We start from the raw sequence: 72089 nt of genomic DNA, 5'->3' as shown, positions 1-72089 counted from the left end.
GTCTCTCTGCCAAAATACCTATTTTTAAGCTTCTAATATTTTCGGGAAAAATAAAAAAATATATATATTATGTTTACTATAATTATTAGCCTCTTATCAATACCGCCATTGTATTATTCTATCAATTATTATTATTTACCGTATTTTATTATTATTATTATTATTACTATTATAATTATTATTATTATTCACAATTTTTATCATTCCAGCATTTTATCAGCTTACGCACACGCATCGCATTTACCTTTGCATAATTAAATAATAGTATTTATTTCACTGTGGATTTTCAAAAAATATTGTTGTACTGCTATTATAACACCATATGACTTTATTACCCGAGTCCTAATAATCACACATTTTGTATTAAACAATATTTTGTCACCCTCGGTATATCATTAATTAAAATGGGTCTTTTATTCAAATTTAAAGCCAAACTATTTCTTGCACTCGGTCCGCATTTTGACTTACCGGACTCCAAATTAAAGCCCGATTGACTCTTGGTAATTTTAGGACTAGTCCGTATCCCTTGTCTCAATTTTTTAGAATAATCCATGTTTAATTTACTAGTCCGTTCTTTTAATACCCAGTCTAAAATTTGACCCGGTCCACAAATGGACCGGGTCCAATTCATTTTTCAGCTGAATAAGGAAACCCTTTTAGGGTTTCCCCATCACTTTCCTCCATACCACCGCCGCAACTCCCTCGTCTCCCTCCCCATTTTCATCGTCATCTCCACCATCGCACCTCCCTCCGCCTCCCATCTCCGCCGTCTCCATCTATCTCTCCGTCGCCACCCACCTCGTCATCACCCACCTCCATCGCCATCGCCCTAACTCCACCCACCTTCCACCATCTCCACCGCACCTGTACCCCCCACGTGATTTCCACTTCCTCTGACTTCGCCCATACCTCTGCCATCCATCTGTTCCACTCAACTTCATCACTGACACCATCACGCCCCCATACCCCCACGCTCCTCTGCCACTCCACTCCTTCTTGTCCCCGCTCCTCTCAAATTCAAACAAAAATTAGTCTATAAATATTGGTTTCATCATCCATGTTAAGGAGGATTTTTTGAATTCGGGAAAACCCCCACCCTTTTCCCTTCAACATACGATATTTTGGAACCCAGGAGACCCCCTGAAAAGAAAGATTTTCGGATTCAGGAAATTCCCCAAGAATCAATGTTCCTGAATCACTAAATTTCCTTTGAAAATACAAGTCTTTAATTGCTCCAGTTCTCTTTTAAAACACCAGTTTTCAATTTTCTCGACATCATCACAAAATATTAAATCTTGTTCTGTTTTACTTTGGGTGTTCGTTTGAATCTGAATACACGCGATTTCGAATTTTGAAGTGTTTTGAGGTATATCGGAAGCTCGAGCCTCACTTCGCTGCACCCGAAGGAGGTAATACCCCTTCCATTAGTTATTTTTTTAATAAATGTTTGAGTGCTTAAGCTACTTGCGTGATTCATTTGATCAGTTGTGATTTAATTCCTGTTTGTGTTTGATTTGGTTGAATTACGCGTGTTTGAGATTAGTTTGATCATGTGTCTAGACCATGTGGACTTCGTTGTCAATTTGTCGTCTGTTTTAGTATCTATAACCTCATAATATCTTTTCTATTTGGGTCAGAAACCTTTTAAGTTCGACCCTTGGCTATTTAAAATTTGTGTTGGCATTCTGCTGAAGCTTGTGATCAATAATTGAAACTCTTTGTCGATATTGGGTAGTGAATGCTTGAAGTTTTGTTATGCGTTATGAAGATTCCCCTGTTGGTGTGTAAATTCTGAAATTTATTTTCTCCTTAAGCAAATATGGCTAAAATATTTTCATACTTCCGTTTTTCATCATTTGAAACCAGCTTAAGTTATTTGATTTGTAAGTTTGAAAAGATACTCATCATGGTTATTTGGTTTTGTAAGATATTTGGTTTGTAAGTTTGAAAGTATGCTCATCGTAGTCTGAAACCAACTTAAGTTATTTAATTCATGCCTATTCCCTTTCTTTCATCCTTTACATGTTAACTGAAGATTATTTATACTCAGAGTTCTCTTTTCTAAATCTTCCATTGAGAATGTAGATTGGTAGAGTTAACTTAAGATTGCAAGAAAATATAATCTTATTTGTATGATCAATCTTGAATATTTGCTGCCTGGACAACCTGTGCTCTTGGACATCATTAATTAGATATCAGTTTCATTGCTGCTGATTTCCCAGTAGTTTATATCCTAAGATTTTTTTTTAATTCGTATTCCTTAAAAAATATTGAAAGTTGAGCTTCTGTTCTCTGCCTTGTCATTTGAAGTTTGTCTTTCTTTTAAAACATAAATTGATCCCTGCTTAAACTTATAAATATGACTGAGTATGTTTGATTACCCTGTACGAATCTTACATGTTCATGCCTTAATTCAGTTCGGCTAATTTTAGTTTTATTAAGCATGTTTGTGTCCGTATGTAGTTCATGTGAGTATATTGAGTGTTCATGCCTCTGTATAATTGAACCTTTATGCAGTATTGCATTTCTATTCTCCTTTAACCTTGTTGAGCATCTGAATCCATGAGATCTAGTTATGATCTTGCCTGATATTCGAGAGTGTTTGAATGAGTTTCATTTAATGAATCAGACAATGCTGGAAGTTTAGCTCAATTAATCCCTTTTAAAATAACTGATTTTTCAGTATTCGAAATATCATGTATGTCTTCATAGATCTTTATTTGCCTATGTTCATCGGCACTAGTATGTATGCATATCTGCTCCCAGCCCTTTGTCTTTCCCTCTGATAAAATATAACTGTGATGGTTGAATATTTTATTGAAAGAGTCTGTACCTTTCTTCAAAAACTTATCTATAAGGGTTGGCTCTACTATTTTGTGCAATCACATGAAAATATCTAATTTTCAATGCCTGTCTTGTGTTAACAATGAGAGATTTATTTGTGGGTAAACATCATGTGAATTGCGAACTTGTATCAAAAGTTAATACCAAGAAATGCCCGTCTTTGTGACTTTTTAATCGTTAACCTGTTGGATGTGAAATTCTAATGCGGTGCTAGTTCTGTAAGAGTAGGAGAAGGGTAAAGGATAGAAATTCATTTTCGTATGTCCATCCCAATAGAAACATAGTTAAACATTCCTAAATTGCGGCAAATGATTAGCTTTCTAAGAGAAAAAATGTGATAAAAATGAATCTATTTTGCTTCCAGAGATCAGTTAAGTTCCATCTGACATGCAAGGGGGATGTGTATTTTGGTTTTCTTGGAGTTTATTTTTTCAAATTGCGTATAAAGATTGCTGTTTAACATTACTTATCAAACTACCAATTACTGGAGCGCAAAAAAAAACTGCAGTATGTCATTTGATGGATCTTTTTTGGCTTCAGTGATATGAATTTGCAGCAACTCGAAGGCTTTCATTTCTTGAGCACCAACTAAGTTATTCAGTGATATAAAATAGACTATATGGGCTTCAGCCGTTTCTTTATTATTGTATCGTTTGGGTTGAACATTTCCTCTAAGTGTCCTATTATTGCACTATGTGTTAATTCAATATGCATACTTAGTTTCTTTATTTAGGCCTTAATATTTTATTAAATACTAATCATTTTCCTTTCATTTTTTATGCATGACATCGCATACGAGTCTGAGGGACTCACTCTTCTCTTGCATTCTGTGTTGGGCTAAAAGCCCAACCACATCTCCTCCGTGTCAGTTCTGTCCGCAGACAAAGAAAAAGGGTTCTGGGCCAATGCCCAATCAGAATGAGCAGTCGCAGCAGCCTTAAAAAATGGGCTGAGCCCATTCCTGACAGCAGCAGTCCTAAAAAATGGGCCGAGCCCATTTAACTTTATTTATGCTTCTGCTTTATTTTTGTGCCTTTGACTTATGTGTTATTTGATTAACATTTTTTTTTCCTTATTGTATTTTCCCTTAGCTTAGGTAAATTATGGAAATTAATATGGATAGTTTTTCTTAGTAATGGGTAGACAGTTTAAGGAAATTAATGATTAATCCCACAAGATTTATTCTCTTTTTATGTTAAAACTATTTATAATGTATAATATTTATTTCGGGATAATTGATTTGCAAAAGCGGCGTGGCTATATATTTTAAGTCAAGTGAATCATATTTTATTCTTACTATCACATACATTTCAAACATCACTAATACACATAATAAACTCAAATATATTTTATGAGTATTGTTTTCAAGGTTCATCTAATTATATATATTTTTAACCAAGCATAATTATATAAAGTTTTAAAAGAAAAGAAAAACTCATCATCTTTTGCATTCTATTTATAAATAAGTCCATGATTTTTATGCCATTGCATTCATATGATATAATATTACTCGGAGTTTATGTACCAATCATTATATTTTGCAAGTTTCTCATTTTACAATAAAATTATTATTTTAAACTCAACAACATTTATAAGTTTTATTTTTTAAGTGGACTACTATGTATTTTTCTTCAAGATAGTTTAAATAGCATCATTATGTTTCCTTTAAAACCCTAATAACATTTACAACCTATTTTTCTTAAAAACTTCAAGCATCTTATTCAATCTGATTAATTAACCTAAGTTTGGTCGGATAACCGTAAGTTAACGGATTCTAAAGGATGCCTAACCCCTTCCCTTTAGGATAATATAGAGCCCTTACCTAGAATCACACTGGTTAAGTAGACTATTAATTGAAGTTTAGTTTTAACTTTGCCTTAGTTGACCTTTAGGTGTCCTAATTCACCGTTAAATTAATTAGGTGGCGACTCCTTAAAACAAATAAACAGGAATCACCAACACGTCATACTCCCTAAATCGGACCCGGTTAAAATGGGGTGTGACAGCGACCTCAGAAGGTCGCTTTCTAAAAAACAATTTATAGAATATTTTTAATAAAATTAAGCGATCTCATGCGGTCGGTACTATAAATTATTATTATTTAAATTTAAAATATTACCGACCTGACGAGGTCGGCTTATTAAAAATTTTCTTGTATATATAATAAAATAAAAGGCTTGAGTTTCGACCAGGGGCAAAACCGTAATTCGGGCCCGCTCCCATTATTAATTAAAATTAAAATAGGGCAGATATTCTGCATTTTCTACAAAGTTGTACGGCTTTCTCCATCGATCGCTTTTTATTTTCCCCTGCTTTCAAGAGCTTTGAGTGTTCTTGTTGTGCAGGCAGGTATACGTATATCTGCTTTTCAATTAAATTTTTTCCATCTTCCTCTCTTTCCTTGATCTGTTTTTTTTTCCCTTTCTTTCTGGGCTTTCCTGATACTTGTAAATATCACAATTCAATGGTTGGTTTGGGTTAAATCACATGTGATAGGGATATTGTACTGATCGGACCCTTGAGATTTTAACCTAGAGTTTTAAATTGGGGATTATGATTGTGTTAATATTTTTCCATTAAGTAGTATTTTTTTTTTATTTTTTTTGGAAAATTAAATATTCACTCTCTCTTTGTGGTTTCTACGTGAACAAAAAAATATATATTGAGGAGATGATACTAAATAGTTTTATATTTTTCTATGTTACGATTTTGATATTCTTTGTGAATGTTTATATTTTAAATGTTGTTTGCTAGAGCAACTATTTGATTAAACTCAACATTGTCTATCCTCTTGAACAGTATTGATAGGTGAAATGCACAAATAACCTAGCACTTCCAAGGCTTATTGTTTGGTCTAGGGGCTTCTCCAATAATCTTCTTTAGATGAAAACTTAATAGGGTAAAGGAGGAACCACAGGAATGACGGAACATCAGTTAAGGTCTGAAATAGTATCTTGTTTTGCCTAATTTCGTGTTTTCCACTAAGTTTTGTTCTTTCCATGCTGCCAGTTGCTAACTGTATATTTTCATTAGGACTATCTTCTCATTGTTTTACTTTTTTGGTCAATCAAAGGCTATATCGTCTTTTAGTTTTGGCATAGTGTTGACATATGCAGTGGTATATTGCATTTTAGGAAGCAAATTTAGCTATGAGAATGAGCTATATTTAGGAAACAAATTCTTGACACGTGATCGTGATTGTGTGTGGTGTACCAAAGGACATGGAAATCTAGGAGAAAAAGATATGAGAATGAGCCATGGCGTATGCAATGGGACAAATGTATTATCCATGTAAGTACCTCTCATTTGCTGCAATATTTCAGGGATATTTGGAAGTTGTAATGTTAATCCTTCTAATCATCTTCTTTGCAGTCAATTAAATGTTGCTAACTTAGCAGGTGAACTTGGGGATAACTTGGCATCATTTTCTTTTCTCAAAACGATGTACATGCGCCTGATAAATATATCTTCTTTGACATATGTTTGGTTGTGTTTTATGTGCATGTGCTGCATATATTTATGTGAATGTTTCCTTTTCTAGAAGTGTCTTTTATTGTGTGACATGTGAACAATAATTGTGGAAACGTCTTGTGGCAGAGATCTGAGTAACAATCACATTGGCGGAACCATCCCATCCAATCTGCCAGTTACATTGCAGAATATGTATGTATTATCATTTCCCTGAGAAACAGAGAATGAAGCTTGAACTATTACAGCTTTACTTTTTGAGCAAACCATTTGATAGTCTTTACCTTTTGGCAGTTTTCTCTCAGATAATGATATAACCGGAAGTATCCCCAGCTCTTTATCTTCCCTAAGTCAATTATCAGCAATGTGAGTTACAACTTATATTTTAGATTAGAGATTTCCCGTCCATAATCATGGTTCCAGTCAGCTATACTTCTCTTTTGTTTCAGGCCTATCAATGGAAACCAACTGACTGGAGAAATTCCTGATTCCTTTCAAGGCCTTACAGCATTGGTTAATTTGTATGACACCAAAATAAAAGCATTTCAATATTGCCATAGAGGTTTTCAATTGTCCATAACTGGTGGTTTATTTGTATTCTGACAGTGATTTGTCAAGTAACAGTTTCAGCGGAGCTTTGCCGTCATTAATAGGAAACTTGTCCTCGCTGACCACTCTGTGAGGGATTCTACATATTGTTGAATTGGTTTGTAATTTATGACTGATAGAAAAGCAGCTAATTTCTTGATCTCCAGACATTTGCAGAATAACCAGCTTTCTGGAACTCTTGATGTTCTACAAGATCTTCCCCTCGCAGATTTGTACTCTTCCTAACTATATTTAATTCAAATATTAATCCAAGTCTATAGAATAATTTAATACATTACTAATATCTATCCATCTTTTGTGTCCCTCAAGGAATGTGGAAAATAACCTGTTTAATGGGCCCATATCTCAGAAGTTGTTTTCTGTTCCCACTTTCAAGTAAGTACATTTCACTTTCTGCTTCTTATTGTTCTTTATCTTCTAGCTTGTAAGCTACAATATATTCTTGGCCGTTAATTACATTCTTGCGCCTCTTTATCCGACGCAATCTTCTAGACACATATTCAGAAATTATGGAAACAGATTCCTTGTTGAAGTTCAATTATACTAAAGAGAATATCAAAAATTAGAAGAAACGAAAATTTGCGAGAAGTTTCACCAGTTGAATGGAATTATTACTCCGCAGGTCCAAACACCACCGTCTCTTTCTCTTCTCTGCCAAAGTGTTGTTGCCCTACTGACCAATTGATTGAATTGTCTTTAATTTTCCACAAAAGTTGAAATAGTCTTCGTCTTTAGCAACAGACTTGAATTAATGGAACTAATCTAAAAAAAACTGATCATGTTAACGGGTAAAAGTAAGGTAATATACGAGCAATTTTAATTGTGTTGTCCTAACGATACATTACAATAGGTACAATTGAGGAACTTAGCATCTGTTTTACTTATTCTTGATTGTTTTGCTATTCATAATTTCTCATAAATTTGGTCCAAGGAACTATAGATTTGGAATCAGGACTTCACAAGTTGCCTAGGCTAGAATCATAAGAGACTGGACCATATACGTTGGACTGTTTTGAAAGGAAATGGGTAAGATCAAGAGCTCTTTTTTTTATTCCCCGTGGTATTTCTTACTATGATTATACTTCTCCATTACGGTCAATTTTTCTCACTGAAATAGATACTGATTCATCCTATTTTTTCGAGGGTTTCATAATTGGACCTTGAACCCCTTTCATATGATGGGAGTTGCCGGTGTATTTGGCGCTGCTTTGCTATGCGCCATTCAAGAATAAAAAAAGGGAGAGGGTGTGGGGAGAAATGACAAGAAGATATTGGAACATAAATTTGGAAGAGATGATGGATGCAGGAGTTCATTTTGGTCATGGTACTAGGAAATGGAATCCTAAAATGGCGCCTTATATCTCGGCAAAGCGTAAGGGTATTCATATTACAAATCTTACTAGAACTGCTCGTTTTTTATCAGAAGCTTGTGATTAGGTTGATAATAGTCCAGACATGCTTTGAATTCCATTAGCAAAAGTAGCTTATCTGTCTCTTTAAGAAAACGAAGATTATTAGTCATGAATCACTAGCTGCACGATATGAGCCTATGAAATGGTAATCAAGGTTTCTGTCTGTATTCTTCTACTTCTTTTTTCCCCGTTCTTTTCTTCTTGTGTAAATAGAATTTACAACATTACTTTCGCACTTAAATGACTACCTGCTCAAAATCTTTTACACGGTTATTAATTGAAATGGTTGATGCTGAATTTGTAAAGAGGAAATGTAACCATCACTACTCACCAGATACTCTTTTCTTATAGACAGGTACCTAAAGATCAGTGAAATGAAATGAAAGAAAGAAATGTAGGTTGAATTGAATGAGTCTTTTTTGAGAAGGTAAATTGAATAAGTCTTACAAAAACTTTTTCTTCTTTTACTGTTTTTGTAGGGGTGGGGTTTTGCAGTGTAAATACTACTGTTCAATATGGTTGGCTTTTTAAATGCACTTGACGCTACTTTTGGTACTGCTTCCGTGCATCTTCACTGCTGCTCGACTTTTGCTTTTGCTCTATCCATTTTGAAAATAGTCAAAAACACTATCAGTGCACTACCAGGTTAGCTCATCTATTCAGCTCTCTTTTTGCCTTCTAAACTCAACATCACTGCTCAAGATTCAGACTTAATCTCCCCCCCCCCCCCCCCCCCCCCCCCCCTCTTCTCCCTCCCTCCCTCCCTCTTCCCTCTCTTTTTAGAAACTGTTGAACTAGTGCTAAGCTTACGTGTTTGAATATTTTGCCTCTTAAGAGTTATAAGTGCTCAAGCACAGTGAAGGCTTCTTTCCCTTTTCATGCTACAAGTGCTGGACAATTCATTATTGGTGAAAAAGTTGTATATCAAGGAAGAATTTTAACACTAATATTTCCATTTTAAATAAAAGAGAGTTTGGTCTTTTTTCTGGAAGTTTTAGGTAAGTTGTTGGTCCTGTTTGTATAGTATGTTCGTTCTACTTTCTAATTTACATCGGCAGCTCTGACATTAGATTAGGCAGCTAAATGGTTGAAAGCATTTTCTTATTGCCTGATATTGGACTTGAATTCAAGGGAACTTGTTAAAAGAGAGTTAATAGTATGGTGAGCTTACAGAAATGTTAATAACAACATGTATTGTTACGTGTGCTATGGGAGAATTAGGAATCGAATTCTTGGACTGTAAACCTGAAAAGCTTGTGCTTAAATGATTTCATGTATTCTCTGAATATATCATCACATTTGCAAGTTAGGATCTCAATTATGTTTCTTTCCGTACTGTTTCTCTCGCTCACTTGGTAGCTCTAGAAGAATCAGTTCTTTCCTCTTCTGTTCCAGATTTTCAAGGACGGCTCTTTGCTTTCTCATCTGGATGTTGTCAGTATTTTGCTGAACTCTCTCTTCAATGTTCTTCGGCTTCTTTTCCATTGTACTTCTGAGCTATTGTGTGCTGCTTCGTCCGATTTTCTGGTGGGTTCTTTTGCTTGCTTCCTTTCTTCTTCTTTTTATTTGTATGCTTAGCTTTCTGGTGGTGGGATTCAGTATGAACACATTGGTGGGAATTCAGTATGAACTTTATAAAAATGATCAACATGCTTCATAGCAAAGAAAAAGAGTGTGAAATCTCTATATCTGACAAAGGTTGCCAAATATTCCCATTGTGACGATCTTGACTTTTATGATCCCTCCAGTGTGCTCTCTACATTGTCGAACGCATGCAAAAATACTGTGAATAAATTTTTCTTGATGCGCTTGTGCCATGATAAATGTATTATACCAATGCTATGATTGAGTATCATCAAGGTACAATTACTGTGGCATCAATGTTTTTGGTTTTATAATGTTTTTTCGTTTTGGAAAACTTCTGCTAGATGCACTCAACGTTATACACTTTAATTTCAGTAATTTCTTTTTACTAGACGCACGATCACTAACAATTGTCTATTAATAACTTCACAGGTACTTTTTGCCAAACACTACTCAGAACTAGCCTACGAAGAAAGCAGCACACAAGACGCAATGTCATATCCATGATGTAGATAGTATAGCATGTAAATAGTTTCTATGTAAATTATGCAGCAATCAATGTATGTAAACAACAACATAACACTTGCCAACCATAATATCCATAAATCATGCTATTTCAGCTTCTGTTCATCAGTGTAGTGTTATTTGTCAAGTGAACTTGTGTTCGCAATCGTCTGTAATCCTTTGTGTTAGTCAAGAGGAAAGCATTTCCTAATCAATTCAACCCACCACTATTATTTGTGGTCCTTTATGTTAATCAATAGTATATGAAGAAAATCTTTTGTTTATCGACTGCTCTATTGTTGTATCTAAATCACTACAATTACAATAGCTCTACGAAAAACCCCAACCATTGGGCTTGTGCTGGCACGGGCCAACTCTGTCTAGTAATTTATAATATTTACTTTCAAATAAATTTGCGTCATCGTGAGGTTGATATATGTTCGCTTCGAATTTTTGTATAATATTACCGACCTCATGAGGTCTGTTTATTTTAAAAAAAAATATGAGGTGTTTACCGACCTCATGAAGTCGGTTTTTTTCCGACCTCAATTGAGGTCTTTTAGTATGTCGGAAATTAGCAGTTTTTTAGTAGTTATGGTTACTCACATAATATAGAATAAAAGTGGGTGGTATATTTGTGTAATGTACGTCCATAAACTAATACTTATAATTTACAACAACAATTGCAATTGTTCTACGTGAAATATTCTTCTACTTAAGCGTTCAACAAAAAAACCAATAACTGATTTCTATTAAATACAATAGACCACTTATTGTTTTCAAATCCTTAGCCAGCCCTTGATTATAGTAGTAGCTAATTTTTTTTACTTCCGATCGAGAGTTCTAATAATAATTTTGCTGGATTGCAATTAAATAACTCCAAATTGTGCAAGACATATCCTTTGCTTGTAGAGAGAAAGAAAGTAAGAATCTCTCTTTATCTCATTTATGTCGAAAAAACATAACAAAACATTCTCTTATACTTTCTACCAATATCTTATTTTTTTAGTTTTACCACCGCATACGCATTGTCCCACCCAAACAATCTGATAAACATTTAGGAGGACACTTTTTTTTTTTTTTAATTATTATTTTAACAATCAGTGTCGCAAATGGACGGGCTTGTTTGTAGAACCATCTCTAGCAAGATATCCATGTCGGTTTATGCAAACACAAGTTCCGTTGTAACATATTTGATATTCTTTCTGGCAAGTGGCTATATGACAATCTGATGCCTCATGACACTTTTAAACTTGTCCTAGCACCTTAAGAGGCGAACCTAAGATTGAATCACATATAAGATATGTTATACAGAATGAATTTTTCTATGCACTTGCAATATAAAAAATGATAACCTAAATAGATCGATTGTAAGGTAATTACATATGAATTCTTATGAAAAGTTTTAAGTAGTGGCTGAAAATGGTAGTTAACATGTTATTTCTCAGGTTTAAAATACTGCTAATGTAAAAACTTTATACTGTCAATAAATATAACTTAAATACATAATCAAAATGTTCAATCAATGATTCCATAATTATCTAACTTGTAGCTTCTTTCATATTTTCATTATATCAGCATTCTTGAGGGGATTCTTCTTACAGGCGGACGAATAATATATGGTGGGTGCAACAACAAAATAATTTAATAATGTGTATGTAAATAATTCATTGTGTGACTGTAGACTCGATAACTCTATTTTTTTTTTTTTTTGGCTTTTATTACTATTAGTTAAGAAGATGATATTTTAATAAAATAATCCTTAAGATGAAAATGTATTTTTGACACTGAAATGTAGAGCAATAAAACAAAAGCAAAACTTACCTAAGAAAATAAGCAAGAAAGTGAGGAAACAGATAATGATTGATGATTTCTTCATCTTCTGGACTTTCTTTTAGCAAAGCAAAGATGTTGCACAAAGATATTATAGGAGTACATGTATATATATATATAAACACACACATCAATCATTTTAATCTGGATCAATTATTTACCATAGTAGAGTAAGTAATAAAGACAATCAGGCAACATCTTTAATTAGAAGCTGATTTTCAGGGTTAGGAAACAAACTTATACAATTTAACTAGTTACTAAAATTTTGTTCCTATATCTTAATTCTGAGAATCCATTGTATAATTTTTGTTTTCTCCCATTCTTCGTTTAAATGACCAAAACCTTCTTCTTCTTTTTTCTTCTTTAGATACTCAATATTCAAAACTTATTGGCTTGGCTAATTTGAATTAGCACCAAATGAGCCCACTAATGATCAGTGCTTTCTATATAGGTTAATTTACATAAACAACTATAGTTTCTAGGCTTCTAACCAAATGTAGATATTGTTTTTAATTGTAATTATAATTCGTAGCTATGTTTTACCTGTTTCGCGTGTATTCGGGTGTATTTAAATACACAATTCCAAAATACAATCAACAAATACATATGTATATAGTTCGGTCAAACAACACATACAGTCAAATGCTCTACTTTGCCAAAATACAGTCAGCCAAATACATATGTATATAGTTCAGTCAAACAACACATACAGTAAAATGCTCTACTTTACCAAAATACAGTCAGCCAAATATATATGCATATAGATCAGTCAAACAACACATACAGTCAAATGCATCTAGTTTGCCCAAAAATACAGTATGTCAAATACATATACGTTATGGCTACGAGTTGTAAATACAAATACCTTATAGCTACAGTTTGTAATAAAATTAAAGTGTAGTTATTATACTTAAATACATTTATATGTTAGCTACACCATGTAAAAATTCCTTCTATATACATGTAAGGAAACTAATAAATGGAAGCCGGATAAAACCAAAAAGACAATTGGAAACTAAAAATTAAACGTCATAAATACTTCCTCTAATTTATTTATTTTTTGTACGGTTATTCTCAACTATATAAATTACTTCTCTAAACAAATAAATGCGCAAAGACATTTCAACTGAAAAACAACATTAGATTTCATTTGTATTACATAAAAATCTTTTGCAGGAGAAAGCATATTGTTGAAATATGATTTCGATGATTAACAAACATAGCGGCTTGATTGGGCTGGCTATTATAATTTGAAGAACCTAGTCCTGCTAGTTGATTCATATTAATACATAGAACTTAATCCTAAGGGATCTAGGATTCATTTCACGCATAATATATATTTTTATTTCGTGTTTTGTGACTTAGCAACCACTCAATATTTCCTAGTTTATAGACTTTAAGAGAAGACGTGTGATTTTCCGTGCACTTCCTTTACTCTCTAGGGTAGAAGATATTTTATTCTTTAATGTTTATCTCTAACCTAAGTTGTTAACCGTGTGGTCTATATATTTCCCGCACCTACATTGAGAGCATTGTGAGAACATAAGGCAAGAAGCAATTTTCTATTGAGACAGAGAGATAAAATTGAAGAACCAAGTTCAAAAAAATTGAAGTTACTTTTAGTTCTTTAGTTTGTCTAGATCTTGTAGTAGGTGTTACGAATTGTAACCTTATTTGCTTATTCTGGAAGCATTACTGTTAGGTAGTTTCAGTTTCAGAGAGAACTTATACTTTTCGGCTAGAATTAGCTTGAAGCTAGTTGCTACAATCAGAGTAGGCGTAGGCCGTTAAGTGGCTAGGATTAAATCGCTTAGGTTATGGACTTTGTAACCTGAAACTGCTTATTGTTTTAGTGGCGTTTTGAGAGAAATCTCAAAAGTGGATTATAGTTTATATTCCCTTGAGCAAGGAGGTTTGTACCTAAAATTTCATGTATTACGCATTTTTGTACTTTTGTTTACTACAGGAGTAGGATGGACCAGTGTATATGGGCAAAACCGAGGGTAAGGGTATCCTCGGTTTCTCGACTAGAAATTTAAGATCATGACGGCTGTTGCTGGATCGGACGAACCCCAGTCGGGGTCAAGGTCAAGCGTTGGACTGTAGCAAGATAGAGCACGTCTGATCCCGGGTCACTAAGTTCGATTAGAATTGAATATCGAGATAGGATGAGAAGGCGGTTAACAATGATAAATGAGGGGCCGAAATATCCGCCATCAGTTGGATATGGCGGCGGCGATTTCACTTGTCAAGTAATTGAAGATTATACCTTATTTAGACTTGTACTAGGGTTAGGACTCCTCTACTATATAACGAGGAGGACCCCTTTTTCTTTGGGCGAGTTCTTCGTACGCACAAACATACTAAGCAATACAATTTGATTCTAAGTGTTTATCCATCTCTCTAAAGTATTCTATCATTGTTCATTACTTAACCACTGTAACAGAGCCCGGTTCCTAGGACCCGATCCAACAGATCAATTGCTTCCCAAGACCAATCGATGCTTTACCGTGGTTTAATTGTTTTTACTCACACTTGCTTTATTATTTGTCGCTTTATAGTCATTCGCATTAAATTAAACTGCATATCCTTTGCACCGCATACAAATTTAATTGTTATCCATTTTATGGGTAAACAGTTTGGCGCCCACTGTGGGGCCTAGGATAATAGTGGTGGTTTTATACTAATTTCAATAACGCACGTTATTTTATGCCTGCTCTTTGAAGTTTGATTTCAGGACTATTTGACATGTCAGACTCTCACTCTGTTAACTTTCATGCTGAATCAAGCCACCACGAGGAAAATGACAACGGGGTACCTAACAATGATGTACCCCCAGTTGATCCAAACGAAGCTGATCCTCACTCTCAAAACACTTTGAATACCGACTGTCATCGGTGTGTGACACGCATGCAGATGGAGGCAATTGAGCCACATTGCAACATCTCAGGAATCAATTAAAAATGGCTATGGCACAATTGCAGACCCAACAAGCGATCATAGCTCAATTACAAATCCAGAATCGAGCGCCCCACGCTGTTCAGTCCAAACAAACCGAGGAGACCGCCCCGAGGAAGAAGAGGCCCATTGTTGAGAACAATGGGAATGACCCTGGGCAAACCGCTGAACTGATGAGAAAGCTAGAAGAGCTGACAAAGCGGGTAGAGGCAAATGATAAGAAAGTGGAAACTTATAATTCGAGGGTCGATTAAATCCCAGGAGCACCTCCGGTATTGAAGGGACCAGACTCCAAAAAGTCTATTCAGTTGCCTTTCCCTCCAAGTGCTGCGCCGAAGTCGATCCCGAAGAGATTCCGAATGCCTAATATTCTCAAATACAATGGGACCATCGACCCAAACGAGCATATGACCGCAAACACATGCGTTGTCAAAGGCAACGACCTCGAAAAGGACGAAATAGAGTTGGTGCTACTCAAGAAATTTGGGGAGACCTTGTCGAAAGGCGCAATGGTATGGTATCACAATTTACCCGAATATTTTATTGATTCTTTTTCTCTGCTTACAGATGCCTTTGTCAAAGCTTATGCTGGAGCCATAAAAGTGGAAACGAGGAAATCAGACCTGTTCAATGTCAAGCAGCGGGAGAACGAAACACTCCGAGAGTTTGTGGCCCGGTTCCATATGGAGTGTATGGATCTACCACCGGTACAAGACGATTGGGCCGTTCAAGCATTCGCTCAGGGACTCAACCCAAGAAGTTCGATCACATCTCTAGAACTGAAGCAAAATTTGGTGGAGTACCCAGCAATCACATGGGCCGATGTACACAACAGATATCAGTCAAAAATCAGGGTCGAGGACGATCAATTTCTGAGGAACTCCTCGAGATCGTCACGACCGTACAGAGAAAATGATCAATCGAAGAGGGCGAGAGATCGAGAATCAAGACAATCTCGAGACAGGTATCAGCCTTATTCACCCGATCGAAGAGGCCACGGTTGGGGTAACGACTTCACCAAGAACGATAGAAGGAACGACCGCAATCCGAGCAATCGGGGACTGATGAATAAGAATGGTTCCAACCATCGGAAGTAAAAAGGCCCCGAGAATATCATAATACAGTTTCAATGTGGATGTAGCAGGCATAACAGCAGCTCTCGGTCGCATTTAAGAGACAAGGTGGCCGAGACCTCTCCAGTCCAACCCGGATCGAAGAGATAAAAGCTTGATTTGCAAGAATTGTTGGCAAATAAGGGAGGAAGTCGCTCGGTTATTGAATTTGGGACATCTTTAGGAATTCCTAAGTGAACGAGCCAAGACTCACTTCAAAAACTGGGATGCCAACAAGCAAGTCGAATAGGAAGAACCTCAATATGTGATCAACATGATTATTGGGGGAGTAGACATTCCTCAGGGACCGATATTGAAACGCACCAAAGTCTTCATCACAAGAGAGAAGCGAACTCGGAATTATGACCCTGAGGGTTTCATCTCGTTCAGTGACGAGGACATAGAAAGCATCGTTCAACCTCACAACGATGCACGGGTAATATCTGTACTTGTCGATAAATTTTGAATTAACCGTGTGTTAGTTGATCCAGGTAGCTAGACTAATATCATTCTGGAGAGTCGTCGAACAACTGGGACTATTAGAATAGATCGTGCCAGCAGTCCGAGTACTTAACGGGTTTAACATAGCGTGCGAAACGACGAGGGGCGAAATCACCCTACCGGTCAACACATCGGGAACCACGCAACGGACTAAGTTTGACGTGATCGAAGGTAACATGACATATGACGCCTTGTTTGGAAGACCGTGGATACATAACATGAGGAAAGTGCCCTCAACTATGCACCAAGTGTTGAAATTCCCAACCACAGAGGGAATTAAGACGGTCCGTGGTGAGAAACAGGTTGCGAAAGAGATGTTCGCGGTGGAGGAAATGGCCCCTGTCTCTAAGCCTCTAATACTAAAAGATGGGAAGTCGAACAAAGGATAAGATACCAAATAGCAATCACAGGTTCTGATCTCGATGTCTTTGGAAGATCGAGAAAGGAACGCACCAGATGAAGAAATCGACTATGGAGTCCCGAGATCATTTGTGGTACCCGGTGATTCAGACGCCACTAAGTCAACGGTCGAGAAACTTAAGCAAGTTATATTGTTCGTTCATCTGCCAGACATGAAGCCATACCTAGGCACGGGGTTAACCTCCGAGCTCAGGAAAAAAATTATTGAATTTCTTAAAAATAACGCCGATTGCTTTGCCTGGTCCCATTTAGATATGACAGGTATCCCACTGGAGGTGAAAACTTACAAGCTGAGTCTGGACCAAAATTTCCCTCCAGTTAAACGAAAAAGAAGGCCACAGCCCGAGGTCAAGCATGCATTCATCAAAGACGAGGTATCTAAACTCCTTAAAATAGGATTCAGTCGGGAAGTTAAATACCCGGATTGGTTAGCTAATGTGGTAGTCGTACCTAAAAAGGGAAACAATTTTAGAATGTGCATAGATTATAAAAATTTAAATAAGGCATGCCTGAAGGATTCGTTTTCTTTGCCCAGCATTGATCAAATGATCGACGCTACGGCAGGGCACGAGATGCTGAGTTTCTTCGATGCCTATGCTGGGTATAACCAGATACAGATGGACCCAGAGGACTGAGAAAAAACTTCTTTTGTGACTAGGTTTGGCACATATTGTTATAATGTAATTCCTTTTGGCTCAAAACACGCCGATGCCACTTATCAACGCCTAGTCAACCGCATGTTTGAACATCAGATAGGAAAATCAATGAAGCTTATATAGATGACATGGTTGTTAAGTCCTTGCGAGCAGAGGACCATTTAAAGTATTTGCAGGAAACTTTCAACATATTAAGGAAATACAACATGAAGCTGAACTCGGAAAAATGTGCCTTCGGTGTCGGTTCGGGTAAATGTCTCGGATTCATGGTATCGAATCCAGGGATCGAGATCAACTCGGAAAAGATAAAAGAAATAGAAGATATCACCGTTATAGACGACATCAAAGGGGTGCAAAGATTAACCGGGCGGATAGCTGCACTAAGCCGCTTCATCTCTAGGTCTTCGGATAAAAGTCATCGATTTTTCTCATTGTTAAAGAAAAAGACCGACTTCGCCTGGACCTCTGAGTGTCAGAAGGCTTTAGGATACCTCAAAAAGTATTTATCGAGCCCACCTTTGCTACACACCAAAGGCAAATGAGCAGTTGTACCTATATTTGGCGGTGTCCGAGATAGCGGTAAGCGGCGTCCTAGTTCGAGAAGAGGAAGGTACATAATACCCAGTTTATTATGTGAGAAGGAATTTAGGTGACGCTGAAACCAGGTACCCACACTTAGAAAAATTAGCACTTGCTTTATTGAGTGCATCGAGGAAATTAAAACCTTACTTTCAGTGTCATCCCATATGTGTCGTAACATCATACCCCTTAAGGAATGTTATGCATAAACTTAAACTCTCAGGCCAGTTAGCAAAATGGGCTATCGAGATTAGCGGGGATGATATTGAATACAAACCCCGAACTGCTATCAAATCCCAAATACTAGCGGATTTCGTCGCCGACTTTACACCAGCCATGATCCCCGAGGTCGATAATGTTAGGTGTGGAATTGGCCAAACAAGTCAATTCTTTTGTTCACATAGTCGTGATGTAAGCGCTTACCTCATAATAGTTGTGATGTAAGCGCTTACCTCATCATAGGAAATTCATTCCTATAAATAGGTAGCTTATGGTTCATTTGTAAGATATCATCAAGATCATTTGCTAAACACATCCCAAAGAGAGAGAAAAATCTAAGAGAAATACTCTTAGTGAAAGGCCTAAGTAAGAGAAGGTCTTTGAGAGAATTTTCTGTGGTAAAATTCTTGAGTGTAATTGGGATTGGGGTTGTGAGGTTGAGTGTTGTAAACACTTGTAATATTTCTTCTTTAATAAGATCTGCAGTAGCAACGTGGACGTAGCTCTCACATTGAGGGTGAACCACTATAAATCTGTGTGTGCTATTTATTCTTCGCTTACATCACGACGTAAGTAGGTTCTGTCTAAGGAGGTTGGTATTTAAGTGGTCCAGCTGTGACCCTCCAATCTTTCCTGGGAACTTGCTTACAAAGGTCGGATTTGGGATTCAAATCCTAACAACTGGTATCAGAGCAACAGGTTGTGATGTGATTTAGAAACGATGGGAGGCGAAGATGGTACGACGCACGACATCGGTAAATTCGATGGTACAGACTTTGCGTTCTGGAGAATGCAAATTGAAGATTATTTATATGGCAGAAAGCTTTATGAACCTCTGAGTCCGAAACCAGAGGAGATGAAGCAAGCAGATTGGAATCTCCTCGACAGATAAGTTCTGGGAGTCATTCGGCTGACGCTGTCAAAGAACGTTGCTCACAATGTGGCAAAGGAGAAGACCACTGCAGATATGATGAAGGTATTGTCTGACATGTATGAGAAACCTTCGGCAAATAATAAGGTATTTCTCATGAAGAAACTATTTCATCTAAAGATGATGGAAAATGCTCATGTTGCTGCACACGTAAATGAATTCAATACCATTGTAAATCAATTGTCATCGGTAAAAATTGATTTCGATGATGAAGTACAAGCTCTAATTTTGTTGGCATCCCTACCAAATAGCTGGGAGCCAATGAGAGCAGCGGTTAGTAATTCTGTCGGCAGTGACAAACTAAAGTTCAACGATGTTAGGGATCGTATCCTTGCTGAGGAAGTGCGCAGGACAGATTCTGGAGAAGCATCGACGAGTTCTGCTTTTAATGTTGAAAACAAAAGCAGAAATTATGACAGAAACTACAACCGAAATAGGGGCAGATCGAAGTCAAGGAATGGTAGGGGTCAATCCAGACCAGGACGAACATTTGAGTGTTGGAACTGTGGAAAACCAGGTCACTTCAAGAAGAACTGCAGGGCGCCAAAGAAGGAGGACAACAAAGGGGCTGGAATCAACGCTGCTACGGAAGACATTGGCGATGCGTTGTAGCTATCGGTTGACAGCCCGATAGACTCTTGGGTGCTTGACTCAGGAGCGTCCTTTCATACCACCCCACATCATGATATAATGACAAACTACGTGGCTGGGAATCTCGTCAAAGTTTATTTAGCCGATGGAGAGCCGCTAGACGTTGTTGGCACGGGAGACATTAATTTGAAGATGTCAAATGGATCCTCGTGGAAGATTACAAAAGTTAGACATGTTCCAAAGCTGATGCGAAACCTGATTTCAGTAGGTCAGCTTGATGATGAGAGATATGATCTCAACTTTGGTAATGGGTCTTGGAAGGTGGCGAAAGGTGCTATGGTAGTTGGCCGAGGAAAGAAGATTGACACTCTCTACATGACAGATAGCTGTCGTGATATTGTTGCTGTGGTTGACAACACAAAGAAGACAGATTTGTGGCATTGTCGACTTGGGCATATCAGCCAGAAGGGGATGAAGCTGTTGGTGACAAATGGCTTAATTCCGGAGCTGAAGACGGTGGACCTTCATACGTGTGAGAGCTGCATTCTCGGAAAACAAAAGCGAGTAAGCTTCTCAAGTGCAGGCGGAGAGTTGAAGGTCGAAAAGCTGGAATTGGTGCACACAGACGTGTGGGGACCTACCACTGTACCCTCCCTTGGAGGATCACACTACTACGTGACCTTCATTGATGATTCAACCAGGAAGGTATGGGTTTATTTTATGAAAAATAAATCTGATGTGTTTAGTGTATTCAAAAGATGGAAAGCCATGGTCGAGAATGAAACAAACCTCAAGTTGAAGTGTTTGAGGTCCGACAACGGCAGAGAATACACTGATGGTGATTTCAAACGGTACTGTGCCGATAATGGGATCAAGATGATGAAGACTATTCCTGGAACGCCGCAACAGAATGGAGTAGCCGAAAGAATGAACCGAACGTTGAACGAGCGTGCTCGGAGTATGAGAATACACTCTGGACTGCCCAAGACATTATGGGCAGATGCAGTCAATACCGCGGCCTTCTTAATTAACCGAGGACCGTCAGTTCCCTTGGATTTCAGAATTCCAGAAGAAGTCTGGAGTGGCAAGAAGGTAAATCTTTCATTTCTGAAAGTGTTCGGTTGCTTATCATATGTTCATAATGATGATACGGCTAGAAGAAAGCTTGATCCAAAATCAAAGAAGTGTTACTTTATTGGCTATGGTGACACCGAGCTTGGGTACCGATTTTGGGATGAACAAAATCGGAAGATCATCCGAAGCAGGAATGTTGCCTTTAATGAAGAGGTACTGTACAAAGACAAGCTGCAAAAGAATTCAGAATGTCAGGACAAGGAATCGGAAATAGTCGATTTGAGGGACTTTCCGGCACCTGAGCCGCAGCCAGGTACAACCGAGGCAGAGGAACAAACAATCCGAGAAGGTGCTGATGAAAGTGCTGATTCTGAAACAAATGAACAGACGCCAATCACAGAGCTGCGTAGATCATCCAGGATCAGTAAGCCGCTTCACAGGTATTCTCCATCCCTCAACTACATTCTACTCACTGATAGAGGGGAGCCGGAATGTTATGAAGAAGCAATGCAAGTCGATGAATCGACTAAGTGGGAGTTGGCAATGAAGGATGAAATGGATTCACTATCGGCAAATCATACATGGGAATTATCCGAGTTGCCAAAGGATAAAAAGGCATTGCAAAACAAATGGGTTTATCGGATAAAGGAAAAACCCAATGGAAGCAAGCGTTATAAAGCAAGGCTGGTTGCAAAGGGATTTCAACAGAAAGAAGGCATTGACTATACGGAGATTTTCTCTCCCATAGTCAAGATGGTGACTATCAGAACTGTTCTTGGGCTGGTAGCAAAGGAAAATCTACATCTGCAACAGATGGACGTGAAAACTGCATTTCTTCACGGTGATCTAGACGAGGAAATCTACATGCGACAGCCGGAGGGATTCAAAATCAAAGGAAAGGAGAATCTGGTGTGCAAACTTCAAAAGAGTCTGTACGGACTAAAACAGGCTCCAAGACAGTGGTATTTAAAGTTTGACAGCTTTATGAAGAAAGCTGATTTTTCAAGGTGCGAGGCAGATCACTGCTGTTACTTCAAAATATTTGAAGACTCATACATGATACTGCTACTCTATGTCGACGACATGCTAATCGTAGGAGCAAACCTACAGGAGATTGATCGGTTGAAAAAAGGGTTATCGGAAGAGTTTGCAATGAAGGATTTGGGAGCTGCAAAGCAAATCCTTGGGATGAGAATCGACCGAAGCAAGGAGGGCATCAAACTCTCACAAGAAGAATATGTGAGAAAAGTTATCAAAAGGTTTAACATGCATGATGCCAAGCCAGTCAGCACTCCCTTGGCTGGACACTTTCGGTTGTCAAAGTATCAGTCGCCGACAACCGAGGATGAGAAGAAGCAGATGGACAAGATACCTTATGCATCTGCAATCGGTAGTCTTATGTATGCAATGATATGTACAAGGACAGACATTGCACATGCAGTGGGAGTTGTCAGCCGATTTATGAGCAATCCGGGAAAGCAACACTGGGAGGCTGTGAAGTGGATATTCAGATATCTGAAAGGCAGCTCGAGTTCAGCTCTGTATTTCCGAAAATCAAAAACAGGATTGCAAGGGTATGTTGATGCTGACAACGGTGGTGATATTGATAGCAGAAAGAGCACATCCGGGTATGTTTACACCTTCGGAGGTACTGCAATCTCTTGGGTTTCCAAGTTGCAAAAGATAGTAGCTCTCTCTAGTTGTGAGGCTGAGTACGTTGCTGTGACGGAGGCCACAAAGGAAATGATGTGGCTACAATCTTTTCTGCGGGAATTGGATCAGGACCACGAGGGAAGTGTGCTATATTGTGATAGCCAAAGCGCCATTCATTTGGCAAAGAACCCGATTTACCATGCTCGAACGAAGCACATACAACTCCGGTACCATTTCATTAGATCAGCTTTGGAAGATGGAGCGCTAGTGCTTGAGAAGATCGCAGGGAGTCAGAATCCAGCAGACATGCTGACAAAGGCAGTGACGATAGACAAACTGAAGCTATGCTCAACTTCAGTTGGCCTGCACGAAGTATGAAAGTAGGAAAGAGCTGCTGCATCGATCAAAGTGTGAAGACAAATTAAAATTAGTCTTCAAGTGGGAGATTTGTTAGGTGTGGAATTGGCCAAACAAGTCAATTCTTTTGTTCACATAGTCGTGATGTAAGCGCTTACCTTATAATAGTTGTGATGTAAGCGCTTACCTCATCATAGGAAATTCATTCCTATAAATAGGTAGCTTATGGTTCATTTGTAAGATATCATCAAGATCATTTGCTAAACACATCCCAAAGAGAGAGAAAAATCTAAGAGAAATACTCTTAGTGAAAGGCCTAAGTAAGAGAAGGTCTTTGAGAGAATTTTCTGTGGTAAAATTCTTGAGTGTAATTGGGATTGGGGTTGTGAGGTTGAGTGTTGTAAACACTTGTAATATTTCTTCTTTAATAAGATCTGCAGCAGCAACGTGGACGTAGCTCTCACATTGAGGGTGAACCACTATAAATCTGTGTGTGCTATTTATTCTTCGCTTACATCACGGCGTAAGTAGGTTCTGTCTAAGGAGGTTGGTATTTAAGTGGTCCAGCTGTGACCCTCCAATCTTTCCTGGGAACTTGCTTACAAAGGTTGGATTTGGGATTCAAATCCTAACAGATAAAGAATTACTCTTTACCTCAAGGACTAGTTTGAGGGTGTGGACCTTGTTCACAGACGGTGCTTCCAATGTGAAAGGGTCCGGATTGGGAATCGTCCTTAAACTACCAACTGATGATGATATAAGGCAATCTATTAAATTTGTTAATTTGACTAACAACGAAGCCGAGTACGAGGCTATGATTGCAGGTCTGGAACTGGCTAAAAGCTTGGGAGCCGAGATCATTGAGGCCAGGTGCGATTCCCTCCTAGTGGTCAATCAAGTAAACGGTACGTTCGAAGTCAAGGACGACCGGATGCCGAAGTACCTAGAAAAATTACAGGTGGTACTACGTCGATTCAAAGAGTGGACACTGGAACACATACCTCGGGATCAGAATAATGAGGCCGACACCTTGGAAAACTTAGGCTCATCGGTAGAATCTGAAGGATTCAATTTTGGAGCGGTGGTGCAGTTGATGAGTTCGATAATAGAAGCCGGCCATGCTGAACTAAACTCGACTGGCTTAACTTGGGATTAGAGAAACAAGTATATAGATTATCTTGAAACAGGGAAACTGGCATCCGACCCCAAAGAATCGAGGGCCCTACGAGCCAAAGCAGCTAGATTTTGCTTGGTCGATGGCTATTTATACAGAAGGTCATTTCATAGTCCCATGGCAAGGTGTTTGGGGCCAGGAGAAACTGACTACGCCATGAGAGAGGTTCACAAGAGGACTTGTGGAAACCACTCGGGAGCCGATTCGCTAGTACGCAAGCTGATCAGAGCTGCTTACTATTGGAACGAGATAGAGAAAGACGCAAAAGCCTTCGTCCAAAAATGCAACGAGTGCCAAAGACACGCTCCCTCGATACATCAGCCGGGAGAGGAACTTCATTCGGTCCTCTCTCCATGGCTATTTATGAAATAGGGAATGGACATAGTAGGGCCTTTGCCCTTGGCTCCGGGCAAGGCGCACTATATTTTACTTAGGACTGACTATTTCTCTAAGTGCGTTGAAGCACATGCATTTGAGAAGGTTAGAGAAAAGGAAGTCATTGACTACATATATGACCACATAATCTTTCGGTTCGGGATAACAGCAGAAATTTCATACGATAATAGGAAGCAGTTCATAGGCAGCAAAGTCATCAAGTTCTATGAAGAATACAAGATCAAAAAGATCTTGTCGACCCCGTATCATCCAAGTGCGAATGGTCAAGCTGAATCGACAAACAAAATTATATTGCAGAACTTGCAAAAAAGATTGACCGGGTCTAAGCACAGGTGGAAGGAGATTTTACCAGAAGTCTTATGGTCGTATCGTACAACGATGAGATCCAGCACCGGGGAAACCCCATTCTCCCTAGTGTATGAAGTCGAGGCGCTAATACCCGTCGAGGTCGGCGAGCCAAGCTTAAGATTTCAGCACGCTACAGCGGTATCAAACCACGAAGCAATGGCCATTGGTCTAAATCTAGTAGATGAAAAAAGAGAAGCAACCTACATCCGATTAGGAGCTCAAAAGCAAAGGATGCAAAGATACTATAACCGGAGGGCCAATCTTAGGCATTTTCAGCTAGGGGACTTAGTCCTGCAAAAAGTCACACTCCACACCAAGAACCCCAACGAAGGGAAATTGGGCCCGAATTGGAAGGGACCGTACAGAGTCACCGGTATAACCGGGAAAGGCTCCTATCAGGTTGAGTCTGAAAATGGGAAACAACTGGAATGTAGCGCACCTAAAACGATACTATTGCTAAGGTATGAACAATCTTTACCTTTCCATTCTTTTAAGTCTAACCATGCAGGCATACGTCGAAGTGGATATCGAAAGCAGCACAATGGAAGTCGAGAAGTCGTAGACTTAGGACTGAAAGCACGTGCTGTACTCTTTTTCCCTTCGACCGGTTTTGTCCCGAGGTGGGTTTTCCGGCAAGGTTTTTAAGGAGTCAGTGTCATACAACGTGCTACTAAAACTAAGAAGACCGGTCAAGAATCGAGGACTGGAGACGGCCCATGTCGGATCAATAGTACTCGAGCCCTCATACTTCGGACTCCAGTACTAGGGGACTATCATACCCTGGGAAAATCGACACCTATTCAAAGCTAAGGCTTGAGCGATAGGATTCCTTTTGTAAGGGCCATACGATCAATTGAATCATGCCCGATTAGTTCATTCTCGCCACGGCTACTATTGTAATCTTGTCTCCGGTTCAATCAATAAAGGAAATTTCTCAAAGTATCATTTTAGTTGTTACTATTCCTTTTGCACTAGAATTACATTTTATAGGACCCTCAAGAGTCCGATGTATTGAAAACCGAAGGTTAAAGCCCAAATTATTACAGACTACAGTCTAAAGTCTTAAAGACTACAACCTAAAGTATTAAAGACTACGGTCTAAATTATTTAAGACTATGGTCTAAAGTCTTAAAAACTACGGCCTAAAGTATTAAAGAGTACGGTCTAAATTATTTAATACTACGGTCTGAAAGTATTAAAGACTATGGTCTAAATTGTTAAAGACTAAGGTCAAAATTATTAGCCAAAATTAGTAAAGGCTGCAGCGTAAAACATCAAAGACTATGGCCGAACAAGATCCGAGGCCTTAGAGACTTCGATCTAAACACATAGTGCAACTCGGAGACGTCTGGGTATGCAAACATGAAAATAAAAGCTTGTACATATTCAACAAACTGCCACCGATCAGAACTAAGAGACCACCGGTCTCAGAGTTATTTCTAAAACCTTTTGCCGAGGCAACATTACATATTAGTCTGAATCGAAACTGAATAACTGATTTTTCTAAATCCTAAACAGAAAGGATAAATGAATATCGAACAAGGAAAGATATCGAATAAAGCTGAACAAAAACTTTTGTATATATATATCCAAAATATTTACACAGGCTCGAAAAATGGCCTCGAGCTTAAAAACGCCCAAAAAAATTACATATAGACAAAAAAAAGGAGTCTAAGGCTTACCGGAACCTCCAACCAAGTCAGCATCACTGCCCGACTCCTAGGGCTGATACTTAGCCTTCACCTCTTTCTCAAGCCTCTTGGCCTCCTCAACCATGGTTGTTATGTCTTCTTCCCTGGCTTGGACTTCTTCTAGTGTCTCCCTCTGGGATAAGCACCACATATATTCAGCCCTGGCGCTGTTTCGATCCTCGATCAATACAACATTGGCCTTGTACTGAGCCAACATCTCATCAACATCCAAGAGTTTCTCGGAGTCCTGGTCAAGTTTGCGCTTCAGCTCGATATTTTCGTAGCCAAAAGTGTCACTCTCTATCTCGGCCGAAGCAAGTTGCAACCGGAGTTCTCTGTTAAGCCTAGACCATCTACCGGCCTTGTCCTATGCTACCCAAAGCCTCTCCTTGGTCGATGCCAAATCCTTCTTAAGGACGTCTCTCTCCGAGGCAAGGCAGCCCGTCTTGCTTTTGAAGGCTTCAAGTTCAGCCTTGAGTCCGTCAAGCTTGGACCGGAGCTAATCGGTCAGGTTTACTCTCTCCTGGGCCTGAGAAGTAGTGGTATTAGCTTCAGCTATTAACTGATTATTGTAAGCTTCGAAAATCCTTAAACGTTCTTCTTGAGCCTTCTCCAATTCTGATTGAAGGGTGGAGGAGTCGGGCATGTCCCTGATACACTCCTCTCGTTATTCGTAGAGTCATTTGTACAACTCCGTCTATGGGGTTTGCTCCCGGAGTCTGACCTCGAGACGGTCCTCCTCCATCCTCAATCAAAGAAAGATTTCATGACGAAGCACAGAGGCCTAAAGTAAAAGAAGAAGTCAATTATCGGGATAAGAGGAAGCAACAAGAACTTAGCATAAAAATAAAAATAAGACGAGGCATACTCGGTTAATGGCCTGTTGGGCCTCGTTAAAGAGGCACGATTCATCGATCTCGTTCATCTTCTGCTGATCCGCCTCGAATGCCAAAACACGCAGGTAACTGGCTACTCCAACTGGACCGGATGGCATGTTCACATCTGCCGGCACCAGAAACGTAACCTCTTCATATGGTTAGGATCTATGCTCGGGGCAAGGAATTGCTTCTCTAACGGGGATTCAAAGGTGATCCCGAATGGAGCGACCCTCCTACGGACTGTCAGGTGCCCAAACCCAGAGTAGTTCTCTATAACACCAACTTTCCCACTGCGGAATAGGTGGTCGATGGTTTGGTCGAAAGACTGGGATGGATCCGTCGGTCTCTCTTCTGCACCAAAGCCCTCGGAACTGTTATGTCCCGTGTTTTCGTGTAATTGGAAATCGAGAAATAATTACGACTTGGGTGTTAGAAGGACATAATTTGATTTTAGTAAATGTGACTATGTTGGTTATGGAATTCTTAATGTCAAGACATCGGGAAAGGCCGAGGGTAAATTTGGAATGTCGGAAATTAGTTTCGGGAGTTACAAAATGAGACTTTAACTAATTGGGCCAAGGAAAATTATGACCCAAAGTTGAAGCCCAACAATTGAAGGGGACCGGCCATGTCTATTGGCCCAAGCCACTTTAAAAGGGTCATGTGCTATGCACATGACCCCTAAAAGGATATATACTATGTATGCTTAGCCATTATCAAGAAAACTAGATCAAAAATTTCAAGAACCACCCCACAAAGGGCTTCGGCCGAACCCAAAAAAGAAAAGAAAAAGAAATTCCCAAGTTCTATTGTTGATCCAAAAATCCAAAGTTTTCACATATTTGTGAAGTACTCAAGGCCCTCTTCAACGGGGTATAATTAGTTTGGCGCAAGAACGACGTTTACGACAAGTCGGGTTTTCAAGAAAAGGTGAGAATTCTTACCCTTTAATGTTATAGAATTGATGTGAATATGTTAAGGATTGGAAATAGAGGGAGAATCCCGTAACTTTGATGTAAATAGAAAGCCGTGGGTGTGTGTGTATATTGTGTGTTGGCCGTGAGCCATAGGGAGAAGAAAGTGAGGTGAATTGATCTTGTTTAGTTGGTATAATGTGTTGTTGTGATCCTTGTGTCGTAAATGATTGATTGATGAATTAAATTGGCGTTGGAAAATGATTTCGGATATTATCGGAAAGCGTATACCTTCGGTATCATTATGTATATCATTGTATATTTAGGGTGCTAGAGACTTTAGATATGAACTTATAATGATGTTAATGAATTCGGAATGAAACGACGTGAGTTAGAATGTTCGTCGTGAATTTTTGATTGTTTTGAAGAATTATGGAAAATAATGGATTTTGGTGCAATTTCGGGTATGGCTTGGATTGTAGTTAGGTTGTGATTGTATAAGTTTGAATGTGGAAATGAATACAATTATGTAGATGTAGAATTGGAGTTTTGAAAGTTTGAATGGAAGTTGCCAACTTAGGTAATAAAGTAGATCTTTGAAGCTAGAATGGTTTGATTGTTGCTTGTGTTGTTTGTTGATGTGTGGGCTGTTGTTGTTGTTGTATTTTGAGCCGAGCTAAGTCTCGGGGATGTTAGATTTATAGGGGAAGTGCTGCCGAAATTTCGGTAGGCAAAAATTGAAGTTAAAGGCATTTTTAAGCCTAAGAATCTCAATTGGTAACTTTGACCATTTGCAGATTTTTGACGAAACGGAACTGGACTTTCGGGAGAGCTTACGACGTCTGTGAGGTATGTAAAGCTTCCCACTCCTTCATTTGGCATATCCTAGTATGTTAGTCGAATATGAGACCTTCCGGAGCATTTCTGTTCCTCGAAACCCGATCCACAGAAACGTTACTATTCATTCAATTCAATTGAAGCCTAAGGGCTCTATTTTGGCTAGAATGCTACCATTCGTCCGAAACCTATCGAAATGTGGTCGGGTAACCTAGAAATGATTATGTATGACCCCTGGCATATAAATGTTCGTAAAAATATGTTCTCCACCTCACTTTGACTCGAGGTGGGCCCGCTAACCCCGAGACGCCCTATTTGTCTTATTGGGCTGTCCTTTTGAATAACGTTTGGAATGGCACCTTCGATGTTGGAATTCCCGTCTACGGGATATGTTTCGACAATTTTGATATGTTAAGCTACGTTCTGAGCTACACATATTATTTTGGAAAAGTTTTGATAAATGAAACTTTATATCGGCTAAGTATCCGATTATTTTGTACTATGAAATGACTTATGAGACTACTAAGTTTTGAAAGGCTATTTTGAAATATGGATTGCATTTGTTTGCTCACGACTCCGCTCGTGCCTTATGATGACTTCGTTCACCGGTTCCCGGGCCGGTTTTGATTCGTGCGCCTTATGATAATTCGGCCGTATGCTGTGTTACGGTTCCCGAGGCTTCGCCATAGGGCCGGGTTCCGTTTGGAGTTATGCTGTGATATGGCTCGTGATGCGATACGCTCACCTATGATTATGTTTGTGTTCGGGGATGTACGGAGATTTGAAACCTTCTGGTGTTATGCTGTGTGTGGCGCCAGCGTCGGAGTGGCGACCACGTTCCTAAGCGTTTGCATGATTTCATTTGCATTATGTATACGTATATGATTTCGATATAGATTTTGACCTACCCATTTGTACTCCACTTTGACATTTGATTTGCTATCGGTTTTGATCCATATTTCTGTACTCCGTGCTTTACATACTCAGTACATATTTCGTACTGACCCCCTTTCTTCGGGGGCTGCGTTTTATGACCGCAGGTGCAGATATCGGTGATCCTCCGCAGTAGGCTTCACTTCTTGCTATTCCGGAGTACTCCTATTTGATCCGGAGTCCACTTTTGGTACAGACTCTTTTTGCTTTGTATATATTCGGTATATTTGACTATTTGGGTACGGCGGGGCCCTGTCTCGCCATATGTCTTTGTTTTGAGTTCGTAGAGGCCTGTAGTCATATATGTGGGGCGAGGGTCCTATGTATGTTTGTCTGATTCCGTTTTCTGGTCTTAAGGCGGTCTGTTTGTTATGCTGGCCCCAAATGGCCCTTATGCTTATATTTGCACTTTTGACCGGCGATGTCCATTCCGCCGCTCAGTTTGTATTTGATATGATATTTTGATTTGGCACGACCGCTTAAGACATATTTGATATCAATTATGTTCGATATGATTTCGAAAAATTATGAAATAAGTTTGGATTTGAAAATGAATGTGTGATTCGGTCTGGGTACCCAGGTAGGGTGCCAGTCGCGGCCCACGGGGCTGGGTCGTGACAAAAGTGGTATCAGAGCGGTTTGTCCTCGGAATGTCTACAGGCCGTGTCTCGTAGAGTCTTGTTTATCGATGTGTTGTGCACCACATCTATAAAAGGGAAGCTACAAGGCATTTAGGATGTTACTTTCTTTGGAATCTTAGATCGTGCGATAGAGCTGTGCTATTAGGATGATTTTGATCTGACTCGCCTTCGTGTTTGCAGTGATGCCTCCGAAGAAGGCAACGGCGGCCCAGAAGGGCAAGGCGAGGATTGGAGAGACTAGCCAGGCACAGCGAGCTACCCGGGCTCGTGTTTATGATTTGCCTGAGGATGTGCCTCATTCCGAGGGGTCTGCTACCCCCCACTAGTACAGCCTGGAGCAGGACCTTCAGCAGCTCTAGAGGTCCGTTTACCCGCACCTGAGACTCCAGCTCCTCAGCCAGAGGCGGAGGATCGGACCCTGAGGGAGGCTGTACAGTTGCTGACTACGCTGGTAGCAGGGCAGGCTCGCAGACGCGGGCGGAGGGATGATGATGACGATGACAGGCGGGACAGCCTGAGAGTTCGGGAGTTTCTGTTATGTGGCCCTCCAGAGTTCTTCGGGTCTAAGCCCGATGAGGACCCCCATGACTTTATTCGGGGGATGCGACGCTCACTGGACTTGGTCAGGGCTTCAGAGACCGAGTCAGTTGAGCTGGCTTCACACCGGCTTCGAGATGTGGCTACCCACTGGTACGAGACTTGGGAGCTGTCTAGGGGAGAGGGTGCCCCTCCAGCCACTTGGGATCAGTTTGTGACAGCATTCACCCGCCACTTTTTGCCACCAGAGTTACGGCGGGCTCGGGCTGATCGATTCTTACGTCTGCAGCAGAGGGGTCGGAGTGTTCGCGAGTATAACCTTGAGTTTGATTCTCTGGCCCGATATGCACCGGCCGTGGTAGCAGATATGTCCGATCGGATGCACAGATATGTTATGGGATTGGACCGGTATTTGGTTGATAGCTGTATGGCAGTGTCATTGCAGGCAGACATGGACATTTCCCGACTTCTGGCCTATGCGATGGGTATGGAGGACCGTCGCAGGTCTGATCCTGCTGGCAGAGATCGAGATAGGAGGCCGCCCAAGAGGGCTAGGTCCGCAGGTTATTCTGGAGATTCTCGAGGCGGACAGCCTCAGCAGCAGCAGTCAGATAGGCATTTTCCTTCGTCCGGCCGGATTACTCAGTCAGGCAGCCGGAGATTCGATAGTATAGGACCGTCTGGGGCCGGTCAGAGCTCCAGAGTGGCAGGTTCGTAGGTATCCAAGGGCCCCAGCCAGGCCAGACCACCCAGGCCCCGTTGTCCTCATTGCGGGAAGTCTCATCCCGGGGAGTGTTATCGAGCGACTGGAGCTTGCTTTTCGTGTGGTGGTCAGGGCCACTTTATGAGAGACTGTCAATTGGCTAGCGGTTCTGGTAGTGCTGCTCAGCAGACAGGGTCAGCCGCCGGTTCTTCTTCTGCTCCATCAGTTGCACGCCCTGGAGGGCGAGGTATTTCAGCACCGGCAGGACGCGGTCGAGCCCGCGGTGGCGCTTCAGGTTCTAGCGGTCCCTCGAACCGCATATATGCTTTGGCCAGCCGCCAGGATCAGGAGGCTTCGCCAAACGTCGTCACAGGTACATTGCTGGTTTTATCCAGATCTGTATATGCATTGATTGACCCTGGCTCTACTTTATCATATATCTCCCCGCTTGTTGCTAGTAAAATTGGGATAGTGTCTGAGCCTATAGAGCCGTTTGAGGTAGCTACGCCAGTTGGGGATTTTGTTATAGCAAGACAGATCTATAGAGATTGTTCTGTGACCATTTATGATCGTAGCACTAAGGCTGATCTGATAGAGTTAGATATGCTTGAGTTTGACGTCATTATGGGCATGGACTGGTTGTCTTCCTGTTATGCTAATGTCGACTGCCAGAAAAAGGTAGTCCGTTTTCAGTTTCCAGGGGAACCAGTCATAGAGTGGTTCAGATCTACAGCATCGCCGAGGGGTAAGTTTATTTCATACCTCAAGGCTAAGAAGATGATCCAGAAGGGGTATATCTATCATTTGGTTCGTGTGCACAATACTGCCGCGGAGGTACCTACCCTTCAGTCCGTTCCGGTCGTCAGTGCGTTTCCAGATGTTTTTCCTGACGAGCTTCCTGGCCTTCCGCCTGAGCGGGAGATTGATTTCACTATAGAGTTGATGCCGGATACGCAGCCTATATCTATTCCTCCGTACAGGATGGCACCAGCTGAGTTGAAGGAGTTGAAGGAGCAGCTGAAAGATTTGCTGGATAAGGGCTTTATTAGACCCAGCACATCACCCTGGGGAGCGCCGGTACTGTTTGTCAGAAAGAAAGATGGGTCATTGCGGATGTGTATCGACTACCGGCAGCTGAATAAGGTGACTATTAAGAATAAATATCCCCTTCCCCGGATTGATGATTTGTTTGACCAGCTGCAGGGTGCTAGACATTTTTCAAAGATAGATCTGCGTTTTGGTTATCATCAGGTGCGAGTACGGGAGTCAGATATCCCGAAGACTGCTTTCAGGACCCGGTACGGGCATTATGAGTTCAGGGTTATGTCTTTCGGGCTGACTAATGCTCCAGCACTATTTATGGATCTGATGAACCGGGTATTTCGGCCTTTTCTGGATATGTTTGTTATTGTGTTTATCGATGATATTCTGATTTACTCGCGATCAGCCGAGGAGCATTCAGATCATTTGAGGACGGTACTTGGCATTCTCCGTCAGCAGAAGTTATATGCTAAATTCTCTAAATGTGAGTTCTGGTTGACTTCTGTGGCCTTCTTGGGCCATATTGTCGGCGCAGATGGTATTCGGGTCGACACGCAGAAGATTGAGGCTGTGCAGAATTGGCCCAGGCCTACTACACCGACAGAGGTGCGCAGTTTTCTGGGATTGGCTGGGTATTATCGCAGGTTTGTGGAGGATTTTTCTTCTATTGCAGCACCACTGACGAGGCTTACCCAGAAAGCAGCAAAATTCCAGTGGACAGATGCCTGCGAGCGCAACTTTCAGATGCTGAAGGAGAGATTGATTACAGCACCAGTTTTGGCTCTTCCAGAGGGATCTGACGGGTATGTCGTCTATTGTGACGCCTCTGGTATTGGGATAGGATGTGTATTGATGCAGCACGGTCGATTCATAGCCTATGCTTCCCGGCAGCTCAGACCGCACTAGAAGAACTATCCCACTCATGATCTTGAGTTGGCCGCGGTGATTCATGCTTTGAAGATTTGGCGGCATTATTTATATGGGGTCCATGTTGATATCTATACAGACCATAAGAGTCTCCAGTATATTTTTAGGCAGAAGGAACTAAATTTGCGGTAGCGGAGATGGCTTGAGCTACTAAAGGACTACGACGTTGATATTCTGTACCATCCGGGTAAAGCCAATGTGGTAGCTGACGCGCTTAGCCGCAAGTCCGTGGGCAGTCTGGCTGATGTTCCATCTGATAAGAGAGATTTGGTTCGTGATATTCATCAGCTGGCCAGCCTCGGAGTCCGTTTGGTGGATTCTGGAGATTCTGGGATTTCTGTTCGTCCAGTTGCTGAGTCATCTATTATTCAGGAGGTAAAGCAGCACCAGTTTGAGGATCCTCTTTTGATTCAGTACAGAGATGTGGCCCTTAATAAATCAAAGACTCAGTTTGAGATCTCGCCTGACGGGGTATTATTATATGACGGCAGATTCTGTGTACCGGACGTTGCGGGCTTACGGCGGCAGATTATGGGCGAGGCCCATAATGCACGGTATTCTGTTCATCCTGGTTCCACTAAAATGTATCGGGACCTCAGGTGTTTGTATTGGTGGGACGGCATGAAGAAAGATATTGCTGAGTTTGTTAGTCAGTGCCCGAACTGCCAGCAAGTTAAGATCGAGCATCAGAAGCCCGGTGGATTATTACAGGAGATGGAAATTCCAGCCTGGAAATGGGAGATGATTAATATGGATTTCCTTGTTGGATTACCGCGCACTCCACGCAGGTACGACTCTATCTGGGTTGTTGTTGACAGGCTGACGAAGTCAGCCCATTTCCTTCCGGTTCGGACTACTTATTCGGCTGAGGACTATGCCAGATTGTATATCAGAGAGATAGTCAGACTTCACGGAGTCCCTATATCTATTATTACTGACCGAGGTACCCAGTTTACAGCAAATTTCTGGAGGTCATTTCAGGAGGGATTAGGGACTCAGGTGAGTCTCAGTACAGCTTTTCACCCTCAGTCCGACGGGCAGGCCGAGCGCACTATTCAGACGCTCGAGGATATGTTGCGGGCCTGCGTTATTGATTTCAGGGGCAGTTGGGATGATCATTTGCCGCTTATAGAGTTTGCTTACAATAACAGTTATCACTCCAGCATTCAGATGGCCCCGTACGAGGCCCTTTATGGCAGGAGATGCAGGTCTCCTATTGGCTGGTTTGACGTGGGCAAGACTAAGTTGATTGGGCCGGATGTGATCCAGGAAGCTGTAGATAAGGTGAAGCTTATTCGGGAACGACTGCTAGCTGCTCAGAGTCGACAGAAAGCTTATGCTGATAGACGACGTCGACCGTTAGGGTTCCGGATTGGCGACTGGGTATTCCTGAAGGTGTCGCCCATGAAGGGTGTCATGAGATTCGGTAGAAAGGGTAAGTTGAGCCCCCGGTACATTGGGCCGTATCAGATCGTTCGAAAGATAGGCGAGGTCGCCTATGAGTTAGACTTACCATCCGACTTGGAGGCCGTACACCCGGTGTTTCATGTGTCTATGTTGCGGAAATGTATTGGTGATCCTTCCAGGATATTCCCAGTAGATGATCTTCAGGTGACGGAGCAGTTGTCTTATGACGAGCAGCCTGTATCTATTCTGGATCGTCAGGTGAGGAGGTTGCGCACTAAGGAGGTGCCTTCTGTCAAAGTCCTGTGGCGCAATAATAACCGAGAAGAGATGACTTGGGAGGCGGAGGATGAGATGAAGAAGAGATACCCCCATTTATTCCCTACGCCTCTTGTAATCTAGACGTTTGTATTTGTTGTACCAGTGAACGGATGGACCATGTGTGCTATATATAAAATGGTTTTCCCGTTATGTTTGTGAGCCTTCATAAGATTTATTTAACATTCGGGGACGAATGTTCTTAAGGGGGGGAGAATGTTATGTCCCGTGTTTTCGTGTAATTGGAAATCGAGAAATAATTACGACTTGGGTGTTAGAAGGACATAATTTGATTTTAGTAAATGTGACTATATTGGTTATGGAATTCTTAATGTCAAGACATCGGGAAAGGCCGAGGGTAAATTTGGAATGTCGGAAATTAGTTTCGGGAGTTACAAAATGAGACTTTAACTAATTGGGCCAAGGAAAATTATGACCCAAAGTTGAAGCCCAACAATTGAAGGGGACCGGCCATGTCTATTGGCCCAAGCCACTTTAAAAGGGTCATGTGCTATGCACATGACCCCTAAAAGGATATATACTATGTATGCTTAGCCATTATCAAGAAAACTAGATCAAAAATTTCAAGAACCACCCCACAAAGGGCTTCGGCCGAACCCAAAAAAGAAAAGAAAAAGAAATTCCCAAGTTCTATTGTTGATCCAAAAATCCAAAGTTTTCACATATTTGTGAAGTACTCAAGGCCCTCTTCAACGGGGTATAATTAGTTTGGCGCAAGAACGACGTTTACGACAAGTCGGGTTTTCAAGAAAAGGTGAGAATTCTTACCCTTTAATGTTATAGAATTGATGTGAATATGTTAAGGATTGGAAATAGAGGGAGAATCCCGTAACTTTGATGTAAATAGAAAGCCGTGGGTGTGTGTGTATATTGTGTGTTGGCCGTGAGCCATAGGGAGAAGAAAGTGAGGTGAATTGATCTTGTTTAGTTGGTATAATGTGTTGTTGTGATCCTTGTGTCGTAAATGATTGATTGATGAATTAAATTGGCGTTGGAAAATGATTTCGGATATTATCGGAAAGCGTATACCTTCGGTATCATTATGTATATCATTGTATATTTAGGGTGCTAGAGACTTTAGATATGAACTTATAATGATGTTAATGAATTCGGAATGAAACGACGTGAGTTAGAATGTTCGTCGTGAATTTTTGATTGTTTTGAAGAATTATGGAAAATAATGGATTTTGGTGCAATTTCGGGTATGGCTTGGATTGTAGTTAGGTTGTGATTGTATAAGTTTGAATGTGGAAATGAATACAATTATGTAGATGTAGAATTGGAGTTTTGAAAGTTTGAATGGAAGTTGCCAACTTAGGTAATAAAGTAGATCTTTGAAGCTAGAATGGTTTGATTGTTGCTTGTGTTGTTTGTTGATGTGTGGGCTGTTGTTGTTGTTGTATTTTGAGCCGAGCTAAGTCTCGGGGATGTTAGATTTATAGGGGAAGTGCTGCCGAAATTTCGGTAGGCAAAAATTGAAGTTAAAGGCATTTTTAAGCCTAAGAATCTCAATTGGTAACTTTGACCATTTGCAGATTTTTGACGAAACGGAACTGGACTTTCGGGAGAGCTTACGACGTCTGTGAGGTATGTAAAGCTTCCCACTCCTTCATTTGGCATATCCTAGTATGTTAGTCGAATATGAGACCTTCCGGAGCATTTCTGTTCCTCGAAACCCGATCCACAGAAACGTTACTATTCATTCAATTCAATTGAAGCCTAAGGGCTCTATTTTGGCTAGAATGCTACCATTCGTCCGAAACCTATCGAAATGTGGTCGGGTAACCTAGAAATGATTATGTATGACCCCTGGCATATAAATGTTCGTAAAAATATGTTCTCCACCTCACTTTGACTCGAGGTGGGCCCGCTAACCCCGAGACGCCCTATTTGTCTTATTGGGCTGTCCTTTTGAATAACGTTTGGAATGGCACCTTCGATGTTGGAATTCCCGTCTACGGGATATGTTTCGACAATTTCGATATGTTAAGCTACGTTCTGAGCTACACATATTATTTTGGAAAAGTTTTGATAAATGAAACTTTATATCGGCTAAGTATCCGATTATTTTGTACAACGAAATGACTTATGAGACTACTAAGTTTTGAAAGGCTATTTTGAAATATGGATTGCATTTGTTTGCTCACGACTCCGCTCGTGCCTTATGATGACTTCGTTCACCGGTTCCCGGGCCGGTTTTGATTCGTGCGCCTTATGATAATTCGGCCGTATGCTGTGTTACGGTTCCCGAGGCTTCGCCATAGGGCCGGGTTCCGTTTGGAGTTATGCTGTGATATGGCTCGTGATGCGATACGCTCACCTATGATTATGTTTGTGTTCGGGGATGTACGGAGATTTGAAACCTTCTGGTGTTATGCTGTGTGTGGCGCCAGCGTCGGAGTGGCGACCACGTTCCTAAGCGTTTGCATGATTTCATTTGCATTATGTATACGTATATGATTTCGATATAGATTTTGACCTACCCATTTGTACTCCACTTTGACATTTGATTTGCTATCGGTTTTGATCCATATTTCTGTACTCCGTGCTTTACATACTCAGTACATATTTCGTACTGACCTCCTTTCTTCGGGGGCTGCGTTTTATGCCCGCAGGTGCAGATATCGGTGATCCTCCGCAGTAGGCTTCACTTCTTGCTATTCCGGAGTACTCCTATTTGATCCGGAGTCCACTTTTGGTACAGACTCTTTTTGCTTTGTATATATTCGGTATATTTGACTATTTGGGTACGGCGGGGCCCTGTCTCGCCATATGTCTTTGTTTTGAGTTCGTAGAGGCCTGTAGTCATATATGTGGGGCGAGGGTCCTATGTATGTTTGTCTGATTCTGTTTTCTGGTCTTAAGGCGGTCTGTTTGTTATGCTGGCCCCAAATGGCCCTTATGCTTATATTTGCACTTTTGACCGGCGATGTCCATTCCGCCGCTCAGTTTGTATTTGATATGATATTTTGATTTGGCACGACCGCTTAAGACATATTTGATATCAATTATGTTCGATATGATTTCGAAAAATTATGAAATAAGTTTGGATTTGAAAATGAATGTGTGATTCGGTCTGGGTACCCAGGTAGGGTGCCAGTCGCGGCCCACGGGGCTGGGTCGTGACAGGAACGGGCAGGCGTTTGGCAAGGTGATAACTCCGATTTGCGTATAGTGGCCTGGGCCAATATAGATACATTCTTGGCCGAATGCAGTAAACCTTTCTTACAAGGGGATCGGGCCGGGGTATGAAAGGCATCCTTCGAAATAGCAGTAGCAGAATCTTCTTTGAGGCCCCGAGTCGGGGTGAGCAAAATAACAGTGTCCTCGGGGACTCTTGTTTCTTGGTCAGTAGTTTCCATAACTACCAATGATGGAGCAAGGTCCTTCGAGTTTTTCAGCTCTTGGTTGGTGTTTTCTAAGTCTTGGAGGCCCGAATCGATATCTTTCGAGAATCTCAGTGGTTGGACCACAGAAGATAACATAATATCCTCGTCTTTGAGCCTACTATCGGTACAACCTGTAAATCCAGCGTGGGGCGTGGAAGGTTTTGATCCTTTTGTTCCAGGAGGAATAGCCTCTCATCATATTGCAGCAGGAACATTGGGCATATTAGCGGGCCTATTCCATCTTAGCGTCCGTCCGCCACAACGTCCATACAAAGGATTGCGTATGGGAAATATTGAAACCGTCCTTTCCAGTACTATCGCTGCTAATATCCTCGTCTTTGAGCCTACTATCGGTGGTCTTTTGAAAGGCACTCCTTTTGACCTTGACCACTATCCTCCTTTTCTTTTTGCCCTCAGCAGGATCATTGGAAGGATCGGGAGACCGCCTTTTTCTCTTTACGAGTTTTTCCTCCTATGTAGTAGCTTCGCCCTCGAAAGATGAGCCTAATGCATCAGCATCGGCTTTTCTCCGAAGTATGGTGGTCTTCGGTAGACCTGCAAAGCAAAAGAAAAAGAAAACAAAAGGTGCCCGGTTAGTAACGATACATTGAGCACGGAAATAAGGGAGATATTGGCCTAATGTACTCACCGTGATGAAGAGCCTCCTATCGATTTTTTGAAACTAGCCGCCACTTGCCCTCAGCATAAGTAAGCTGGCTACATAAGCTCTCGATCCAAAGGTTCCATTTTGGAACCGCATTAAGAACTTGAGGAGAGGCTGCAAATAAAAGCAAAATTTACGGTCTTAAAAGCACGGTACCGGAAAGGTTTTCATTTACTTGGAGGAAGACCCACTTACGCTTTGGGTTCCACTTCTTGGGAAATGGAAGCTGATCGAAGGGGATGAGGTCCTCAGTCCTCACACGGATGGACCTTCTTTGCCACCCTCGATCCTTATCCTCATCGATACACGAAAAAGGGGCCTTCTTGGCTTGCCGGGTGAGCTTGATTAGTCCACCCCGAAACACTCGGGGACTGTATAATCGGATGAGATGGTTGATGGTGAAAGGCTGCTTCGCCTCGACCTTAAAGTAACGGAGAAGTGTTACAATTCTCCAAAAGAAAAGGTGAATCTGACTGAGGCAGAGGTCGTACCTCTTGCAAAATTCTACGACCGCCGAATCAAGGGGGCCAAACGTGAAAGGATAAGTGTAAACACTTAGATACCCTTTCATATACATCGTGATGTCCTCCTCGGGGCCGGGAGTGACAATGTCTTTCCCTTTCCAGCCGCAATCTTCCCGGACCCTTTTGAGTTTGTCCGGGGTAATAGATATTTCCACGCTTCTTTACCCCGATCTCCTTGTGTCAAGGGTTTTTCAACTTTAAAGTCGTTGTCTGATGAGTAGGTGCTGGGAATAAAATCCGACATGGGCGGTTCCGGTTTGGCAGCCAAGGAAGTTCCCTCGGTACCGGAGGCTCAAGCTACATCTTGGGGTTTATTTTTTGAAGTCTTCGCCATTTTTCTAGAAAATAACAAGGATTGGAGATTGGAAGATGGAGGTATGAATATATGAGGAAGACTAAATGAAGATGCAAAGAAAATCTGGGCAGAAAGAATGAATGTATGAAGATTTTGGGAAGGAATTGAACTGCAATGGTAAATTGGAAGAGCTTGAAAACAATAGTAAAAAAGTGAAAGTGAAAATTTCGCACCTTTATACAGTGGAACCGAGACAGTTCACATTCTGGAACCATCAAGATAGCCTATCAGGACTTGACGCTTGTCCGGTGTCAGAAAGATGTGACTGATGCGATGTTTAGACTTATCAGCTTGCCTGAAGCTTACAGAGGAAGGAACCGAATTGGACCAATAGTACTCGAGCCCTCATACTTTGGCCTCCAGTACTAGGGGACTATCTGTATACGGGAAAAACCGAGGATAAGAATATCCTCGGTTTCCCGACTAGAAATTTAAGATCGTGATGGTTGTTGCTGGATCGGACGAACCCCAGTCGGGGTCAAGGTCAAGCGTTGGATCGTAGCAAGATCGAACACGTCTGATCTCGGGTCACTAAGTTCGATTAGAACTGAATATCGAGATAGGACGAGAAGGCGGTTAACAATGATAAATGAGGGGCCAAAATATCTGCCATTAGTCGGATATGGCGCCGCCGATTTCTCTTGTCGAGTAATTGAAAATTTTATACGTTATTTAGACTTGTACTAGGGTTAGGACTCCACTTTATAAAGAGGAGGACCCCCTTTTTCGTTGGGCGAGTTCTTCATACGCACAAACATACTAAGCAATATAATTTGATTCTAAGTGTTTATCCATCTTTCTAAAGTGTTCTATCATTGTTCATTACTTAACCACTGTTACACGAGCCCGGTTCCTGGGACCTAATCCAACAGATCAGTTGCTTCCTAAGACCAATCATTGCTTTACCGTGGTTTGATTGTTGTTACTCGCACTTGCTTTATTATTTGTCGCTTTATAGTCTTTCGTATTAAATTAAACCGCATATCCTTTGCACCGCGTACAAATTTAATTGCTATTCATTTTAAGGGTAAACAACTAGTACAAATAATCAGTTCCATGTGCTTGAGTTCAACAGGTTGGTGGTACACAAGGAAGTTTCAATAGTAGGTCGAAAATTTGCCAAGATGCTATCCCTTCCCCCCGGGCTCCAGTATCTAAGTGATGTGCTAAACTAACGATTGGTAGAAAGTTTGTTCCTTTAATTTTAGGGTAACATCTTAAGAAGGATCCAATAGTGAATGCACTACCTGGAATGAATGAAGGACAATCCACCACTCATCAACCTCCATTGTTCAATGACCAATATTATGGCTAGTGCAAAAAATGAAAATGGAAGATTTTCTAATGAAGATTATGAGCTATGGAAATTTTTTACTAAGGGGTCTTTGATCCAACTACGAAAAATGAAATACAAGAGGACCAAAGGAAAGGAACGAGCTTGTAGCTACAGAATACCGAATTCTTAAGAAGAACGCCAAAGTGTAATGACCCGTATGCTCATTTTGAGTATTAGAACTCTTTTCTCCTAAATGAAACTTTTCATAGGTTTAAAAGGTGATTTATGACTTGTGGGGATGTGTGGCACGAGTCCCGTGGCACCCAGATGTGTATCGAAGTAGAAAATAAAAACCTAGAGGCTTTGAGAAAAAATAAAAGAAGAGTTGATCAAAATCAATAATCGGGATAAACGAACTTGGAATCGAGATTTGAAAGTTTTTATAGGTCCAGATGATTAATTATGATTTAGATGGATAGCTCCGATGGGTCTCGAGACACTCGAAGTTATTTGGACACTTAGGTTGCAAACTAGTTAAGTTGAAGATTAAAAGTTGACCAGGATCAAATAACGATTCCAATTGGTTAATAGGGAAAGCAGGGAAGAGAAAAATAAGAGGATCAAGGAAAGTAAAAGCTCCTGAAAGAGGTCATTCATATAATATCAGCATGACTATTATAGCACGAAATGTGTCCTGGAGGAGTGGCGGAGCCAAGATTTTCATTAAGGAGTTCAAAATATGAAAAAGTAAACACATGAAGAAGCCAAAGGGGTTCATCGTCTACTAGATATACATAAAAAATAATTTTAATCATGTATAAACAGTATAATTTTACTCCGAAAGGAACACCCTTGGCCCTTCCTCCCTCCGCCCCTGTCCTGGAGTACTTCCGGCATGTAAACGACAGCTAGAGTAGCACGCATCAATGGTTGATAATGTGATAAACTGATGAAACAGAAAGCCTTTATTTGTATGGATGGACTAATGACACTAGTGACTGTAGACATCAAGAACCTAAAGCCCATTCCACCTAACAAGTTTGAACTAACTTTCCGGTTGCTGTTCACTCTAGGAAATCAAGATTATGCAAAAAAGAAGAGAAAATGACAAAATGGTCCCTTATTTTTAAGGGTAGGTTCAAAATAATCCTTTAAGTATGCACTGAACAATTTTGATCCTTTAAGTGTACTAAAAGTTAACACTTTTAGTCTCCGTCAAATAATTAACAATTTATGTTCGTTAGATTTGACGAAAACAGTGATTTTTTTTTAATCATAAACATCAAGAAAGTCTCATCAAATCCTAGAGTATGCAATACAAAAAAATGCACTAGATACTAAAAGGAAATAAAAAATACATAGCAGAAATTGTACTTCAAAAAGATGCACTAGACTCCAGAAATAAATCAAAAAATTTTAAACTACAAAAATTGTAACTCTAAATGTGAGTTCTAGTTAATTTCCTCCTTTTTTTTTAGTTCCCGGCAAATCTAACTGACGGAGTTTAGTAAATATTTGACAGGGACTAAAAGCGTTAACTTTAGACAAAATTAAAGGACCAAAAGTGTTCAATAAATTCTTAAGGGACTATGTTGAACCTAGCCTCAAATATAAGGGTCTATTTTTGTCATTTTCTCATTAAAAAATCAAGCTTTCGAATACCAGTGCCAAGTGCCAACTCCTAATGTCCCTGTACCCTTGTAGTAGTGTTTCAGTGCCAGTAAAATAAGCAAATTTTTCAGGACACACCAATTTAGATGGCCTATGCTATTTTGAGTAATTATTATATTCAGTGTGATATCTTTTCCCTTCATGCTGATACCTTTTCCCTTCATGCTGGTGTTGAATCAAATGCCTAGAATCGCAACAAAAAGTGGATAAGGCAGCGTGAATGAAACTTATCCGAGGTTAGGGTGCGAATCATAAAGAGTGGTTTCATTATTATGCAAGAAAATAAAGAGGTTAGGGTGCAAATCATTAAAAAAAAAAAAAAAAAGGACAGTGTGCAAATCATAAAAGAGGACATACGTTAGGGGTGCAAAACCCAACGGACTCACATTTTCCCACTCAAACAATCTGATAAGACATTTTAGAACACTTTTTTTAAAATTATAATAATCAGTGTTGCAAATAAACTTTCTAGTATGTCGAACAAGCTCTAGCAAGATATCCTTGTTAGTTTATCACTAGCCCTTTCTTCGGCACCCCCCTCCTTGCTGTTAAGGTATCGACTTCAGGCCAGCAAATACAAATACATTCTGGACATATTTGATGTCCTTTCGGGCAAGCAATATTACAATATAATGTGGTGTGACACGTCTGAACTTGTCCCAAAACCTTATGAAACGGCAAATCTAAGATTGAATCAAACATAAGAAATGTGAATTACATAATAAATTTAAGTTATATGCACTTGCACCATAAAAGGATATTTATGTAAGTAGGTAAATTTTAAGGTAATTATATATAAATCCATACAAAAAAAATTCATTTTTAACCACGTAAAGATGGTAGTTAACATGTTATCTCAGGTTTAAAAACACTACTAATGTAAAAAAAAAAAAAAAAATTGTGTTGCCAATGAATATAATTTAAAACCTTTGGAAAAATTAATGTTCAATCAACGATTCCAAAAATAGCGAACTTGTAGCTTCTTTCATGTGTTAGTTATATCGTCATTCATAGGGCTTCTTCTTATAGGTGGATGAACAACATAAGGTGGTTGAGTGCAAGAACAATAATTTAATGATGTGTATGTAAATAATTCATTGTGTGCACTCCAAACTCGACAGCTCTAAAGTTTAAGAACATTTTAGCTTCTATTACTATTAGACAAGATGATGATAAGTGACTCCTAAAGCGAACATGTATTTCAGACATTGAAATGGTAGAGCAAGAAAATAAGCGAAAAGGTGAGGAAATAGATAATGATTGATGATTTCTCCATCTTCTAAAGCTTCTTTTAGCAAAGTAAACATGTTGCACGAAGCTATTATGGGAGTACATGTGTGTGTGTACACACATACAGATACACATCAATCATTTTGATCTTGATCGATTGCTTACCTTAGTAGTAGATAGTAAGTAATAAATATAGTCAGATTCTGGTATATAACTTTATTTTTTCATACTTCTTTTAGATGACCAAAATTTATTGACGACTAATTTGAATTAGCACCAGGTAAGCCCACTAATGACCCATGCCTTCTATAAGCATAAATGTAAGGCAACTAGTATATGTAAGCAAAATAAATATTAATTATATGTATTTAATTTTAAAAAAATAATTATATTCGGTCAAACACTATCGTATCAAATAAAATAAAATAAAATTTGAAAAGTCATGTAAGGATCTAGGCTATATCCAGCAATATAATATTTTTTTATATATTATTTATGTAGTTTAATTAAATATAATATTATTTTATGTTCTAGATTATCGTACTCCAATTTTGTAAAGTTACCTGTTGTAGGTAAACTTACGTAATGGTGTGAAAAGATGCACTAATAAAAAATTATATGTAAAAAAGTTAAAAATTCTTAATTTCAATTGTGTTAGAAGAAGTTACCTTGCGTAATGGTGTGAAAAAGATTCACTAATAAAAAATTCATATTTAAAAAAGTTAAAAATCTTAGTTTCAATTGTGTTATAAGAAGTTACCTATCTTTATATCTCTTCTCTATATTTATTATACGGAAAATGCTCAGATATGCCATCAAATTATCAAAATGGCTCATATATGCCACTCGTCAATAGTTTAATTCATTTATGTCATTACCGTTACCAAAGTGACTCATTGATGCTTTTTTCATTAATTTGGGTCGATTTGTTTTTTTATTAATTTGAGATTTAAAATTGGGTTGGTTTAATTAAACAATGTGGACCTCTAATTGAAGGCCACATGTCATATCTGGTATTGTAAAATCGGTGTTAATGAAAATGGCATGAATGAGCCATTTTGGTAACGGTGATGGTATATATGAGCCATTTTGATAACGACGATGACATAAATGAGCCAAACTATTGACGAGTGGCATAAATGAGCCATTTCCGATAGTTCAATGGCATATGTGAGCCTTTTCCGTTTATTATATTAAAAGTAGGGTAGTCTAGCCTGATATTATGCCAAGTGACGTAATATGAACAAGTCACTTGACAATAAATTTTGTTCGCATTAATTTTAATAAGAAATTCATTCACATTATTTAAAGCCAATATGTGATTACCTATTTTGGTGGATTTGATAATTGAAGAAATAAATAAAATTCTAAATTCAAAGGGAGTGATTTAAATATATATGAAAAATAATGTTGATGGTTTTTATCATATTCTATAATTGATACGTTAATTAGATTTGATCAAATTTAATTTATGATGGAAATCAATTAAGATTGACTCATATTTTCACAATAAATTCCGAAACCTTTTACAAAATAACTCATAAACTATTAATTTTCTTGGAATACTATTGAACAAATAGTCCCAATTTATAATACCACCTTTGTATTTGAATTTATGAAATAAAATATGCAATCTTTTATGATCTTATCATATATTATTAATTAGTAAATGAAAAATCTGTACTATTAGATTTCCTTAAAGATATATATCTTCTTAAAATTAGTATTTGATTAGTTGTGTAAAATAGAACTAGGAATAACTAATTCGATCAAATTTAAAATTCGTTTAAACTCACAATGAAATTTTTATTACGTAATAATCCATTATCTTCAATACAAATATAAAGGGAGACTTACTATGAATTAGGACAATTTTTTAAATAATTGTTATAAAATTCAAAACTTGATATATCAATTTAAACCTTATCTAAAAAACAAAGTCTGAACTTTTGAATATGTTGAAAGGGCCATATTTAGTGAAACATTTAAACTTTATTCTTATAACTATTGTAATTATAGCTCAACGATCTTCTAAAAAAAGGGGTATTTCTTAACCAAATGCCACATTTTAATTGAAATATAGAAAATAATTTAATTTAATTTGAAAGATTTAGCTTTCAAAAAATTATGGTTAAAAGCCAATTTAGATTTAACTTTGAATTGAAAGATAAAAAGTACTGTAATTAAAAAGAATTTGTTTTTTGGTAATAAAAGAAAGAAAATTATATCAATCAAATCGATTCCTTCCTATCTTTTAGCTACAAATATTCTACTACCTCTACGGCTCAACCTAAACAATTTATTCCTAATTTGTCCCTCAAGATCAGAGTACATAAATTGCTAACAAATTATAGACCCTGTCGATTCCCTTTCATACATGGACTCATTTGGTATCAATGAAGTTTTGAATATATATTGATAAAGGTGATATTTTACCAGTTGGTATTTTATCAACTTATCTCTTCTTTGATCTTATATTTTTGTTATGTTTGATTGAGAAAATAGTCTATTTAATATCGTTTACATCCATTTTACAGGTTTTATGTGATTTAGAAGTGATCGGAAGAAAGCAAGTGAAAATAAAGTCAAAAAGAGGCATAAACTGGACAGTTTGGCAAAAACTGTCATTGGCCAGTTTTGCAAAAATGGACAGTTTTGCAAAATGCTGAAAATTATGGGTTGTGTTGGTCATTTTTTGATTTGAGAAGGGGGAAATATAAAAGGAAGAGTTGGGGGAAAACATTTTCATCTTTGGCCATTTTCATCACAAGTTTTGGAGACTAGGGATCTACACTCACACTTGGGGATTGAAGATTTGAAGACTTTGATGAGAAATTTCTTATTTTTTTACTCATTTCTTCAATTCGTTATTGTGTATTGAATATCTAAGTGTGTAGTATTTATTTTCTTCACTTGAATCTTGTTTATGGAAATATTCTATGATTAAGGTGTTGGATGAAACTCTTGTTTTATGTATTGAATGATTTTTATTGCTAATGAAGTGAGTTAATGTTGTTTTAGTTAATCTTGTTCTTTAATGTTTCTTAAGGGATTAGCTAACCCTAAGACCCGCCCATTTACTTCGATTTGAGCTCGGAAGAGGAAAATTGAGGTTGAGAAAGATTAATTAACAAGAATTTGAGGCTTTAAACCTTATCTAATAACTTGAGTTAGGAATAAGAAAGTTACTTGAGATTCAATTGATTGTGCTTGATATCACACTCTAGGCTTGGAAAAGCTTAGAGTGAAATTCATTGATTTGGTTGGAAGACTTTTGACGAGATTTTAGAAACCACTATCTAATTAGCATAAACTCACTCTTAGTTGTAAAATCGTGAAATACATTGGATCGTTACTTGAGCGTAATTTCCTTTGTATCCATACTTGTGACCATTAATCATTTTACCCGCTTTCTAGTTAGTTTAATCTTTGTTAGTTGTTAAACCGAAAATCAAATATTGAAAAAGTGTTTTGCTTAGCTTAGTTGACGATAAATCCTTAACTTTCTTAATCACCTTTATATTGTTCTCTATGAGATCGACTGTACCACCCTAAATTTATTATTGACATTTAAATAATCTTGCTCTTGTAGTAAATACTTTTTATTATTTTTTGTTGAGTTTAAAATTTTAGTTTTTGTTTGGAAAAAAATAAAAATTTAGACATGTCATATTTTATTTGATCTTGGACCCATTTGATAAAAAAGGGGTACTACCTTCTACCTAAAAGAAAAAAAAGACCATTTTCTTTCACCCCCACTTTCTACTTGTTCTTCTTCTTCTCCTAAACCCCCCCCCCCCCCCCCCCCCCATTAGAGACTTCAATACGCATAAACTACTCTCCAAATATAATCAAGATCCTTCTAGTTTTCATGCTTTGAATAAAGGGAGAATGACCTATATATATATATATAAGAATAGGATATATTTACAAAATATGACGATACTTTTCAATTTACAAAACATACCAATAGATTTCTTACAAAACATGTACGAAAATTTTCGCTCAAAATTTTGTGTATGAAAATTGTATGAAATGTGTATATCTCGCTCAAAGCTTAAAAATTTCACTCAAATCTTTGTGTCTGGAAACTGTATGAAATATGTATATAACTGTATAAAATTTGTAGAAAATTTAATACAATTACAACAACATTGTATACAACTTTCATACAATATTAATACAAATGTTTCTTCTTGTTAAATGTACAGAGAATTAACACTAGCTAAATTTACGCCTAAATTTACGCCTGTATTTCTCTGAGTTGTTGAGTAGTGTGTCTCTGATACGGTAGATCTACTGCTATTGTGTGCAATGAATACAATAGTAGTGGGAAGAATTACTTTTTTAATTCATTGTACCCATGGTGGCCTAACAAGAACCAGATAACAACAGATTTCAAATCAGTTTCATTTAGTGATCCTCTATGTTTGAAGCCGGAGCCAGCAATGTGCCAAGGTTCAGAAGACAACAATCGTGCCATGTCGAGTTTAATTTCAGAAGACAACACCGCAATCACCATTCTTAAATCAGTAGATCTAATGAAGAATTTCAATGGTTCCGAATTCTCCCTCCTAATCTCCACCATCGTTTCTCCTCTCGGTTGCCCCCTACGCTAGCCGCCACACTTTCGCCATCAACCTCCTCCGCTCAAAAAAAAAAAGGGGAAGATCAAGAGAGATGCCCGCCTCCATATTTTTTTTCCAGATCTGGTGTGTGAACAGAAGGGGAGGGAAGAGTGAGCTTTTAATTGTTTCAGATTCGTTATATGTTGTAATTTTGTTGGTATGTTTTGTAAATAAGGAAAAGTATCCTTATGTTTTGTAATATAGAGTCTTAAGTTGTATTATTAGGTCATTTTTCCTTGAATAAATTTTGGAATGTTGCCACCAAAAATCAAATAGGTTAAGCCTTGTGTTGAAAATCCGGTTTTGGGTTTGTGAAGAAGCCCAATCAATCTTGTGGTGAGCTTGTTATTCCACATTTTATTGGGTGAAATATTCAAGTTTTTGAAACCTTAAAGTAACAATTTAATCCCGTTTTTGGAGTTGGCAGCAACTAGTATTTTGACCATAACTTTTTATCTATAAGTTGAAATTTAGTGATTCAAAATGCTGTGAAAAGATAAGAAAATTACCCACAACTTTCGTGTTTTGCGAAAATTCTGTTTACTATGTTAAAAATGGGCTATAAGGCAGCACATAGCTGCTGTCCAGAAAATTTTCTACTTAAAAATTTGTAATAATGGTGACCCATTTAGCCCCGTTTTTGTTCGTCATGATTTAGCTTCTATATCGTTAAAATCGAGACCTTAAGTGAGTATTCCATTGTGTATTTAAGGTACAAGAGGCCCTTGTGAAAGCAATGGAAGTCGATATAATTGCTTGATCGTTGCTTTGGGGATTGTAACTTCTTGGTGTTTTTCTTTGAGCTTTAGAGGCACTAAAGCTCCAAGGTTTGCACATATTCTTGAATTTCACATTTTATTTAGTTGAAGTATTTTGAATATCTTAAGCTTGGGTAAAATTTATCTTTACTTTAATTTTCTTTCTTATTCGGTTGTTACTAGTTAAATTCTTATTTTGCTATGTTTAATTGAGCATGAATACTTTGAGTCACTTGACAACTTGGAATATCATTTGGTATCATGTGGAATGCTTTTGTAAGACAAACTAACTCGCCCACATATACGGATTGCTTGAGCATATTTGCATTCTCGTTGGGACTTTGTCCTTCTTCTGATAGTGACTTTGTCACTTATATTGGCATGCCTCTAGAGATTATTCGGATCTTGTCCCATCTTGACTTTGGATTCACATTTCATCTTAATTATGGATCTTGGTCCATCAGAAGTATGAATGGGGAAGCCACTTTCAACATGGTTCTTGATTCTCTTCATTATTAGGTGACGACCCGACTTGATTTGGGACTCCGGTCCTTCCTGTTATTCGATTATGCTTTGATGTGATTGCATGATGTATGTGTTGGGAAAAATTAACCAAATGGTGAACTTTCTTGGATTTGCTTTGGAAAGCTTCTTGATATTTGAGATTTTGAATATTGATATCTTCAACTGTTTTAATATTTGATATTTTATTTTCTTGAAAGGATTGTACCTTCATTTAGTTCTTGATGGTGATTTTGACAAGCTTATTCCTAGAATTTATTCTTGTACTCCTTATATTATATTTTTATATTAAGTGTTAGTTAAGTTTATGTGTCACTAAGCTTTATGCTTAGCGATAGTTTGTTACTATCGTAGGTGATGATCCGAAAGAGACTTGAGGATGACCATTTGAAGTAGACTCTTTGGATGCTTAGATGAAGATCACATTTGCATGAGCATGTTCATTTTCGTATACTTTTGGGGACTTATACGTGATCCATGTGATACACTTAGATATGCACTTTTAAATGATTTGGGTCATGATGCTAATATTTTGTAACTTGGTCTTGATGATTGACTTGATTATTTTGGGAGTGTCCATGCCCAAGTCTTGTAATATTTTAAATTCAGTACTTGTCATATTTTAAATTCAGTAATAGATGAGGAAGAAGAAGAAAAAAGAGGTCGACTGAGAGAAATAAGATTTTTCAAAATGATTCTTGAATGCCCTTGTTCACATTTTCTCCCTTTTTATAATGATAAAGAGAGGTATTTTGATCATATGACTAATCTCAACAAACCCACGTGCCTCTAACAATTTGAGATCATTACAAAAAAATCGTACAAGTGATTAGCAATGAGGTGGCATCCAGATAAAAATAGTGAGAACAAGAAAGAAGCTGAAGCGAAATTCAATCAAATATCTGAAGCATATGATGTGCTTAGTGATCCACAAAAGCGACGTGTATATATATATATATATGAGGCACTAAAATCAGGTCAATTTGATCCATCATCACCTAGTGGTTTTAATTATAAATATGGTAATGGGAGAGGATTTAAGTTCAATTTGCGTGATGCTGAAGATATTTTTGCGGACTTTTTTAGTGGAGTGGTATATTTAGAGAGAATAAGAATGTCTTATTATATCATTTGTGTCAAAATACGATAGAACATTCCTCTTATACTTCCTAACAACATCTTATTTTTTAGTTTTACATTCGCATATGCATTTTCCCACTTAAACAATCGAGTTTTTGGCATTTGCACCCTTGACGTATTTCCTCTTTGCAATTTGCACCATATGCTTTTTTTTTAAATGACTTACACCCTTGACGTATTTCCTCTTTGCAATTTGCACCATATGATTTTTTTTAAATGACTTGCACCCTTATCGCTTATTTCTTTGCAAAACGATAAAATCACTCTTTTTTCATTTTTTCTTGAGGAGAAAATATGAAAACTAATTAATATATCCCAAAATCTTTGAGAGTTTAATATTCTCAATCAGGTTCATATTTGATTGGCAAAATACGAAACTGGCTCCTCTCCACTGACCCCTCCCTCCAATTTCCCACTTGATTTTAGACATGTCGCCTCAACATAATCGGATGGTCAAAATTATTTTTGTTAGCTCGCAATTCATGCAATGCTCTTTCTCCACCTCCACGGATATAATCCATTAATTTTGACAAAAGAAAATTCACCCTCCCAACTCTTTCGAAAAGACGGAGTACTTTCAATCTCCAACAACAAGTGGTACTGTGGTAAAGTTTAATATAAGATGATGATAACTGATGAAACCAGTTGCTTATAGGTTTTTTGCAAAGGAAAATCCTGAACCGCATAAAATATTAAAAGAATATAATGATGCGCGAAAAAGATGATACAAAAGCTTTTGTGATCTGCCATTGCTGAACCCACCTTTCTTCTTTTCTTTTCCTAAACGTTTTTTTCTTAATACGACATAATGCCTTTTTTGCGGATGAAAAGGTATTTAAGTTCAAATAAAGATCAAGTTTTAATTAATTTTAGTTGACCAGTTTTAATGGATCCCGGAACATGCTATAATTTTTGTTTTGATTCTTTAGAGTTTGAATGAAAAATAAAGTTAGGGACATACTAATTATATCTTTCCTATTTTTCCCTCAAGAAAAAATAAAAAAAGGAGTGAATAAAGAGATTAGGGTGGAAGTCATTAAAAAAATAGGATAATGTGCAAATCACACAAGAGAACTATGTTAAGGGTGCAAATTGCCATGAATTTCAAACAATCTGATAGGCATTTTAGGAGGACACTTATTATTGAATTAATTGGTGTTGCTAATAAACAAGCATGTTTGTCGAACCATTTGTTAATAAACAGGCTTGTTTGCCGAACCATCTCTAGCAAGATATCCTTGTTTGTTTATCACTAGCCCTACCTTGGGGCGAGCAAATACAAATACCGAAGGGACATACCTGATGTGATCCTCTCAGGGAATGAATATCACAATCTAATGCAGTGCGACACTTCTGAACTTGTCCCAACACCTTAAGAGATGGTGAAACTATGATTGAATCAAACGTAAGAAATGTTAATTACATAATGAATTTAAGTTTTATGCACTTACAATATAGAGAGATATTTAGGTACGTAGGTCAATTATAAGGTAATTATATATAAATTCCTACAAAATGATTTAATTAATAACCACGTAAAGATGGTAGTTAACATGTTATCTCAGGTTAAAAACATTGGTAATGTAAAAAACTTATGTTGCCAGTGAATATAACTTAAACCCTTAGGAAAAATTAATGGTCAGTCTACGATTTGAAAAAATATCTAACTTGTAGCTTCTTTCATGTGTTAATTGATTATATCGGTATTCATATGGCCTCTTCTTATAGGAGGATGAACAACATAAGGTGGTCAGGTGCAACAACAATAATTTAATAATGTGTATCTATATAATTCATCTTGTGCACTCCAAACTCGATAACTCTAAATTTAAAAACGTTTTAGCTTCTATTACTATTAGACAAGATGATGATTTTTTAATTAAATAACCCTTAAGGTGAACATGTATTTCAGCCATTGAAATGGTAGAGCACGAAAATAAAAAGAAATCTTACCTGAGAAAATAAGCAAAAAAAGTGAGGAAAACGATAATGATTGATGATTTCTTCATCTTCTAAAGCTTCTTTTAGCAAAGCAAAGATGTTGCACAAAGCTATTATGCCAGTACATGTATATATATACATACAATCATTTTGATCTTGATTAATTGCTTACCTTAATAGTATATAGTAAGTAATAAAGACAATTAGCCAACATCTTTGGAAGGTGGTTTCAGGGATTAGGAAACAAATTTATACTTAACTAATTGCTGAGATTTTGTTCCTATATATTAATTATGGGAATCTATTGTATAATTTAATTTTATTCATCTTTTTTTAGATGACCAAAGCCTTCTTTTGTTTCTTCAGATATTCGGTATTTGAAATTTACTGGCTTAACTAATCCGAGTTGGCACCAGGTAAGACTACTATAATGACCAGTACCCTTCTATATGCATATATGTAGGGAAACTAGTATATGGAAGCAGGAAAAAAACAAATGAAAACCAAAAATTAAAGGTGATAATTACTTGCTCTAAATCTAAATTATATAAAGACTTTTATAAAGAAAACGCAACATTTTTTTGCGCGGATTGCCCTTCGTTTGGAGTGGTCTTTAAATTTTTCCCCTCATATTTGTGGTCTTTAAATTATGCCCCTCATATTGCTGGTTTTTAATTTTTGCCCTTTGCGTTGCAACCCTGAGCGTTCATGCAAAAATCATGAGGTTCTGGGTTCGAACCCCCGCTCAAGCATAAATTAAAAAAAAATTGCAAGCCAAGATTTGGGTCGCGTGTATGCCGGACCCGGCATACATTTGTTAAGGAATTACCAAAGTTAAGCCGGACCCGGCATACTCTGTCTTATGGGCAGACTTGGCATAAGTATGCCGGGTCCGGCATAACTTTGGCAATGTTTTCAAACAGCACAATAAGCATTGAAAACTCCAGCACCGAGCTAACACAGTATACTTGAAGTTCAATGTGTATTTAAAGTAACTTTTGAAAAAGAAATATTTCGCATGGATCATTATGTTATATTGTCTTCTTATTTGACGAAGATATATTCGCATTAGGTTTATCTCTGTACTTACTTCTCGTTCAAGAATTATGGTTGGTAAGATATTTTAAGGGAGGGAGATTTACACACACAAAAGATTCTGTGACAAAGCAAAGTGCCAAATTCTTTGCCAAGGCACCATATAAGTCAAAGAAATCTGAATAATTGAACAAAATCTATGTCTTAAGGAAAAGTTATGCCTTATGGGGCATACTTTTAGTTATGCCTTAACTAAAAGTCTGCCCCATAAGGCACAACTAGGAAAAGACTTTTAGTTAAGGCTTAACTAAAAGTTTGCCCATAAGTATGCCGGATCCGGCATAAACTTGTGAAGGAATTACCAAAGTTATGCCGGATCCGACATACTTATGCCAAGTCTGCCCATAAGGCATAAGTATGCCGGGTCAAGCATAACTTTGGTAATTCCTTAACAAGTGTATGCCGGTGGGGGCATAGCGAAATTTAAACTCTGCCTTGTGAATTTTTTAAAAATTTTTGACTGAGTGGGGGTTCGAACCTGGAACCCATAGATTTTAGCCAAAGGACAAATTTTAAAGATTTCAAATATGAAGGGCAAAATTTAAAGACCACCCCAAAAGAAGGGCAATTCTGCGAATTGCCCAAACGCAAAGACATTTTCAAATGAAAAACAACATTAGATTTCATTTGTATTACATAAAAATATTTAGTAGAAGCAAATATATTTTGAAGTATAAGTTTGGTGATTGACAAACATGATCGCTTGATTGGGATGATTGTTACAAGTTGAAGTACTTGGTCCTGTTAGTTGGTTCGTATCAATACATAGCACTTAATAATAGATCTAGGATTTATTTACGTGTGAGGTTTGTTTAGTGATAGAGTACTTTCATCACTAACTAATAAGTTAAAAGTTCGAGTCACACCAGATTAAGAGAAAACACTTTAAATTTTTAAGTAAAGTTGGTGGATAAACTAAAACTTAAAAACCTTGATTAGGTATCCACTTTATACACTACTAAGGTGGACCCGTATTGATTCTGAAAAATAAAATCTGTTTCCTCCTTTCTCTCTACCTATTTTACGGATCTACCAAAAGGAAAAAATAAAATCTTTCTTTTTCCACGTTTGTTTTCTCCATTAGTGACGTTGATAAAATACATAATACATATTTTAACTTTCAATCTTAGATCGTCGAACGTGAAAATAGGTACTCTCTCAGTTCACTTTTACTTATCTAGTTTGAATTTTGCACATTTTTTAATAAACAATAATTGATGTTGATATTTTAACACAATACTCGTATTAATTGATATTTAGTCTTAAGTCTTGAAAAATAATTTGAAGAATAAGTAATTAATGCTAAGGTAAAATATGAAAAAAAAAAGTTTTTCTTGATATGCTAAAAGTAAAATAAAAGTAAAAAATGTATTTTAACATATTGGACAAGTAAAAGTGAAAAGAGAGAGTATAATATTACCTTAATTTAATTTATCACTTACCTGCAATAAAGTAACTTAATTTGGTGTATGCATTGAATTCAAGGAAGTCTTTTCCCTACTGCTTTAATGGCTTTAAGAAGACTTGAAGCCATGTAGGGAAGAAAATCAATGATAAATTTCTTCAAATGTTCGGTATTCAAACTTATGAGTGAATATCATTTTGTTTACTTTATAAATCAAACTCTCCTCTCAACTATGAATAATAGACATTCTCCCCCTTTTATGATATGTAATGTCTATTTTACCCATGACATTATCAATCCTCCATCTATGTATTACTTTTTTATATTATATAAAATTTATATTTTTAACCTAGGTATTTATGAATATATCACAAAATCTAATGTTACTTTTTATGATTGATATTTTAATATTACGTGCATTAAGTATATATTATGTATGTACATGCATGCATGCACACACACACGCACACACACAAAAACACTCACATATTACCTGTTATTTTTACATATATGTGTATGTATGCACATGCATGTATATATATTCACACACAGAGGTTTTGGTTGTCATTAGTGGAATGTTTTAAATAATAATTTAAAATTCATTTACAATATTAATAGATATGTGTATGTATGCACATGCATGTATATATATTCACACACAGAGGTTTTGGTTGTCATTAGTGGAATATTTTAAATTATAATTTAAAATTCAATTATAATATTAATAGATAATATTTTAGGAATTTATTATAGAATAAACCTCTATTTTTATTTTATTTTTTGTATTTCCTGCATTTAAATATAGTTATAAAGTTATTATTACTTGTCATTTTTACTTGTATCAATAAGATATCAAGTTTTGATTATTATTAATTAAAAAAATTATTCTTCTCATTTATTTCTTGATAGAACGGCATGAAGTTACTGGTATTTCTCACTTTTCTTTTTCCGTCTCGATAATAATATTTATTTTTTACAGGAAATTTGTTACATAGATTAAAGAGATAAAAAAAATCATGATTTTAAAGAAGTAAACGAAAAAAAAAGGCAAGTGTAAAATGTAAGAGTAAAATAGGAATTTGAAAAAGTCAATTAAGATAAAGGAGGGAGAATAACTATTATTCAAAGTTGAGGGGACAGTTTGATTTTTAGAGCAAAGTTGGAAGGTGAAAATGATTTTCACTCATTGACTTGACTAATTTGAATTAGCACCAGGTAGCCCATTAATGACCAATGCCTTTTATAAGCATATACGTAAGGAAACTAGTATATATGAAAGCCAAATAAATGTTAAAATATATGTATTTACTTTTAAAAAAAAAATTATATTCAATCAAACACTATCATATAAAATAAATATAAAACTTACTATCATATAAAATAAATATAAAAATTTAATCTGAAAAGTCATGTAATGTGAGGATCTGGATTATATCCACCAATATAATATTTTTTTATGTTGTTAATATAATTTAATTAAGTATAGTATTTTCTTAGTTTCTAGATTATCATACTCCAATTTTGTTATAAAAAGTTATCTATTTTAGGTAAACTTGCGTAATGGTGTGAAAAGATCCACCAATTAAAAATTTATATGTAAAAAAGTTAAAAAATCTTACTTTCGATAGTGTTACAAGAAGTTACCTATTATAGGTAAGCCTGCGTAATGGTGTGAAAAGATCCACCAATAAAGAATTATATGTGATAAAAGTTAAAGAATCTTAGTTTCAATTGTGTTATAAGAAGTTACCTATTGTAGGTAAACTTGCCTAATGGTGTGAAAAGATCCACCAATAAAAATTTATATGTAAAAAAGTTAAAAATTCTTAGTAGGCGTTTGGCCATTCAATTTAAAAACATGATTTCATATTTTGATTTAAAATCAGTGTTTGTTTATGAAATTTGCGCAAAATTTCAACTTCAATTTAAAAACATGATTTCATATCATGATTTCAAATCTCAAATTCTCCAAAAAGTAGTATTTGGGATTCCAAATCATGAATTCAATTTTTTTTTAAATATAAAATTTGACCCATAGGTTTATATTTTATATATATATAAAAAAATCATAAGTTGGTAGATATATGTATTAAATGTAAAACTTGACTCAAAGTGACAATGTTGGTTCGTTTTCTCTATCATCTAATAGAAAATGCATGCTCGATGTGAAAAGATTGTCCTTATCATGTGGAAGGATTATATTAAAGAGTGGTTATGTATAAGACATCCTCAACTTTCCTTTTTATTGAACTATGGTTTGCTCTATGAGAAAAAAATACAACTTAAAAAATCCAAGTTGCATGTCCAAACAAAACTTTAACTTCAAATCAACCTGATTTCAAATCACCGATTTCGTATCATGATATTAAATCATATCCAAACGGAGCCTTAGTTTCAATCGTGTTATAAAAAATAATTACGTATTGTCGGTAAACTTGTGTAATGGTGCGGAAAAGATCCTAATGGTGTGAAAAAGATCCACAAATAAAAAGTTATATGTAAAAAAGTTTAAAAAAATCTTAGTTTCAATTGTGCTATAAAAAGTTACCTATTGTGGGTAAATTTGTGTAATGGTGTGAAAAAAATCCCAATGGTGTGAAAAAGTTCAACCAATAAAAATTTATATGTAAAAGACTTAAAATTCTTAGTTCATGCAAACATTATTCGTCCTCGTCATGACGGGGTATACACCACCGCCTAGTCGCCAAAACAGATTATGTGAACAGTACACACTCCCAACACAAGATACTCTGTCTGTCGGCCTTTCTTTTACGCGCCTTGCACGTTCTCACAACTCCCACTAGCTACTTTCTTTAATATTCCCTCCTTCTCAAATTATTTATCGTTTTATTTTATTTTACAATCCCTTAAGAAATACTCCGTGATGATAAAAAAGAGTATCACGTAGCCATTATTATTTTTCAAAAAGAGTGTTCGTTTACCAGAAATAATTAATTTTACTTTTTCAAATTTGCCCTTATTAATTGTTAAATGACAAAATTCCAATACCTATTTAATTAGGGGTATTTTAGATAAATTACCTATTTTTGTCTAGAAATTAGTATTTTCTTAAGGGGTGTGCAAATGACTAAGTGGATACTCTTTTTTAACCGGAGAGAGTATTAATTAAAAAGGGTATTTGACTACTTTACTCTTATGTCTAAGTTATAATCTCTCTCCATTACATGTTTATTATATTTTTGAGATGCATATTATTTCTTGAAATATATTAATTAATAATCACATATTTGTAAATAATATTATAAAATAAATTGTATATATTTTTTAAAGTAATAATGTTATAATTTAATTAATTACAAAGATTAAAAGCACATATTTTGTAAGAACATCATGTGCTGGATATTTGATGAAAAGATTAATATCATACATATAATGTCATTAATATTATTCAAATATTTGATAAAAAAATAATAATTTATCAAATATAAGTAATTATTTGGCCTGATAAACATGCCACCGAATACATTCAATTCTAATTACACGAGTTGCTTTCCAAAGATGCCCTAAAAGTAATAAGTTTAAGAGAAAATCTATTTCTTATAGCGGAAGTAAAAGTGAACGAGAGAGCCCTCCCACTAACAACTTCGTTTTATTTTATTCCTCCGTCACCGTTATCATCGTACGTGTCATGTAACAACTACACAGCTGTAAATTAGTACTCCGACCTTTTATAACAACCCCGTATATTTAATCACCAAACTCTACCTATATAAATAAAATAAAAAATCTCCTCCGCCATTTCTCTAGCCTACGCACTCGCCGGATTTTTTTGCCTTGTTCTACGGGTCAACTATTAATTCAATCTTGCATAAATTTATATAAACCCAAACACAACCTACATTCTCTGAAACACAGAAAAGAAAATGGGGGTTGATTACTATAAGACACTGAAAGTATCACCAAATGCAACAGAAGAAGATTTAAAGAAATCATACAAGAGATTAGCGATGAGGTGGCATCCAGATAAGAATAATGGTGAGAACAAGAAAGAAGCTGAATCGAAATTCAAGCAAATATCCGAAGCATATGATGTGCTTAGTGATCCACAAAAGAGACAGATCTATGATATATATGGTGATGAAGCATTAAAATCAGGTCAATTTGATCCATCATCACCTATGAATAGAGGATTTAAGTTTGATTCACGTGATGCTGAAGATATATTTGCGGAGTTTTTTGGTGGGTATAGTGGTGGTAGTGTGAGGGTTAAGAAAGCTGAACCTGTTGAGAATAAGTTGTTGTGTGGTTTGGAAGAGTTATATAAAGGTTCTAAGAGAAAAATGAAGATTTCAAGAATTGTTCGTGATGATACTGGGTAAGTAATTAAACCTTATGTTATACACGTTCCCTCTGTCTTCATTTATGTGATATTTTTTTACAACTCTTTTCTTGAATATTATTCAAAAGAAATTTGGATTCCACCAATTACTAACCCAAGATTCTAGACATTTATTAACTGAGAAAGAAATCCACCAGGGCAAAAATACTATAGATGCAAGATACAAAAGAGGAGGGACTTCTTTTTTCTCTTGGCCTTTGTTTGGCAAGTTGTTGTAAGTTTTCGATGAGATCCTTAATAATATCCTAGAAAATTCATGATGTATTCGAGAAAAAAAATTCTGACATAAAGAAATTACACTTCGTTTTCGAGAGTCAAATTTCTTTATTTTGACCGTGAATTCGGATATACATTCTTTAAGTTTTTTTTTTTTTTTTTTTTAATAATTTGCATATTTAGGAACTACATAAAAAGTACTACACATCATAATACTCAATTAACAATTTAAAATATTGAAAGGGCACGCAAATAAATTGAGATCGGAGATTTTCTTGTTTGACTATCGAAAAACGAAAATTATGGCATAAATTGGAACAGAAGGAGTATATGAATTGCATCATCCTCTATCCATATTTGCTAAAGTCTGTATATTAAATTTGTTATCTACTATTCTGAATAAGCAATTTAGGTTCAAGGGTTATTGTGCTGAGTGAATTATATATATCTGAGCCATCTATATTTAGGATTATTTCAATTATATTTGTTTTCATTCTTTGCTTTTGATCTGGCCTATTGATGGATATATTTGGGGTTGATAGGTGTGATTGGGTCTTTTGTGTGGTGAATTTGGCAGAGGTTGCCAAGTTAATCCTGTCCACCAAGGTTGAAATAAATGGTCTTACACTAAGGGGTCCTTTGGTAGGGTGTATAAGAATGGTACTGAATAAGGTGTATTAGTAATGCTGGGATTAGTTATGCTGGCACTATTTTTTATAGACTGTTTGGTTTGTGGTATTAAGTAAGATGCATTGCATAATTTCTAAATAGTACTGAATAGGGTGTATAAGTATAATAATATTACTGGAATTGTTAATGCCATTATTACTGTGTTTAGTATTGAATAGGGTGTATAAGTAATATTGATATTAGATGTACCAGACGTAAATTTGCAATGAAACATTGTACTATAGTTTAGTATCAATATTATTCTACCTAATACACCCTACTAAACGAGCCACAAGGGTTATAATTGTGAGGGATCCTTAGGAAGTTACTCCCGTGCCTCAACCACTAGTCCACTAGGCCATCCCCTTGAAACTGTGCCTTTGAGATTATTCCAACAGTAATGTATTAGAACAAGACAACATATGGGGGTTATGCATGAATTGTATAGAATGAGTGAATGATATTGGCGAGTGGAGGGAAAGTTCTTTGATTATCATGACTAAAGTACATTTAACTTAAGTTATGCTTATCAGTCAGGACAGCACCGAAGAAAGAATATAAGTGGTTTGTCTAGTGTGAAGTTACAGAGAATAAACGAGACATCAAACTCCAGAGTTACTGATACTTTCTTGAATGTGTTACAAGACCAATTTGAAAGTGTAATTCTGTAAATGTGACAGTTGGAACTAAGCTGAAGGAGCTTGTCACTTTTTGGCCATCTATAATCAACTCTTTCCATCAACCATTGCAAGTGCTACTTGTGACAACTTTAGTTGGCCTTCATGTGCTCTTACCATCTGCCTCTAGGTGAAATGAGTGATAATTCTGATGTAAATATAATTCCAATCTGTGGATTTTGGTGGGTGATTTATAGCTCACTGACATCCCAATTTCCAAAAGTGAGTCTTATTGGAAATAACTTCTAAGATTTACTTTTGAGCTTTATCGGGGAATAGAACACTTGGTTTCACAGCAAACCTTTTAGATAGCTCTTCAAGCTCAACGAGGAAAACCATAATATGCTGTTTGAAGTTTTCATTTTGAAATCGATGGTATTTGAGGTTAGAAAATTGGTATTTTTTGAGTTTGCTGACTCTAGAATGATTTATCTTAAAAGAATACAACATCTTTGTTGCTTATCAATCTGAATATAGATAGTGTTTGAACTATGCACTTACATACTTCCAGTTAGTTAGACTTAAATCTTCCTATGCAAGAATACTCGTTTGCTTTGAGAAATTACATATTGCTACTACTATGGAACACATGCTTCTGTCATCTATTATTACTAAATTACTCCAAATTTTTTGGATCAGATATATGATTTTAGGATCAAAGCAACTTTCCCTACAGAATATAAGTCTTAACATTGCTTCGTTATGATCACCAGAGAGGTACATTAGTCGTGGTGCATGTTCCATTTCCTGGTTGCAATGATATAAGTTTTAACAAAAGGTACAGTTGATAGGAAGACAAATTTTCTGCTGCTAAAGCAGCATTATCTTTTTTGGAGGTGCAGAGTGAAAGTGAGGGGATAACACAGAAATGACTTAACAGTAGAATTCTGTGAACATGTGATTACTACGGTTGCATGTATTTAATATAGAAGTTACAATTAATTAGTTTGCACTTAATGGGTCTGATACTTGTTCTTAGTCTCATCAATTTTGTCTTCCATGCATGAATTATATTTGCAGTAAGCCCACAACTATTGAAGAGGTCTTGGCAATACACATTAAACCTGGTTGGAAGAAAGGCACAAAAATCACTTTTCCAGAGAAAGGGAACCATGAACCCGGAGCTGCACCTGGTGATCTTATTTTTGTAATAGATGAAAAGCCACATGATGTTTTCAAGAGAGACGGGAATGATCTAGTGATCAACCAGAAAATCTCACTAGTAGATGCTCTCGCTGGGAAAACTATCAACTTGATTACTTTGGATGGAAGGGAACTCACAATACCAATTACAGATGTTGTTAAACCAGGACATGAGAAGATTATTTCAAACGAAGGAATGCCGATATCAAAAGAACCTGGAAAGAAAGGAAACTTGAAGATCAAGTTTGAGGTTAAATTCCCGTCAAGGCTTAGTTCAGATCAGAAATCTGATATCAGAAGAGTATTGGGCAGAACAGCTGACAACTAATACACAGTTTAACTTATGATTTCACTAAGAATGATTGTTTATGTAAATACTTGACAAGTTTACATAAAGTTTATGCTAGACATAAGACGAGAATTGTGCATAGTAGGATCAGTGTTTTGACGATGCCACTCAAGGTTTACTTTTATTTAGCACCATTAAAGAAGCTAATATAGCAGCTACTTCAGCTGCTCATATATAATTCTTACGTTGGATATTGAACACGTTAGGAAGTTTACTAGTTGGTTATTAACATATTTGTTGGTTTTTTGGCATTGTCATGTTTGGTTTTGTGGCATTGGCATGGATGAAGCATTTTTTCTTTGCACATTTTTGTTCATACTGTCTTGGTCACTACCCAGTGTAATCCCACAATAGTGGGGTCTGGGGAGGGTAAGATGTACGCAGCCTTACCCCTACCTGGGTAGGGAGGCTGTTTCCGATTGACCCTCGGCAACCCTCCTCCTTTATCCGGGCTTGGGACCGGCAATGTGAGCGAGCTCACACAGGCGGAGTTATTTTTGTTCATACTGTATTTTTGGCTTTTCATTTTGCCCCGTGTTAACCCAGAAGAATGCGAAAGCTTTTCTGTTAGTATTGAAATTTATGCAGGGGAACTTCAATATCAGCTACTAATATATCCACGTGAGCGCACATAGAGAGGGGAGGGGTCTTTGTTGAATAGGGTAGTTGGATTTGGAAGAGAGTGATATGGACACAACACAAGCAAAGCATCTTGTTATTCAAGCCCAATATACAACAATGACAAGGGATATCATCACCCTTATTGAAGTGAGGAAGAAATAGTGCTTTCTTTTTGGTTCCTTAAGCTCTGTTTATTTCAATCTTCTTCTGCAGCCCATCTATATCTGCTCCCACAAGTTTATCAACTATTTTCCCTTGCTTTATCAGCACGAATGTTGGCATTGCTTGCACTCCATATTCTTGGGCTACATCCTGCTTTCAACGAATTAATATTAAGTTTAACATTAAATATATCTTAGTAGAAAAAATAATAAACAGAAACAAACAAAACTTGCAAGCAAAGCATATAATTAAAGCTCATACAGCCAGTTCATCCACATCAATCTTGATGAACTCGACGTCTGTATATTTAGCAGCAAACTCATTGATAACTGGCTCCATGTGTCGGCAGGGACCACACCATGAAGCTGTGAAGTCAATAACAATCTAGCAGTCACAAGAGAAAAAAGAAAAAAAAAAAAAAGAGTCAATGATATTGGTACAGCCTAATATGTACTCCCTCCGGTCCATATTAAGTTTTGTTTTTAGCTTGGGCACACCTCTTAAAAAATCTACTCATTCTTAGAAAGTGAATATGTTTTTAGTAATTTGACCTTAATTAGATTATACATATTTAATATAGTTTCTTCAACAACAACAACATACCCAGTATAATTCCACAAAGTGGGGCCTGAGAAGGGTGAGGTGTATGGGGCATTGTTCATTAATGAATGAAAACGCAAAGTAAAAAAGTTTGAAAGCGATTTATTTATACAATATTTGGAAGAGCTGTGGAATCTTGGGGAGTAGCCGGCTTAACGATTTGGACCTGTTTCGGGTTGAAATTGCTTTCAAGGCAGTAGATTGTGCCACGTCGCAACATTAATTCGATAAGTTGATTCTATCCTTTTGTTAAATTTTTGATTGATGTTGTTAATATTTCCAACAAGATGTACGCAGACCTTATCCCTACCTCTGTGGGTTAGAGAGGATGTTTCCGATGGACCCTCAACTCAAGAAAATTATTTCCAGAGCAGGGTTTGAAAGAAATGCAAGAGTAAAAGCTATGATAGTTAATATAATGTTTTGGTTGCATAAAAATCAACTTATCCAAATAGGGACAAATTTGAAAGAAAATAATTAATACTTTCTTCGTTATGTAAAACACCACTTATTTTGACCAAAATAAAAAGGTAAAGATACCACTTATTATAAACCGGAGGGACTAACATCTTCTTTGAAAATTTTATAAATTAATATCTTCTTTGAAAAATTTGTAAAATGATTACCAATTTGTTTGTTTCTTTCAATGAATCAAAATGGAGCTTCCATGTTGCTGAGGAATTGAAACGTATGACTTGATTCTTCATGGGTACTGACAGCGCATTTGTTTGATGCCAAACAGAAGAATTGTTGGCACCCATATTTTATCAATAGTTTTGAAGCAAGTTTTTTTTTTGGAGTAAGTGGAAGAAATCAACTTGGCTTGATCTTGGTTTACTATTTGGCAGGGACCCTTTTATATTTCTTGCTGATGTGAGGGAAAATCTTATTCAAATTGAAGTAGAATATGTTCTTTAGTATTTAATGTTAATAATTTCACTTACAGAAAATTAAACTCTAATGCTACTTTTGCCTTTTGTGTTGATGTCGAATTACAATATTGCTATTGCTATTGCTCCTGCTAATAGAGGGATCACTACAAGTTTATTCTCATACTCCAAATTTTGGCTCAGCTAGCCCCTACTTTGCTTGCTATTATAGAGAAGATTTAATAAGTTGATATTCTAAAATTTTTAGGGGGCAAATACTCCATTAGTTAAAGGCAGTAGGTCCAGGACACTTCTGTTTTTTATGGAAACATTTACCATAAAGCTTAAGTATTGTTATTGAGATAGCTTAAGGCATAAAACTTGCATGATGAATCTTTCATATAATGTATAATTGTAGAAGGCAACTAGATTGCATTTCGTACAAGAAGTTATTAGATGGATTCTTATTAACGTTTGCTCCTACATACATATATGCTGAAAAGAACTCCACGAGTCAAATCAAATATAAGAAGCATACTTCAAATTATGTCAAGCGGTTCATTTATAACTCATAATTTATGGCATTTTACAAGCAATGCCTCAAAGAAGACTGAAATTACAGCCACACAAGATCAAAGTTAATTGCAAACCAGAATTTTAGACCACAAAAGATATTGATTCTGGAAAAAAAAAAACTCGAATTAGAGGTGTTCATTTGCATAAGACCGCGATGATTCATTTGCGGCTGAGGTAAGACCGGACGCTTTGGTGATTGATTAGGACAAAAACAAAATTGATTTTACTACACAGTTTTATTAAGTTAGAGTAATCATCTAAAGAATTAACTTATAGTTTCAAGAAATATTTTGTTTTGGAAGCACTTTGTATGCAAAGACATATACCACATTACAATAATAGGAGCTTATTAGTATGATTTGTTTTTTTTTTTTAAAAAGTTGATTGGTTTATTATATCTTATCCCCGACTAGAAAGAATCGCCAAAGCCTAGGCCAGCCATTGTACAAATTAATGGGTGGTAGCCCTCTTTCTCTTTCTTGTGATCAAATGCTCCTCACTTTATTCCTTTGACCAATATTGCAAATTACGTGATTCTCAATACTCACAACAACCACATACTCTATTAAGTCTATAATTGAAAAAAGAAAATAGAGCTTCCCTCACAAGCGGAGTTAATCTTGTCTGACGGAAGTCAATTGATACTCTTTTGTTGAAAAATAAACTGTGTATATTATGACATATTAGTTTACTCTCGTAGCGAGATCGACCACGTAGAACATCTCAGAGTAGTGTTGTAGACACTTCATGATAGTAAGTTATACGCAAAATTTTCGGTGTATGACTTTTGGCTAAAATCGATAGCGTTTTTAGGCCATATAATTTTTGGAGAAGGTTAATTTATTTTGATATATATATATATATATATATATATATATATATATATATATATATATATATATATATGAATCCCCTTGATACTGTATATATACTTTAATAAAAATTCTAGTTCCTCAATTGCTCACCCTTATAAGTGAAAATAAATGTCAATTTAGGTTGAGTCACGCATAATAAGTGAAAACACTATATATACCAAAAAAAAAAAAAGAGTAAGTAGAGTGGTGGGTAAAAACTAAAACTAAAAATAATAAAAACCGGAAAGAAAACCTTCGGTAGGGTATCCCCCTTACGACTACTAATTAAGGTGCAGGATATTAATTCTGAAAAATAAATCTTTATCTTGCTTGATTTCTCCCTGTTTTATGGATCTACCAAAAGGAAAAAAGAAACGATTTAGATCATTTCTTTCTCCACCTTTGTTTTCTCCACCCAATAATTTAACTTTTAAAACTTAGATAGTTGAACGTGAAAATTTTCTCGGCCCCACACACACACACACACATATATATATATATAAAGATGGCATTTAAATCTTTCGGAAATAGCTCATATTCATACATTCTTAACTTAAATAGTCATCATATTAAGGGCGGAGGGAGAGTTGTTGGCTATGAGTTCGGCCGAATTCAGTAACTTTAATTCAAATTTGATATTATTCTAAAAATTAATTAAATAAGTATATATTATTAATTTATATAAAACATAATCATTTAAAAATATTAGAACTTAAAACCCATAAACTTCAAATCATGATTCCTTCTTATTATAACATGACAAAGCACCTTTTGCTTTCTACATTTCCCCACTACGAGTGCGAGCCTTCTAAAAGACGTGATCTGTTAAATGAAAAATACTTGCATGCACTAAACATACATATAATTAAGTGTGTTATACGTGTTTTTTACATAAAAGTTATCACTTAACGATAGTCAAAGAATATTTTTTATTACCTCAATTTATCACTTAATGGTGTACTATAATTACTCCCTCCCTCCTAATTCTCATAATAAGTGTCACTTTAGCAAAAAAATTTGTCTCATAATAAATGTCACCTTAGGAAACCAATGCATATATTGACTAGTTTTTTCCAATTTTGCTCTTGGACAAAAGAAGTAGTAGCACTCTAAATCATGATGGTTGGATTCCCAATGTCAAAATATGGACTACTTGTGCATGCTCTAATCATCAAGAGAATTTTTTTTTTTGCGTAAGGGTAATTTGGTAAATTTCACACTTCATCATTAATTTCTTAATATGCATGTTTTTGGCTAAAGTGACACTTATTATGAGACGGAAGGAGTAAATTATTTGGAGCATGCATTAAATTCGAGGAAGTCTTTTCCCTACTGCTTTGATGGCATTAGTTGAAGCTATGTAGGCAAGGAAATCAAGGAGAATTTGTTTTCTCTCACCAGGTTCAGGATCACGACAATATTCCCAAATTCCCATCACAAAATACATGTGCATATGCCAAGTTGCCAACTCCAAGTTATAGTTACTATAGTTATTACTGAAAAGGGTCAAATATACCCCTGTACTATTGAAAAATGGTCAAATATATCCCTCGTTATACTATGAGTTCAAATATATCCCTATCGTCATACTTTAGGCACAAATATACCCCTCCACCGTTTAAGTTAACTAAAGTGAAATGCAATCCCACGTGACATTAATATTTTAATAAACATACCATGTGGCATGCCACGTCACTAACCTAACCCAATTTTACCCCTCCCCTCCATAGCTTCTTCCACAACCACCTCCCCTTCTACTATACTACCCCTTATGCCCACCACCATTTTCACAAACTCAAACTTAAAGCCTTTGAGTAGTAAATCGACACCAACTCCACCTTCTAAGTTTCACCCATTGCTAATGGCTTTTATATTTTATAGTAATTTTTTTTGGTGCATTAATGGAAACTCAAGCGGGCATCTCAATTGCCATCCCTCTTTTGGTTCTTATAGAAGAGATATCTCGTACAGTTCGCCTACTTTTGATTCAAACCAAAAATTGGGAGACCAAGTTGATATAGTCCTGAGTTTCAATTCCAAATCTGCATTAAAATACTAAAGAAATTCACTAAAAGCCTCGCTACACCACCACTGGCTGCCGATTCATCTTCATCTTGTCTGATGATATATATAAGCTTCCATCATTGGGAAGTTTTAATTTCAGATGCATTATAAGTTTTAAGTTTACTCCCAAATAAAACCCACATATTGATCATAATTTTTCTTTAAAAAGGTTGTTACAGCCATTGAAGATGACCTGAATCCATGGCCAACCCCATACCTATGAGATCCATGCCTATGAGAAAATTTGAGTTTGTGATGTGGCATGCCACGTGGTATTTATGTTAATAAAATATTAATGTCACGTGGGATTGGGCTACACTTCGGTCAATTTCAACGGTAGGGGAGTATATTTGTGCCTAAAGTATGACGATAGGGGTATATTTGGACCCACAGTATAACGAGGGGTATAGTTAACCATTTTTCAATAGTACAGGATATATTTGGCCCTTTTCCGTAATCATTATCATATCATTGAGTTGTAATTGCTTCTAGTCAATGATTCTTTTCTCTTTCTTTGATAATTTCTAGACAATAATATTTTGCCAGCTAGTAGCAGAAATAAGTGATGAAAAAGTATCGTGTTCGTCTCTTTGATTAAATTAGGGGAGGACATGTTTTGTTGACCCACTCTCCTAAATCTTTGAGCAAAATAAATGAAGCTCCAAATAGGAGGAGCACGATTTGTAAGAATGACCTTCATAAAGGTTAGATTTTGAATTTTTGTGCTTAAAAAAATTGTAAAATTGATCTTTGTTCAAAAAAAAAAAAAGTTATTGATAAGTGCATAAGTTGTGTGCATAAATTAGTTTTATCCATGAGTCAGGAGTTCATGCATTTCAATAAGTCAGAGACAATAAACTTGCAATTAATCACACGTTCTGCCTAGATCATAATCATAGATAAAAGTTGCATGTGTTGCTCAATTGTTCACAAGTTATGACTGACAGGCAAGACTTGGTAGTCGGTACTATTCATTCTACCTATCGTGTTAAATTGATCACAGGTTGTGATATATTGACAAGCTTTGTTTGCATTATTGAATTGTTCACAACGTTTTTACTCCATTTATAAAGAGTCATTTTTATAATCCACAAAAATATATTATACACTGTTTTAGTTGAAAATGCATGTCACATTACTAAATTATTGTTGAAAATATAATTGAATTTCATCATGATTAATTTATTTAAAAAGTAAGTCGGTCAATACAAGTGAAAAATAATTCCCCAATAGATAACACATTATACTATCTTCGTTCTCTATAGCATATGAAATGTCTCAAACTCTTATCTTATAGGCAAAATTGATTTATGCACACGTTACTTGCAACTAAAATTTATGCATGATTGACCCGGTCAGATATCAGCCCATTAAGGAAAAGGCCTCCCCAAGCAAAGGGGCCGGATCAATCCAGCTCTGGGCTATGCAAGAAGTTCACTAATAGTCATTTTTTGGGCTCCTGTTTAGATCATAATCAGTATTTGTATTGTATTTAAAGTTTAGTTAGATGAAGCACACTTCATACCAACTTGTTCTTGTCCTCCTTTTTCTTTTTCTTTTTAAACTTCATGAATGAACTTCAGTGCTGATCACTCATGAATGAACTATGGTAGGGCTACCAATCCATTCTGGTAGGGCCTGCCCCTACGCCCTCCACGGCTATCAGAATATCCCCTACGGCCTCCTCCGCCACCCCCGTTGCGGTTACCTCTGTAGTTTTGATTCTGATATGACCTCCGGGGCCCGGACTGTTGCTCCTTGATATTTGCATCCTTCAAATTATCTCGTCACCTTCTGCTGCTTCAGCTGGTGCTGGTAGTTCAGAATGGTTTCCCCTCTGTTCCCCCTGCAACAAGTAATTCATGTCGAATAAGTCTATTGAATTAAAGCAAAGGAGGACAATCTGTCAGATATAAGATGCATACCTGGTGGATTTCTTCTACAGTACTAGCCTGGATTTCATTGGTGTCATTTCCTTGAGAACTTGCATGTTCTTCTTCCTGAATAAGATTTAATAAGATGTTGGATAAAGACAGGAAGGATAGATCAAGTACTTCCAAGTTCCAAACGATCAACAAAATCAGAAGAAAGGAATTACAAAAGCATCTATGCATAGTCATTTCCAAATTATGTCCCACACAATCAATCAAGCATCAATCCACATTTTCATGCCAGCATGTCTCAATGCGAAAACTTAAATCTACTTGAATATTTTCATGTGCGAAAAGGGTGTTGCTTAGCTTTTGAAGTAAAACTTATGCAT

General features: G+C 37.2%; 3 protein-coding genes and 2 long non-coding RNA genes across 5 annotated transcripts; 4 read left to right on the top strand and 1 right to left on the bottom strand.

Moving 5' to 3' along the window:
* Positions 1 to 5019: 5019 nt before the first annotated feature.
* LOC132613749 (protein STRUBBELIG-RECEPTOR FAMILY 3-like) lies at positions 5020 to 10547 on the top strand. Its single transcript, XM_060327955.1, has 13 exons — positions 5020 to 5193; positions 5979 to 6135; positions 6217 to 6288; positions 6442 to 6507; positions 6607 to 6678; positions 6762 to 6833; positions 6919 to 6990; positions 7068 to 7133; positions 7231 to 7296; positions 7853 to 8299; positions 8813 to 8978; positions 9729 to 9860; positions 10350 to 10547. The coding sequence occupies exons 2-10, from the start codon at positions 6089 to 6091 to the stop codon at positions 7890 to 7892; spliced, it is 573 nt and encodes a 190-aa protein (XP_060183938.1). The 5' UTR covers positions 5020 to 5193; positions 5979 to 6088; the 3' UTR covers positions 7893 to 8299; positions 8813 to 8978; positions 9729 to 9860; positions 10350 to 10547.
* A 17961-nt stretch (positions 10548 to 28508) lies between these two features.
* Positions 28509 to 30941, top strand: LOC132616208 (uncharacterized). Its single transcript, XR_009573045.1, has 3 exons — positions 28509 to 28722; positions 29504 to 29555; positions 30584 to 30941. It is a non-coding gene; the product is annotated as an uncharacterized LOC132616208 (long non-coding RNA).
* A 5667-nt stretch (positions 30942 to 36608) lies between these two features.
* Positions 36609 to 38904, top strand: LOC132613644 (uncharacterized). Its single transcript, XR_009572040.1, has 3 exons — positions 36609 to 36822; positions 37604 to 37655; positions 38684 to 38904. It is a non-coding gene; the product is annotated as an uncharacterized LOC132613644 (long non-coding RNA).
* Positions 38905 to 60339: 21435 nt separating this feature from the next.
* On the top strand, positions 60340 to 64337 carry LOC132613858 (uncharacterized). Its single transcript, XM_060328141.1, has 2 exons — positions 60340 to 61002; positions 63609 to 64337. Exons 1-2 carry the CDS (start codon positions 60551 to 60553, stop codon positions 64057 to 64059), a joined length of 903 nt encoding a protein of 300 aa, XP_060184124.1. The 5' UTR covers positions 60340 to 60550; the 3' UTR covers positions 64060 to 64337.
* Positions 64338 to 64763: 426 nt separating this feature from the next.
* LOC132613859 (thioredoxin H2-like) lies at positions 64764 to 66224 on the bottom strand. Its single transcript, XM_060328142.1, has 3 exons — positions 66090 to 66224; positions 65125 to 65247; positions 64764 to 65013 (listed from the first exon to the last, which is right to left on the bottom strand). Exons 1-3 carry the CDS (start codon positions 66222 to 66224, stop codon positions 64882 to 64884), a joined length of 390 nt encoding a protein of 129 aa, XP_060184125.1. The 3' UTR covers positions 64764 to 64881.
* Positions 66225 to 72089: the final 5865 nt, after the last annotated feature.

This window comes from Lycium barbarum, chromosome 10 (assembly GCF_019175385.1).
Source record: "Lycium barbarum isolate Lr01 chromosome 10, ASM1917538v2, whole genome shotgun sequence".
In the NCBI taxonomy this organism is placed as follows: domain Eukaryota; kingdom Viridiplantae; phylum Streptophyta; class Magnoliopsida; order Solanales; family Solanaceae; genus Lycium; species Lycium barbarum.
Note: the sequence above shows the minus strand (reverse complement) of the source record. Positions and strands in the feature narration are given on the sequence as shown.

Excerpts from the sequence above, each read along its gene's own strand:
- LOC132613859 (XM_060328142.1), bottom strand. The coding sequence starts at position 66,224 with ATGGGTGCCAACAATTCTTCTGTTTGGCATCAAACAAATGCGCTGTCA. Across the intron at positions 65,248-66,089 it reads TGAAAGAAACAAACAAATTG|ATTGTTATTGACTTCACAGC; the intron begins GTAATCATTTTA and ends TGTGACTGCTAG. Across the intron at positions 65,014-65,124 it reads TTGATGTGGATGAACTGGCT|GATGTAGCCCAAGAATATGG; the intron begins GTATGAGCTTTA and ends CGTTGAAAGCAG.
- LOC132613749 (XM_060327955.1), top strand. The coding sequence starts at position 6,089 with ATGAGAATGAGCCATGGCGTATGCAATGGGACAAATGTATTATCCAT. Across the intron at positions 6,991-7,067 it reads TTGTCCTCGCTGACCACTCT|ACATTTGCAGAATAACCAGC; the intron begins GTGAGGGATTCT and ends CTTGATCTCCAG. Across the intron at positions 7,134-7,230 it reads GATCTTCCCCTCGCAGATTT|GAATGTGGAAAATAACCTGT; the intron begins GTACTCTTCCTA and ends GTGTCCCTCAAG.
- LOC132613858 (XM_060328141.1), top strand. The coding sequence starts at position 60,551 with ATGGGGGTTGATTACTATAAGACACTGAAAGTATCACCAAATGCAACA. Across the intron at positions 61,003-63,608 it reads ATTGTTCGTGATGATACTGG|TAAGCCCACAACTATTGAAG; the intron begins GTAAGTAATTAA and ends TTATATTTGCAG.